This window comes from Salvelinus alpinus, chromosome 4, assembly GCF_045679555.1.
Source record: "Salvelinus alpinus chromosome 4, SLU_Salpinus.1, whole genome shotgun sequence".
In the NCBI taxonomy this organism is placed as follows: Eukaryota; Metazoa; Chordata; class Actinopteri; order Salmoniformes; family Salmonidae; genus Salvelinus; species Salvelinus alpinus.
The window spans coordinates 63,274,409-63,346,497 of NC_092089.1; the positions used below are offsets into that span (position 1 = coordinate 63,274,409).

Sequence of the window (72,089 nt, forward strand, 5' to 3'; positions counted from 1 at the left end):
AGTATAGCTTCCGTCCCTCTCCTCGCCCCAACCTGGGCTCGAACCAGGGACCCTCTGCACACATCAACCACAGTCACTCACGAAGCATCGTTACCCATCGCGCCACAAAAGCCACTGCCTCTGCAAGGGGAACAACTACTTCTAGGTCTCAGAGCGAGTGACGTCACCGATTGAAACACTATTAGCGCGCACCACCGCTAACCATTACACATCGGCCACACTCACTCCCCTTTTGACCTCCTCCTTTTCCGCAGCAACCAGTGATCCGGGTCAACAGCATCAATGTAACAGTATAACTTTAGTCCGTCCCCTCGCCCCGACCCGGGCGCGAACCAGGGACCCTCTGCACACATCAACAACAGTCACCCACGAAGCATCGTTACCCATCGCTCCACAAAAGCCGCCGCTCTTGCAGAGCAAGGGGAACAACTACTTCTAGGTCTCAGAGCGAGTGACGTCACCGATTGAAACACTATTAGCGCGGACCACCACTAACTAGCTAGCCATTTCACATCGGCGACACTTACTTCTGCTACATTAATGGAACACATGCCTGCTTTGCTAATGTATTTTGTAAATACATTTAGGATACTTTTGTCCCTTTACATTACAGTATATTGGAGTTTAATATGAAAAAGAGAAGAGAGAAGAGCATAGATAACCACTATTCAATATGATTTGTTAGCCAAACAGAACCAACTATATTTTCATTTTCAAACGTGCAAGAATACACAAAAACACTGAACATCTTATTCGCTAACTGTTACAGTTTAAGACTTTTAGCACTTCTCTAAGTACAACATGTCTGTGGCTCTCCTGTGACTAGTGTCAGCACTTTTGTACTGTATTCTTCATACTCATCGTCTCTTGCTATGGTCAAGTTCCTTATTCTGCACATGGGTCTTTCTATAAACTAGCGTACCAGTGAGCATTTCATGTATCCCTTTTTTCATGTGAATACATTAACATATAAAGGGTGAGCATAGATACATTCAATATAGTTCATGAGTTGAATTCAAACCTACACTACCGTTCAAAAGTTTGGGGTCACGTAGAAACTTCCTTGTTTTTGAAAGAAAAGCAAACATTTTTGTCCATTAAAATCACATAAAATTGATCAGAAATACAGTGTTAATGTTGTAAATTACTATTGTAGCTGGAAATGGCTGATTTTTTACTCAAATGTCTACTCAACTAGTCTACTCAACTAGTCTACTCAACAGAAGGCCCATTTTATTGCTTCTTTAATCAGAACAACAGTTTTCAGCTGTGCTAACATAATTGGAAAAGGGTTTTCTAATGATCAATTAGCCTTTTAAAATGATAAACTGGATTAGCTAACACAATGTGTCAGTGGAACACAGGAGTGATGGTTGCTGATAATGGGCCTCTATACGCCTATTTAGATATTCCATTAAAAATCTGCTGTTTCCAGCTACAATAGTAATTTACAACATCAACAATGACTACACTGTATTTCTGATCAATTTTATGTGATTTTAATGGACAAAAAATATGATTTTCTTTTAAAAACAAGGACATTTCAAAGTGAACCCACATTTTTGAACGGTAGTGATTTTTAAAACCCTTTCTCATGCTTTGAGTCTTTACAGATTTGTCAAAAATCATGTGACATAAAACATTACCTTACTTTCCTTACATTTATGATACTGCTCTTTGTCTTTATATCACATACTCAGCATTTAACCATTGAAGTACACATTGAACTTGATCCTGTAAAATTCCTGAATATTGCTGTCAGACTCTTTTTTTTTGTATCTCGGAAGTGTACTGTGACCGTGTAACATTTATCCCCCAATGTTACGCTGTCAAAACAGTTTTAATTGGCACACATCCAAAATAATGTATGGATTGCAAAATCGAATGCTTCTAACAGAAAATAGTATCTTCAACAAGATGAATCAAACAAAAGTTGATATTGTCATTAACCGAGTTCTTCAATAATTATGCATAATAGTTGTTTGATACGCATTTCATGTATAGCTGTTTAGTTACATGGGGAAATGATCTCTGATTCAGGAAATCATTTTCTGAATGACAGTCAAGTGATAAAGAGCTGGTGTGATACTGCATGCGATTGAACAACAGCCAAAGTGCAGGAATGAATGGAGAATATACAGAACATTTTGGTGTCTATGTTGTTATGCCGGTCAAGACAATTAGCCTATCTCATGAGCAACATTATGTCAAGATTCCTAAGTGAAGATTACTGTCCATGTACGTTTTGATCGTTTGTTTTGTGAGTTAAAATGGAGTAATCGGGATGTGAAAATGGCCGATATTTTGTTTTTGCATATAAAACCAAAAAAAAAAAACTTGATATTTAGATTTTCACATGTGGGTGGGGTTAAATGTGGAATGGCACTGTAAAATATTATCTGCTGTAGCTTGGAAAATGTGACTGGATGACAACATAATGATGTTTGTTTCCAACATTAGGGCTGTTTTCCTGAAGAAGTTAAATCAGCTAAGTGTTTTGTTTCCTTACCATAATACTAATGAGTATCGCAATACTGGTATCATCCCGGCCCTACAATGAGGTCAAAAAAACACTCTAAAATTGTGAAAATTATGATAAAGCCGTTTTTGTGTAAGAGCTGTTTGAATGGAATGGAACTTTGGGCACACATCATGACTTCACAATGTGATCTGATTCTAATAGACCGATGACTGTTATTTTCATTAAATAAGCACACACACTGATTTATTAGACATACGGGGATGATTTAAAAATACAATTACAAAGACTGCATGGGGGCTTTAATAGCTGTCAAAGACTTGGTTCCTCTGTCCTTGGGAGAATCTATTGCATTTCCTTGATTCATCGCATCCTCTCTCCTCGTCTCCTTCTCAAAGGAAGGTCAGAGGTCCTTCCCCTTACACCTTCTTATCCAATGGGCTTTGAGAAGGAGGGGAGGAGAGAGGTCGTGAGGAATCAAGCAAATGCAATTGGGATTCTCCCCTTAATTCCCCTATTCCTCACCTCCCTCTCAAAGCACATTGGGGGAGAGGAGTGAAGGTTCCTCTCCTCAGGCTACAATGCACTTTCAAGGAGAGGCAAAGAGTCGAGGAAACAAGGACAGAGGAAGCAAGAATTAGATGGCTAGTTTTCAGATACAGACTCGCACACACACAATAAGAATTTACTGATTATGATGATTTTATTGTTGGTTATTGTTATTGTCAATGATTTTGTTGACAGACCCCATTGTATTGTACAGTATTATTGTTATATTATTATATCAACTATTAAAACATATAACAATGCTGTTGTTTATCTTTTCACTTGTTTAGCATGGCTATAAATGATAGAGAAGTTGACTAAAGCACAAAAAGACACGCGCACACACACACGCACGCACGCACACACCCTGCATACCACTGCTGGCTTGCTTCTGAAGCTAAGCAGGGTTGGTCCTGGTCAGTCCCTGGATGGGAGACCAGATGCTGCTGGAAGTGGTGTTGGAGGGCCAGTAGGAGGCACTCTTTCCTCTGGTCTAAACAAAGATCCCAATGCCCCAGGGCAGTGATTGGGGACACTGCTCTGTGTAGGGTGCCGTCTTTCGGATGGGACGTTAAACGGGTGTCCTGACTCTCTGAGGTCATTAAAGATCCCATGGCACTTATCGTAAGAGTAGGGGTGTTAACCCCGGTGTCCTGGCTAAATTCCCAATCTGGCCCTCAACCATCACGGTCACCTAATAATCCCCAGTGTACAATTGGCTCATTCATCCCCCTCCTCTCCCCTGTAACTATTCCCCAGGTCGTTGCTGCAAATGAGAACGTGTTCTCAGTCAACTTACCTGGTAAAATAACGGTAAAATAAAAATAAATAAAATAAAACACACACACACACACACACACACACACTGACTAATGGACTGCTGTATGTATATTTTTTTCTCTTGATTTGTTTGCTCTTTTCAGTATTGTGTCTATCTCTGATAAGCTACCCAGGTAAGGCCTGAAAATAGCCCATATTAATACATGTAGCCTTAGAAATAAGGTTCATAAAATCAATAACTTGCTAACATCAGATAACATTCATATATTAGCCATTTCTGAGACTCACTTAGATAATTAATTTGATGGTACATCAGTAGCAATACAAGGATATAACATCTATAGAAGAGACAGAAATGCTTATGGGGGAGTTGTTGCTGGATATATTCAGAGCCATATCCCTGTAATGCTTGGAGAAGATCTTATGTCAAGTGTTATTGAAGTGTTGCGGTTGCAGGTTCACTTGGCACATCTAAATCCTTTTCTTTTGGGGTGTTGCTATAGGCCACCAAGTGCTAACAGTCAGTATCTAAATAATATGTGTGAAATGCTTGATAGTGTACAGTATGTGATGTAAACAGAGAGGTCTACTTTCTTGGGGACCTGAATATTGACTGGTTTTCATCAAGCTGTCCGCTCAAGAGGAAGCTTCTTATTGTAACCTGTGCCTGTAATCTGGTTCAGGTTATTAATCAACCTACCAGGGTGTTTACAAACACTACAGGAACAAGATCATCCACATGTATCGATCACATTTTTACTAATACTGTAGAACTTTGTTCTAAAGCTGTATCTGTACCCATTAGATGCAGTGACCACAATATAGTGGCTATATCCAGGATAGCCAAAGTTCCAACAGCTGGGCCTAAAATAGTGTATAAGAGATCATACAAAATATTTTTCTGTGACTCTTATGTGGATGATGTTAAAAATATTTCTTGGTCTGATGTGATTAATGAGGAGCATCCAGAAGCTGCACTTGATGAATTTCTGAAATTGCTTCTTCCAATTATTGATAAAAATGCACCTGTTACGAAACTGACTGTTATAACTGTTAAGGCTCCATGGATTGATGAGGAATTGAAAAACTGTATGGTTGAAAGAGATGCGGCAATAATACGTGGCTAATAAGTCTGGCTGCACATCTGACTGACTTACTTATTTTAAAGAAACTTTATTATGAAGCCAATGATCAATGATATAAAGAATGATGGGAAAAAAAACGTTTGAGTACTTTAAATGAAATTATGGGCAGAAAGACAAATTCAACCATCTTTCATCGAATCAGATAGCTTATTCATCACAAAACCATTTGATGTTGGCAATTATTTTAATGATTATTTCACTGGCAAAGTGGGCAAACTTAGGCAGGAAATGCCAACAACGAACAGTGAGCAATTGTATTCATGCACAAAAAAACTAATAATGAAAGGAAAGCATTGCAAGTTTGAATTTTGTAAAGTTACTGTGGGAGAGGTGGAACATGTATTGTTATGGATCAATTATGACATTGACAACTTAGATGGAAAGCTACTGAGGATGGGGCTGTTTTGTTGTTGCTAGGTGGAGTTATGGTCTCAATGTGCCGACCTTTGTAACTACAGATGTGAAGCTGCAATAAAATCATATTTTTTATGTATATTAAACCATTTTGAAATGTTCACCCTGAAGTTATACATTGGCCCCTTTATTTATAGAAAGAGCCACATGCAGTACAGTAGAAGGTGTGAAGAGCTGAAAACTGTTTCCACTCCATAACAACAGTGCAAACAACCAATGGTGGTGGAGAGGAGGACCTTAGAAGAGCATAGGTAAACACTACTAGATGCTATTTGTCATTTAGCCAAAAGATGATAATATACATTCCTTTTTAACACAATCAAGAGTTCATGCACATAAATTGTCCCTAAAATGAACACAAGAGCTTTACCACTTCCTCATTTCTATGCTTTACTGTATTCTTACAGTATTCTTACATCGTCTCTGGCATGGTCAACTCAAGCTCCTTATTTTGAACATAGGTGTGAAGAGATGAACATTATTTCACTCCATGGGCAACAGTAGCGACTAAAATGGTCTCATCAGAACATGCCCTCCTGTAGATCTGGGTGCATAACACGTTGAACTTTTTTTTTTACAAGACTTCAATGTAGGCTAGGCCTATGGGCCTACAGTACTATGAAATCAACACATTGAGCAGGGTTACATTTTTATTAAAAGCCATTTATTTCAGTCAGAATCTTGTAAACTGGCCAGTAAATAAAATGGTATCATTGATCTGCCTGCTTCAGGGTGTCACACGCACACACACTTCACTGAAAACACTGCACTGAAAACAACTACCTTGGAGAACTCCTGATCCTACAGGACAGCACACAGTGTGGCATGACATGGGTGTAGGCAACAGGGCAGGGGAAGAGTTAAATGACTATTTCATAACTGTTTTGAGAGAGAGAGAGGAGTGAGCGTGAGATTGTTGTTTAATGAAGGAAAGGGCTATAAATGCATCACTTGAACATCAATCATATGAAAATGAATCAAAACTGTCTCTTAAAAACATGGAATCACATAGCTCATATTCCAAAGTGGTCTCAAATCCCTCCAGTATTTCATTGGTGGAACCCTACATATAATGCCCCTGTAAAACACTGTCTTTAGCATGCCATTTAGAAGACTTTGTTTTCAATAGAGGAATACAATAAAATAATAACAAAACAAAACCATATACATCTGTCATTACAGAAATCTCAATAAATATCAGACAACTGAACATCAGTCAGAGAGAGACTACTTCCTGGAGAGCAGAAAGATGTCAGGGGCTACATGGGAAAAGTAGTCATATATACACAATCTATACACAGGCCTGGCTCTGGACATGATTGATTGTTTTGCTGTCGTTTTTCATGGCACAATTCATTTCCACATAGGAGTAAACAACACTGATATCCCAAGCCCCCCAATCCTAAAATGTACAGGTACAGTAGATTAATACATGGTGATGAGAATACCCTGCCCACTGTGCAAAAACTGGTTGAATCAACATTGTTTACACGTCTTAAATCTATGTGATGATGTTGAATCAACGTGGAAAACTCATTGGATTTAATCAACGTCAGGACATTTCGTTTTTTTTCCACTTAACTTTTAACTTAAATCCAACGACCTGGTGACATTTTTTGTTGATTTCACAATAGTTGACAACTCATGTAATGAGATGAGGGAATTATACACACACACACATGCACACGCACACACACACACACACACACACACACACACACACACACACACACACACACACACACACACACACACACACACACACACACAGATGACTGAATCTAGCCTTTTGGGGGCCCTAAGAGAGAGGCAAAACATTTTAGTGGCTCCCTTCTTGATGGCAGAGAGAAAATGTCTGCTTTTGAAGTTCATTTCCTGCAATTATACACATTTTACCATGGGGCGGAGAGACAATTGTGCAATTTTACAACACATGTAATGCAATTATACTCATTTTGCCATGGGCAGTGAAAACATTTACAGTTTACACCTAATTTCATGCAATTCTACCCATTTTCCAATGGGGTGGAGAGAAAGGTTAGCAGTTTTAAAGCAAATTTCCTGCAATTCTACATATTTTGCCATGACTTATGACATGTTAATATGATATCTGAGTGATAATGACTAACAAAATCAGTGGAGGTCCCCTGGAGAGGGGTCCCCATTATTCAGCCATGATTATTACAAGTTTAGATAGCTGGCTAGACTTACTACCAATCAAAACATTGGCATGGCTAATTGTCAGGTAATTGAGTGACTGACATAACAAGAGAAACACTGTCGATGCACAACCACATTTCTAAATTGCACCTGGTGTATTATACTAGTTTAACACTCAATAGAAAGTTGAGACCCCAATGGAGTTCCAAAATAAATTATCAAAAATGTTTTGGCCGGGGGCCCCCTAGCGACCGCGTGTCCTAAGCGTCCGCTTATGCCTGTAGCCAGCCCTGCAGACACGCACTATGCAGTCTATGTATTTATGTACTGTATGTGGAATGATATAATGCTGTAGGCCTCTCCAGTCATTGCAAGTACTCAGTAGTAGTCATCATTAGTAGTCTTTAGAGGACCAAACACAAGTGGGCAAGCCAGTAAGTGGGCAAGCCAGTGCCCTTCACATCATAGTAACTCTTACTTTTAACCAGATTCTTACAGTACAATAGAAAACGTACACAACACAAATAGGGTGTATGTGTGAGAGAGGATGGGAGTGAGGAAGTGGGGGAGTGAAGGAAAGGATCGAGAAATAGGATAATATAACAACAATTTCAGTAGGAATTTCATTTCAAAAAGCAGTAGATTTCCCTGTCACTGTAACTGAACACTCCGGTAGCAAACATGAGCCCAAAGAGTAAATATGCAACAAGATGGAGGGATAGATCTATCCCTCACTAACATACAGTACCCAATGTAGCCAATGTACAATAGTCCAACCAAAAGTAATGGCCTTATACTCCAGTCAGTGTCCATGATAGCTTCACTTTTCACCGCTTGTTGACGTTTGTTCTTCTTTTCTTGTTTTTTTACTGGTCATGTTGGTGATGAATCCTGTTCATCATGATTGTTTCCTCGTTTCTATTCTTCATGTGTAGAAAAACACCTAAGTACCAGCTAGGCTCTTTCACAGTTTATTGTAGTGCAGTACACCGACTCCCTCCTTCGCTGGGCTGGCCTGGGGGTTAGCTGCCATGGTGCTCTCTTAGCTCTTTTAACTCTTTTGTCTTCCCCAGAATATTAGATCTGGAGAAAGATAGGAGGAAAGACACAGGTGGTTTCAATAAGGTAAGACAAAATAAGATTTTACAACTGCAGCTTTTCATTTCATATTTGATTGAGCTGACTATGTCACTCATTAGACTATATAATAATAATAATAATAATAATAATAATAATAATACATGTATTTTATATACAGTGCCTGGCAAAAGTATTCATCCCCTTTGGTGTTTTTCCTATTTTGTTGCATTACAACCTGTCATTTAAATGGATTTTTATTTGGATTTCATGTAATGGACATACACAAGATAGTCCAAATTGGTGAAGTGAAATGAAAAAAATCACTTGTTTAAAAACAAAATGATAATAAAAACATAAAAGTGGTATGTGCATATGTATTCCCCCCCTTTGCTATGAAGCCCCTAAATAAGATCTGGTGCAACCAATTACATTCAGAAGTCACATAATTAGTTAAATAAAGCCCACATGTGTGCAATCTAAATGTCACATGATCTTTCACATGATCTCAGTATATATACACCTATTCTGAAAGGCCCCAGAGTCTGCAACACCACTAAGCAAGGGGCACCACCAAGCAAGCGGCACCATGAAGACCAAGGAGCTCTCCAAACAGGTCAGGGACAAAGTTGTGGAGAAGTACAGATCAGGGTTGGAAACTTTGAACATCCCACGGAGCACCATTTAAATCCATTATTAAAAAATTTAAAGAATATGCTACCACAACAAACCTGCCAAGTGAGGGCCGCCCAACAAAACTAATGGACCAGGCAAGAAGGGCATTAATCAGAGAGGCAACAAAGAGACCAAAGATAACCCTGAAGGAGCTGCAAAGCTCCACAGCGGAGATTGGAGTATCTGTCAATAGGACCGTTTTAAGCCGTACACTCCACAGAGCTGGGCTTTACTGAAGAGTGGTCAGAAAAAAGCCATTGCTTAAGAAAGAAAAAAAGAAAGAAAAAAAATAAGCAAACACGTTTGGTGTTCGCCAAAAGGCATGTGGGAGACTCCCTAAACATATGGAAGAAGGTACTCTGGTCAGATGGGACTAAAATTGAGCTTTTTGACCATCAAGGAAAACGCTGCCTGGCGCAAACCCAACACCTCCCATCACCCCGAGAACACCATCCCAGTGAAGCATTGTGGTGGCAGCATCATGCTGTGGGGATGTTTTTTTATCGGCAGGGACTGGAAAACTGGTCAGAATTGAAGGAATGATGGATGGCGCTAAATACAGGTCAATTCTTGAGAGAAACCTGTTTCAGTCTTCCAGAGATTTGACACTGGGATGGAGGTTCACCGTCCAGCAGGACAATGACCCAAACCATACTGCTAAAGCAACACCCGAGTGGTTTAAGGGGAAACAGTTCAATGTCTTGGAATGGCCTAGTCAAAGCTCAGACCTCAATCCAATTGAGAATCTGTGGTTTAACGTAAAGATTGCTGTACACCAGCGGAACCCATCCAACTTGAAGGAGCTGGAGCAGTTTTGCCAAGAAGAATGGGCAAAAATCCCAGTGGCTAGATGTGCCAAGCTTAGAGAGACATACCCCAAGAGACGTGCAGCTATAATTGCTGCAAAAGGTGGCTCTACAAAGTATTGACTTTGGGGTGGTGAATAGTTATGCACGCTCAAGTTTTCTGTTATTTTTGTCTTATTTCTTGTTTGTATCACAATAAAAACATTTTGCATCTTCAAAGTGGTATGTATGCATGTTGTGTAAATCAAATGATACAAACCCACCAAAAAATCAATTTTAATTTCAGGTTGTAAGGCAACAAAATAGGAAAAATGCCAAGGGGGGTGAATATTTTCGCAAGCCACTGTAGCACTTGTCATTACAATCAAGAATCTCAAAGTCGTTTTGAAAACAAAAACAAATACAGTACCAGTCAAAAGTTTGGACACACCTACTCATTCAAGGGTTTATCTTACATTGCAGAATAAAAGTAAAGACATCAAAACTATGAAATAAAACATTTGGAATCATGTAGTAACCAAAAAAAAGTGTTAAACAAATCAAAATATAGATTCTTCGAAGTAGCCACCCTTTGCCTTGATGACAGCTCTGCCTACTCTTGGCATTTTCTCAACCAGCTTCATGAGGTTGTCACCTGGAATGCATTTCAATTAACAGGTGTGCCTTGTTAAAAGTTCATTTGTGGAATTTCTTTCCTTCTTAATGCGTTTGAGCCAATTAGTTGTGTTGTGACAAGTTAGGGGTGGTATACAGAAGATAGCCCTATTTGGTAAAAGACCAAGTCCATATTATGGCAAGAACAGCTCAAATAAGCAAAGAGAAAAGACAGTGAATACCAGTCCACCTGCTCTTTTCATGACATCGACTGACCAGCGCCTTTGTACGGGGCATGGTAGTAGATGCTAGGCGATCATCCCGGTGGAACACTTTTGACACCTTGTAGATTCCATACCTCAAAAGGGAGGAGGGAAGGGTGCCACTTTTGCCCTCAGAACAGCCTCAATTCTTCGGGGCATGGACTACACGGTGTTGAAAGCATTCCACAGGGACGATGGCCATGTAGGGCTGTGGCGGTTACGTAATTTCGTCAGCCGGTGATTGTCAAGCAAATAACTGTCGGTCATATGGTAATTGAACGGTAATTAACATAAACACATTTAGCATCTCCTGGCTTCAGGAGATAGCTTGAAGTCTAATCAACCCATGTAATATAGCCTACACCTTCACAATAAATCTATTATTTATTTTAGATAGGTCTAAAGAAGCATGATAGGAAGACAATGTAGTCTATTTCAGAAGAACAGAATAGCAAACTCTGAGTTGTCCTTATATTAGGTCCTGATCTGGCTATGCCAAATGGCTGTGGGCTACACTAGTTCATTTAGCAGACAAGTTTGCTTATAATTCCGTGGCATTATTTTATTTTATTTTATAGTATGAAGAACAAAGCTGAATAAACTAGAAATATTGTCTCCAAACGATTTGAGGGAGTGCGCACATGCGGCTATTCTGTGTTGAGCAATTAACAAATAAATAGGTACTTCTATATGCTTAATTTAGAGTAGTTAATGTAACTTAACAAACGTTGGGCTATATGTTTAGATTTTTTTATACATTGTATGGCTGCATGATGAGATTATAATGATGATTTGAAACAAGGTCTCTTGAAAGGCATGAGTTCTGCTTTGTGTGTTGCGCAGGCTGTACACACTCCAATAATCTCTCATTCACAATTTGACAAGCACTTGAAAATGCCTCGAATTTCACGGCAGCATCCCCTTTGTGGCCGTAATGCACCCTTAAAAAATAAATTCCTTTTGTTTCCCGGAGTGTGCTGCGCAATCGGAAACCCTCTCACTCGATTGGCTCTCAGTCACGTGATCTGGTCTTTCTCACAGGCTTCAAATGAAGCCAGACACATCGGGGTCACAACTGCGTGCGTCCTTATCCAATTCCGAGGTGCAAATTGGAAGAACTGTCCACATTTATATTCCGTCAGCCAACAAGATGAGTAGGCCTAACGAACAGCAAAAACACTAGCCTATGTCAATCTACTATCCCCCATAATACAAAAGTCTACCTATTCTATACTGTGCGAGAAATAAATATTCCAAACATAATCTGAGACAGTTGTGGGATGCGATAGATCCCAAATTAATACAACCACTAGCATCAAAACACCTTTTTTTATGCAATGTGGCTGACGCAACAGCTTAAAATGTTGCTAAACTATTAAGCTATTTCCTCACATTATAAGCGCAGCAATGCGAACATGGTAGTAGGCTATGTGTGAATGTTCCATTAACGGAAAACACCATTATAAAATGTGACCGCAAATGCAATTATGCATGTAATGCTTTTATTATGAAGGTGCATTTTTATGGGGAAAATGATCTTCCCCAAACTCGAAACTCACACGCTGCTTATATATGCCAGTTAGGCTCTACACCCCTTGTAAAGCGGATTAATGTGCTTCATTTTAAGAAGTTATCGGGCCACTTTAGTTGTGATAACAAACCTTATCAAAACATATAGGCCTATGGGCTAGGTTACATGAGAAACAAAACTATGATCAGAAAAAGTTGCAAAAAAAGGCTTTGTTTCTTATGCTGGGCATCATTCACAAGTAATAATAAATCATTCACAAGTGATAGGCTAATATTGTCACACATCAGACTTTTCTTGGTTAATCTTGTCTTTACATATACTAAATAATATATGTGTGACATTTGTTTTGATTTAGAATGGACGATTTTAATGCACCTGTATCGAAATGCACTTAAATAGCGAATGGAGGACGCTTTTCCCCATGGTTTATTTTCATGCCGGGTAGGTTTAACTTTTATATTTCACCTTTATTTTACCAGGTAGGCAGTTGAGAACAAGTTCTCATTTGCAACTGCGACCTGGCCAAGATAAAGCAAAGCAGTTCAACACATACAACAACACAGATTTAAACATTGTCTTGCCCGTTCACCCTCTGAATGGCACACATACACGACCCATGTCTCAATTGTCTCAAGGCTTAAAAATCTTTCTTTAACCTGTCTCCTCCCCTTTATCTACAATGACTGAAGTTGATGTAACAGGTGACATCAAACAGGGTTCATACCTTTCACCTCGATTCACCTGGTCAGTCTATGCCATGGAAAGAGCAGGTATTCCTAATGTTTTATACACTCAGTGTATGTATGTATGTATGTATGTATGTATGTATGTATGTATGTATGTATGTATGTATGTATGTATGTATGTATGTATGTATGTATGTATGTATGTATGTATGTATGTACACACACACACATATACATACAGTTGAAGTCGGAAGTTTACATACACCTTAGCCAAATACATTTAAACTCAGTTTTTCACAATTCCTGACATTTAATCCTAGTAAAAATACCCTGTCTTAGGTCAGTTAGGATCACCACTTTATTTTAAGAATGTGAAATGTCAGAATAATAGTAGAGAGAATGATTTATTTCAGCTTTTAATTCCTTCATCAAATTCCCAGTGGGTCAGAAGTTTACATACACTCAATTAGTATTTGGTAGCATTTCCTTTAAATTGTTTAACTTGGGTCAAACGTTTCGGGAAGCCTTCCACAAGCTTCCCACAATAAGTTGGGTGAATTTTGGCCCATTCCTGCTGACAGAGCTGGTGTAACTGAGTCAGGTTTGTAGGCCTCCTTGCTCGCACATGCTTTTTCAGTTCTGCCCACACATTCTATTGGATTGAAATCAGGGCTTTGTGATGGCCACTCCAATACCTTGACTTTGTTGTCCTTAAGCCATTTTGCCACGACTTTGGAAGTATGCTTGGGGTCATTGTCCATTTGGAAGACCCATTTGCAAACCAAGCTTGAACTTCCTGATAGATGTCTTGAGATGTTGCTTTAATATATCCACATAATTTTATTTCCTCATGATGCCATCTATTTTGTGAAGTGCCCCATTCTCTCCTGCAGCAAAGCACCCCCACAACATGATGCTGCCACCCCTGTGCTTCACGGTTGGGATGGTGTTTTTCGGCTTGCAAGCCTCCCCCTTTTTTCTCCAAACATAACGATGGTCATTATGACCACACAGTTCTATTTTTGTTTCATCAGACCAGAGGACATTTCTCCAAAAAGTACGATCTTTGTTCCCATGTGCAGTTGCAAATTGTAGTCTGGCTTTTTTATGGTGGTTTCGGAGCAGTGGCTTTTTCCTTGCTGAGCGTCCTTTCAGGTTATGTCGATAAAGGACTCGTTTTACTATGGATATAGATACTTTTGTACCTGTTTCCTCCAGCATCTTCACAAGGTCCTTTGATGTTGTTCTGGGATTGATTTGCACTTTTCGCACCAAAGTACGTTCATCTCTAGGAGACAGAACGCGTCTCCTTCCTCAGCGGTATGACGGCTGCGTGGTCCCATGGTGTTTATACTTGCATACTATTGTTTGCACAGATGAACGTGGTACCTTCAGGCGTTTGGAAATTGCTCCCAAGGATGAACCAGACTTGTGAAGGTCTACCATTTTTTTTTCTTTTGATTTTCCCATGAAGTCAAGCAAAGAGGCACTGAGTTTGAAGGAAGGCCTTGAAATACATCCACAGGTACACCTCCAATTGACTCAAAATATATAAATTAGCCTATCAGAAGTTTCTAAAGCCATGACAACATTTTCTGTAATTTTCCAAGTTGTTTAAAAAGGCACAGTCAACATAGTGTATGTAAACTTCTGACCCACTGGAATTGTGATACAGTGAATTATAAGTGAAATAATCTGTCTGTAAACAATTGTTGGAACAATTACTTGTGTCATGCACAAAGTAGATGTCCTAACCGACTTGCCAAAACTATAGTTTGTTAACAAGAAATTTGTGGAGTGGTTGAAAAACGAGTTTTAATGACTCCAACCTAAGTGTATGTAAACTTCCGACTTCAACTGTACATATACTGTACACACATACATACATGTGTACAGTATATAAATATACATACAGTATATAAATATACATGCAGTATAGAAATATCTATCTTACCTGAGTGCTTTCCATCTGTCCTTCTCCACCTGGTTCTCTGGACTCTCACTCTCATAGGATGCCAGATAGAGTCCTAGGGATGACAGAGAAAAAGAAAGCATCAATTACATATTCAAATCTGATACGTTGTATCAGTTTCAGCCGTGTATTTACTGTGATGTGTGACTATCATTTTGAACTGTAAAAATGATGATACACTAGAATTTCTGGGGGGGGAAATATTGCAGAGCAATGTTGTAGGCAACGGAGTGGCGTATGAGACATTGGAGCATTAATGAGCTATGAGTAACATAGACATGAAAAATACATTTCATATAAAGCATACAGTGCCTTCGGAAACTATTCAGACCCCTTGACTTTTTCCACATTTTGTTATGTTACAGCCTTATTATAAAATGGATTAAATACAATTTATTTTCTCAGCAATCTGCACACAATACCCCATAATTACAAAATGAAAACATTTTTGCAAATACCTTAATTTACATAAGTATTCAGACCCTTTGCTATGAGACTCGAAAATTGAGCTCAGGTGCCTCCTGTTTCCATTGATCATCATTGAGATTTTTCTACAACTTCATTGGAGTCCACCTGTGGTAAATTCAATTGATTGGACAGGATTTGGAAAGGCTGTCTATATGAGGTCCCAATGTTGACAGTTAATGTCAGAGCAAAAACCAAGCCATGAGGTCGAAGGAATTGTCCGTAGAGCTCCGACACAGGATTGTGTCGAGGCACAGATCTCGGGAACGGTACCAAAGGCACTGTAGATCAATTCCAAACTTTATCTCCCCATTTATTTGCTTATCTCCTATAGTTTGTTATTGCCTGTTGACTGCCACAGCTGTACTGAAAATAATCAGCTAAGAATCAAGCAATAAAGAGATGTTGTCTCTGCCCTGTTCATCCTACTCAACCCGCTGCCAGTCAAGTAAATGGCAATGCAGACATAAAGATAAAGACTAGATTTAGCAGTCTTAACTTCATAATCATAAGCTAGAAAGATGTGAATGGTATTAAGCTAGCTAGCCAGCTAGTTAAACATACAAAACACTCAAATGAAAAACAAAATGTAAATGGGTATAGCTAGGTAACATTGTATGAGGCTAGCTAGCTAGCTAATTTAGACAGTTTGTCACATTGACTATACATGGGCTACGATTAGCACGCTAATCGATTAGCATGCGCCCCCAGCGTGGATATTTTTGTCAGATAAACATGAAACTGAACACTGTATGTATGTATTAATGTATCATGATCAAATATTATAGTGAAGAAACATTTTAGAGGTGAATGGCCAACATTTAATTTCATAACGGGAGATGATTTTCTCTCACTTCAGCTCAAAATAGCCACCATGTTTTCCCCAAAGAAATTTGAACGGCAGACTGATCACATTACCAATATCTGTGCTCTGATTGCAGGATTACAAAAATTGCCCACTAGGTGGTGCTGCCAATCAAAATTACCCAGATTATAAAAGGTTGCTAATTTTCAATGGAGAAATGTTGAAGCAACGATTGCTAGTGCTGCAAAAAAAAAATGTAATCATCGGCTCATGTAAGGTGCGACTGTGTGTCTTACCGTCCTCACTGAAGATGGGAGCAGTGTGGAGGTAGTGTAGGATGCTCCTGTCTGTCTCAAACGGACACTCCATCTGTTTCCACGTCATAAACTCTCCCACCTGACGAGCCAACTCCACAAATTTCTGAAAACCAAATCAACAAAGGACACGCCCCATTAGAGAGAGTGAGAGAGAGAATAAAATAAAATCCTACATTTTTAAGTATCAGTATAATATTTGTAGCCTTACCGCAAAATGGACATGGCCATTGGGCAAGCGGTTGGCACATCCCTCATTCAGGAAGTAGATATCTTTGATCAGTAGGCTGAAGAAGGGAATCACAATCTAAAAAAAAGAGAGATAGAAAGAGAGATATTGAAAAATATTCATTTAAAGTTTAGTGCACTGGGTTTTGATGCAAGAAACTGGGTCAGGTGAGTCAGGTGAGTCCAATAGTTTAGGTCAGAGTTAGATGAAATAGAGAATACTGGGTTGAACTGTAGGCTACCTTCTCCCTGTTGCTATTAGCAGTCTGGGACCTGTGGGCAGCTCCCCTCAGTGCTGTTCTGTAGTTGTAGAAGTTTCCAGTAGGGTCCATCTGATGCTGTATGGGAGAACAACATAGCATTACAAAGTTGTCCATGATAAGCATTGGTCCCACCTTATTGTGGCACTAAAACCATGTTTTTAAAGAGCGACTGCCCTTAAAAAGAAACTTCTCATTTTGAAAACGGCCTATGTGGCATCTATACGAGTCAGAAACGTTTATTCCAGTGTCAAAATTGACTACAAAGTGTAAATCGGGTGATTTTGGTAGTAAAGTCAGTCTCGTCCAAAATAGAGATTTGTAAGATTATAAGAAAAAATGGTATGTCACGGAATGAAGGGTACCGTAACAGTTTTCCTTGGCATGGGTTTATTTCCAGCCTTCCCACATGCTCACGACTGGCAGCATCCAAGTAATCATCAATTTGTAACGCAGTGTGTGACCTGAATGTAAAGCCCATGGTCAATTTGGTATGACATTCGATATCCCTATGGGGTTAGTTAGGGACTATCATTAAATTACACAATGCACATGGGACAATATTTGAAAAGGTCAATAGGTCCACATTTCAATGACTTATAAAAACCTCAAACCAACTATAAATTGTAAAAATTCATATACAAATATTTAAACCATTTAATATGACAACTAAAACATGAGAAACATGAAAATATTGTCCCCTTTAAATTGTGTAATTTATTGATAGTCCATAACTAGCGCCAGGGATAGGCTTTCCAATGTCAAACCCACTTTGCCCTGGTCGCACACCAGCTGGCTGAAGCTAATTGGCGAAAGAGGTTGGCTGGTACTAACTAGCCCAGGCAACTTCAAGACAAGACCTGGTTAGACTATTTCAAGTTATTTAGAGGGGTGAGTGACCTTAATTGTGTACTGTTTTGTTAGAGTGAATGTACAAACGCTTACCACGTGCGAACAAACCCACAAGATTAAATTGTCATTTAATAGGCAGGTAAAGTCTTTTCTCCATATTCTACCAAGGACATACTGTTCTATATTAGTGAGTTGTACCTCCAGAATGAAGAACTTGGCAGTCTTGGCTTTCCCCCAGGTCTTCTTCAGCCGAGACACAGGACTCATATTCATACCAGCTAGAGTAGCAGACACACGTCAAATGTCAGAATATTGCCAAATATCAGTGTATGATCTTGTATCGTGTGGGATACAGCCGAGACACTCACAGATGATGGCCATGAGGGAGTTGAAGTTGCCGATGTTGAAACACTCTCTGGCCACATCGATGAAGAACTCAATCACCTGGGCTCTCTGCTTCTTCTTAGCAGGCTGAGAGGAGGCATAAACAAGCTGATAGTGAGATATGCTGGATGTAAATTAGATGCAAAACGAAATATATTTGGCCCAGTTCTGGGAAGAAAGTATACTGCCTCACAGTCACAATGGGGATCGGAGGGTAGTAATGCTACTCACAATGGGGATCTGAGGGTAGTAATGCTACTCACAATGGGGATCTGAGGGTAGTAATACTACTCACAATGGGGATCGGAGGGTAGTAATACTACTCACAATGGGGATCGGAGGGTAGTAATACTACTCACAATGGGGATCTGAGGGTAGTAATACTACTCACAATGGGGATCTGAGGATAGTAATACTACTCACAATGGGGATCTGAGGGTAGTAATGCTACTCACAATGGGGATCGGAGGGTAGTAATACTACTCACAATGGGGATCTGAGGGTAGTAATACTACTCACAATGGGGATCGGAGGGTAGTAATACTACTCACAATGGGGATCTGAGGGTAGTAATGCTACTCACAATGGGGATCTGAGGGTAGTAATACTACTCACAATGGGGATCTGAGGGTAGTAATACTACTCACAAGGGGGATCTGAGGGTAGTAATACTACTCACAATGGGGATCTGAGGGTAGTAATGCTACTCACAATGGGGATCGGAGGGTAGTAATACTACTCACAAGGGGGATCTGAGGGTAGTAATACTACTCACAATGGGGAGCGGAGGGTCGTAATACTACTCACAATGGGGATCTGAGGGTAGTAATACTACTCACAATGGGGATCTGAGGGTAGTAATACTACTCACAATGGGGATCTGAGGGTAGTAATACTACTCACAATGGGGATCTGAGGGTAGTAATACTACTCACAATGGGGATCTGAGGGTAGTAATACTACTCACAAGGGGGATCTGAGGGTAGTAATACTACTCACAAGGGGGATCTGAGGGTAGTAATACTACTCACAATGGGGATCGGAGGGTAGTAATACTACTCACAATGGGGATCTGAGGGTAGTAATACTACTCACAATGGGGATCTGAGGGTAGTAATACTACTCACAATGGGGATCTGAGGGTAGTAATACTACTCACAATGGGGATCTGAGGGTAGTAATACTACTCACAATGGGGATCTGAGGGTAGTAATGCTACTCACAATGGGGATCTGAGGGTAGTAATGCAACTCACAAGGGGGATCTGAGGATAGTAATGCTACTCACAATGGGGATCTGAGGGTAGTAATGCTACTCACAATGGGGATCGGAGGGTAGTAATACCACTCACAATGGGGATCTGAGGGTAGTAATGCTACTCACAATGGGGATCTGAGGGTAGTAATACTACTCACAATGGGGATCGGAGGGTAGTAATACTACTCACAATGGGGATCTGAGGGTAGTAATACTACTCACAATGGGGATCTGAGGGTAGTAATACTACTCACAATGGGGATCTGAGGGTAGTAATACTACTCACAATGGGGATCGGAGGGTAGTAATACTACTCACAATGGGGATCTGAGGGTAGTAATACTACTCACAATGGGGATCTGAGGGTAGTAATACTACTCACAATGGGGATCTGAGGGTAGTAATACTACTCACAATGGGGATCGGAGGGTAGTAATACTACTCACAATGGGGATCGGAGGGTAGTAATACTACTCACAATGGGGATCGGAGGGTAGTAATGCTACTCACAATGGGGATCTGAGGGTAGTAATACTACTCACAATGGGGATCTGAGGGTAGTAATACTACTCACAAGGGGGATCGGAGGGTAGTAATGCTACTCACAATGGGGATCTGAGGGTAGTAATACTACTCACAATGGGGATCGGAGGGTAGTAATACTACTCACAATGGGGATCTGAGGGTAGTAATACTACTCACAATGGGGATCGGAGGGTAGTAATACTACTCACAATGGGGATCTGAGGGTAGTAATACTACTCACAATGGGGATCGGAGGGTAGTAATACTACTCACAATGGGGATCTGAGGGTAGTAATACTACTCACAATGGGGATCGGAGGGTAGTAATACTACTCACAATGGGGATCTGAGGGTAGTAATACTACTCACAATGGGGATCTGAGGGTAGTAATACTACTCACAATGGGGATCTGAGGGTAGTAATACTACTCACAATGGGGATCTGAGGGTAGTAATACTACTCACAATGAGGATCTGAGGGTAGTAATACTACTCACAAGGGGGATCTGAGGGTAGTAATACTACTCACAATGGGGATCTGAGGGTAGTAATACTACTCACAATGGGGATCTGAGGGTAGTAATACTACTCACAATGGGGATCTGAGGGTAGTAATGCTACTCACAATGGGGATCTGAGGGTAGTAATACTACTCACAATGGGGATCGGAGGGTAGTAATACTACTCACAATGGGGATCTGAGGGTAGTAATACTACTCACAATGGGGATCGGAGGGTAGTAATACTACTCACAATGGGGATCTGAGGGTAGTAATACTACTCACAATGGGGATCGGAGGGTAGTAATACTACTCACAATGGGGATCTGAGGGTAGTAATACTACTCACAATGGGGATCGGAGGGTAGTAATACTACTCACAATGGGGATCTGAGGGTAGTAATACTACTCACAATGGGGATCTGAGGGTAGTAATACTACTCACAATGGGGATCTGAGGGTAGTAATACTACTCACAATGGGGATCTGAGGGTAGTAATACTACTCACAATGAGGATCTGAGGGTAGTAATACTACTCACAAGGGGGATCTGAGGGTAGTAATACTACTCACAAGGGGGATCTGAGGGTAGTAATGCTACTCACAAGGGGGATCTGAGGGTAGTAATGCTACTCACAATGGGGATCGGAGGGTAGTAATACTACTCACAAGGGGGATCTGAGGGTAGTAATGCTACTCACAATGGGGATCGGAGGGTAGTAATACTACTCACAATGGGGATCTGAGGGTAGTAATACTACTCACAATGGGGATCTGAGGGTAGTAATACTACTCACAAGGGGGATCTGAGGGTAGTAATGCTACTCACAATGGGGATCGGAGGGTAGTAATGCTACTCACAATGGGGATCGGAGGGTAGTAATGCTACTCACAATGGGGATCGGAGGGTAGTAATGCTACTCACAATGGGGATCTGAGGATAGTAATGCTACTCACAATGGGGATCTGAGGGTAGTAATGCTACTCACAATGGGGATCTGAGTGTAGTAATACTACTCACAATGGGGATCGGAGGGTAGTAAAACTACATTGCACAACAAAGATGAGAATAACACGTGAAATCATTTACCATGCAGATCTCAGTGGCCACCAGGTAGCACAGCCTATTGAACCACCTGACATAAGCCTCCAAGTTAGTGGTCTTCTTCTTCTGCTCACTGAAACACGGCTGCAAGAGACACACGCACACAATACTGTACATCAGGACCACAGAGGGCCACCTTACTAGGCATGCAGGTCCCTATCCAGACTTGAGATAAGTAGACTTAACATGGACTTAAGTCCATGTTTTATTGACTTACACTAAGTCCATGTTAAGTCTACTTCATGACCTTTACCAGAGCTCCCTCTCAGCCAGAGAAGGTTAGCATTTTGATGTCTGGGGCACACCCATTGAAAAGGTGTCATCATACAAATACCTTGGTCTTTGGTTGGGACGATAAGCTGTTTTACAAGGTTCATGTAAATAATCTTGTGAGGAAGCTTAAACTGAAATTGTTTTTTATTTATTTTCGTAACAAGGCTTGCCTCCCGTTTTGAGGCTAGAAAGAAGCTTGTTCAAGCCAGTTTCTTTCTGTAATTGATTATGGCGACTTATTGTATATGCATGCAGCCTCTTCTGTGTTAAAGAGACTGGACTGAGTTTATCATGCATCTGTGCGTCTTGTTTCAAATGCCAAGTTGCAAACCCACCGTTGCATCTTGTATCAAATGGTGGGCTGGACGTCGCTTCACATGCGCAGACAGCTACATTTGTACGTGCTTAATCTACAAAGCCCTTCTGAGTAAACTCCCTCTCTACCTTGGTAGCCTGCTCTCCTTCACCGCCAGCAGTTACCAGACACGGTCTACTAGGTGGTTGCTACTTAAAGTACCCAGGGTCACTACCGAGTTAGGCAAGACTTTTCCCAATGTGCACCGGAGACATGGAACAGTCTGTGAGAAATGCTTCACCTGGATGTACTAGTGCCCCTTAGTGAGTTTAAAACTCTGGCCCAAAACTGTTGACGAGAGGTGTAAATGTTTTCTGTAGGCCGATCATCTCTTAAGGAATGTGTTTTTTTGTTGTTGTTGCTGTTTGCAATTGTACGTTTAAAGGTAGACTCAGCGAAATGGTGTTGCCACGAGCAGTGCCGCAGATTTTGAGACGAGTGACATGCAAGACTTCGCTCTCGCACAGTCACACACAGTATCTGCCCAAGTGCACGGGCTCGGTTTACGCTGTGTTTCAATGGGTTTCTTCTTTTCCCCTTTTTTTCTTCTATTAAGTCTAAATCAGGCCCTCAGTGATCAATAAAGGAGTTCATTGTTGTCATTTTATGTGGATTGAAACGATTTCGCCATGATAATATACGTTTTAGCTGGACGCAGATCTCAATTCAACATGTATTCCATGTTGGTTCAACGTCATTTCATTGAAATTACGTGGAAACGTTGATTCAACCAGTGTGTTCCCAGTGGGCTGACTGAGTTGAAGTTATAGGTGCTATAGGGGTTTCGTCTGATGTTATGGAGGCATCTATCTAACTATAGACAGACAGACAGACACGCCCCCTCCCTGTGTTAATGTCATCAGCAGCTGGCAGAGACAATGGAAATAGGGTAATTACTACAGCGAGAGAGAGAGAGGGAGAGAGGGAGAGAAACAGAGAGCAAGAAAGCAACAAAAGACAGGCAAATAAAGAGAGAGAAGTTGCAAGAATGAAAGAGAGCAAAGGAGCGTGTGCGAGAGAGATGGAGAGAGAGATGTAGAGTTAAAAATAACGTAGTGTGTGTGTGTGTGCAACTGTGTGTATGTGTGTGTGTGTTGTGTCCAGTCATCATCATTAAAGTGAGCCCCAGGCAGAGCGGGGCCTTAGTGACCTGCTGGCCCCTGAGTGGCCCTATAGAACTGCCTTCTAATTAGTGATGCTGAAACACTCATACTCCCTCTCTCTCTCACACACTCTTTTCAAAAGGCCAAAAAATGATTCACACAGCGGTATATTGTAATGTTATTTCCACTGACAAAGTGCCGTATACTATACCATACCTGAGTGCTAACCAGTTTGTCTTTCTGAACAAAGGCTTGTACAAACTCTTCAGGGCCGATGTGACTCAGATGTTCCTGAAACACACAGAGCAGAGCATAGCGACATGGCCATGGATACTAAATGAGTATCAGTAATGGTAGCCAATCATTACAGGAAGTCATGAATCATCGACAAGATATCACATTTCCTTGAATTAACAGATGAGCCCTGGTATGCAGCTATATTAGCTCACACGTTTACTTTGGCTGCATTTTCACAGGCAGACCATTTTTTGACAAAATATCTGATCTGATTGGTCGAAAGACCAGTTAGTGGCAAAACGATCCAAATTGGGCTGCCTGTGTAAATGCAGCCATAGGGGCATAGACATAGGGCAACGTTAATAAAAAATCCAAGCATGAGGTGGTAGTCCACAGCACAGATAGCTGTGCACGTGTGCGTGTAGAGTAGTCTTTATTATCCCCGGGCGGGTTATTCATTTCGCAGCACGTAGTTAAAAACACATGACAATAAATATACACAAAAACAATATACAGCAATACACAACTACCAGTACTACTATAGCTTATTGAGAAAGCTGATAGCAGCTGGCATGAAGGAGAGTTTAGACCTGTTCGTTTTAAACTTAGGGAGCCTGCATCGGTGCCCTGAGAGAAGCAACATAAATTCAACAAACAAGGGATGCTGGGAGTCCCTCAGAATGGATTGCGCCTTACATATGACTCGTGTCTGATACAGGTGAAAAAAGTGGGTTAAGTTCATACCAACGATCCTACTACTTTGTTTCACAATGTTACCCAGCCTGTTCTTACTCTAAGTTTCAATTACCGAAACAGCAGATCATATTGAATGTCAAAATGGATGCAATGAACGATCTGTAAAAGAGTTCCCTCGGGAAGATAGCATACATATTGGGCTCAAAACTCAGTTTGCTGTCAAGGAAAGCGCCATGAACATATTTGTATCGATCAACGGTCTCCACTAGCTCACCATCTATAAGAGTCTGCATTGGCGGCAGTGAGCTCTTCTGGAGATCAATAACCATACCCTTGGTTTTCGTGACATTAAGTTATTATAAGTAGGAGCGGTCACGCCATCCAAAGAGCTCCTCCACCACTGGGCCGTGGCTCACCTCCTCATCCTGTAAAAGACTCGCCATAACCAAGGTGTCCGCAAACTTAATGATGTGTCCAGAGTCGTGATTACTCTGACAATCATTAGTGTACAGTACAAACAACAGAGGGGAAAGGACGCACCCTTGTGGTGAACCAGTGGAGGATAGGGAACTGTTGACTTTCACCCTCTGAGTTCTATTGGTCAAAAAGTCCGTCAACTAGCTGACTATGTTAAACTGTACAAAAGCCTCTCTGCTAAGACATGTGGTTACCAAAGGATTGTTATTTGGAAATATTTAGCCTGATTTCTGGGGTATTTCCTCATTTTCACAGAATGAAACATAGCTGCTCACAGTGTCAGTCAACTAATCGAGGTCAGTGCAGGAGCTAGGAAACATGTATTGTCAAAGCAGTCCTGAAGGCGCTCAGTAGCCGTCCACACTTGAACATTTCTTTGTTCAACTTTGCCTCTCTTCAGGACAGGTTTTTAAGGTGGGAACGAGTTAAACAGTGCTATGGTCAGACGAGCCCGGTGGAGCTCTGACAATGGATTTTTATGCCCCCTTTACTGTCCCGTAACACAAATCCAACACGTTGCCATGTCTTTTAGGGCAGGTGACGTATTGGTAGCGATTGAGATACTTCTTCAGCAAACAGTGATTAAAGTCACCCATAAAGAGGTTCAGAGCGTCAGGGAGTTGTACTGTAACCTTTGTACGGTCCGGGAGATGGTGTCCGTCGCCTTGTCCCCGTTAGTTCTAGAATGGATGTAGACCGGCGTGACAAATATCTGGGGGAACTCCCATGGTAAGAAAACGGGCCGAAGTGACACCGATAAAGGTAAAATATCTGGGTCACACACACTCTCACGTATGACCACCGTGTTGAGCCATCGTTTATTAATGTAGAGGCCATTGTTTATGCATCACGGTCCTGGAGCACAGGAACCCCAAAGCCGTCGATTTCTAAATCAGCGTCTCGGTCCTGATCTGTCAGCCAGGACTCAGTGAATGCCAGAATGTGGGCATTTCGGTACTGTGATAAGCACTTTACAGTTTGTCAGTTTTACAGTATGTCTGAGAGATTGCACATTAGTCAGGATGTGTGTGTGTGTGCGAGTGTGCGTTTGTGTGTGTGTGTGTGTGTGTGTGTGTGTGTGTGTGTGTGTGTGTGTGTGTGTGTGTGTGTGTGTGTGTGTGTGTGTGTGTGTGTGTGTGTGTGTGTGTGTGTGTGTGTGTGTGTGTGTGTGCTGTGGATTGTAACGCTGTCAGGTCACATATATCCACTGCGGTTTTATTCCCTTTGTTAAATGCCTCGGGCAAACCACTGACTTCTGAGATGATGTCATGCTTATCAGATGAGAGCACATGCTTACTCAGGCCTGCGGAGGACGGCCCTTACAATCACACACACCCCGCCCACACACACACACACACACACACTGACCCACATGGACGGACGGACAAACAGACACACAACCCCCATCCCCCTTCCCCCCACACAGACACAGAATCACACAAACGCATAAAAACACCCCCACACACCAATACACATGAACACATAAACACACACATGAACACATAAACACACACATGAACACATAAACACACACATGAACACATAAACACACACATGAACACACGTCACTCAATCAGTGGGAGTAGGTCGTCCTCCTCCGATCATTTGTTGCTCAGCCCGGTCTGTTCGTGTGTCTTCAGAGCACCTTTTTCTAAGCCTATTAGTCAGCTGTAGGCTAGAGCTAACAGGGGAGCATTTAAAACTCATACTGGAATAGTTAGCTGGTAATCAAGCCAATGGGAGAACTAGCTGTCCTCTGGGTTGTTTGGAAGATTTCAGTGCTCTCTCTCGCTCTCTCTCTCTCTCTCTCTCTCTCTCTCTCGCTCCCTCCCTCTCTTTCTCCTCTCCCTCTTTCTCTCTTTTGATTCTACAGCTATCCTCATCTACGCTTTATTGCCGTGTCTGTTCTTTTCTCCCCTCTGCTCTCTCTCTCTCTCTTAGTGTCATCTCTCTCTACCCTTCTCATCATCTCTCTCCCTTACGTCAGGCATCCTTCTCTCATTCTCTTTCATCTCTGCTTCTCTCTCTCTCCTTCTTTTCCCCTTCCTCTTCCCTTCTCATCTCTCTCTCTCGCTCTCTCTATGACCTCTATTTAACCCCCGCCTCCCATCCTATCCTTCCTCCCCCTCTCCTTACCAGTTCTATATGGGTGAGTTGCTGTGCAAGTGTGTAAGGGTCGTTGCAGATAGACAGCATTTCCTTCTGGATGGGTGGAGACTTGGTCTTGAAGGCCACCAGCTTGTCAGAGATTGAGGAGACTGAGGAGGCGTTCACTTTGACGATGCACTCCTCTCCCTGGGCGATGGCTGCCAGCTTCTGGCTCAGGGTCTGCAGGACCTGATTCAGTGTCTTCCAGTACGCCTGGGGTGGACATTATAAGGATTAGACAACTAATAATGACCATAAACATATTAATGATGTTCAACATTAGTATCATCATCAGGAGATGACAAAAATCATCATCATCCTCATCTTCCCAGACTCCATCCCTCTCCTTCACAGTTCACGCACCTCTTTCACATCATTGTTTCTTCTGTGTGCATGGACGTGTGTGTGTGTTCCCCCCAGTGTGTGTATGTGCGTCCAGCCTCCCACTGAGCTGTGTTGCTGTAGGCTGTTGGTTGGGGCCAACAGGTCGGGCCTCAGTAAATCACCCACAGCGTGCCATAAATGACCCAGAGCGAGAACCCTGCCTGGGCCCAGCTCTGCTCTGCAGCCACAAATAACTGCACATTCATCACCATTAGCCTCCTCATGCTCTCTCTCTCCATCCCTGTTCCTCCCTCGCATCCAACCTCCCCTCACTTCCTCCCCTTCCTGCTCTCCATCCTCCATCCCTCTCTCTACCTCCATCATCATCATCCATCTCTTTCTCTCTCTTGCCCTGAGGCTGCAGAGCCAATGCCAAAACCCCTCCCCTTGTTCTCTCTTCTCATCTCTCTTTCTCTCTGTCCCTCCTCTCTTTCTCTCTCGCTTTACTCTCTCTCTATCCTGCTCTCTCACCTGTAATGCAGTGGAACAGGATTGTATAACATTGCACTGTTTTGTACATTCAGAGCACCACACCCCTTCACCCTGCTCTCAGTCTCATCTTTGAGACTATGGAGGGTAGCCTCCCTCCCTCCCTCCCTCCCTCCCTCCCTCCCTCCCTCCCTCCCTCCCTCCCTCCCTCCCTCTCTCTACCTCTCTCTACCTCTCTCTACTCCTCACCTCATCACAGGGTGCTATCCTGTGGATAATGTCTTTGAACAGGCCCACCATCTTCTCCTCTCTGAAGTCTGTGGGGAACGTCTCTGTCCACTCTGTTAGCAGCTGCAGGATCTTGGGACCAAACTTCCTCACTTTAGCCTGGGGGGGGGGGGGGGGGAGCAGGAGAAGAAGACACAGTCAGAGACACTGGGAAGGAAAGCTTTCAGTAGGTGTGTAGAAGTGATCAGCAGTAGCTGTGTGTGTTGAGTGACTGTGTATGTGTGTGTGTAAGCAGTACTGGCCGTGTTGAGAGGACTCTGTGTATAAGTGGTCAGTAGGTGCGTGTTGTCAGTGTGTGTGTGTACTGACCATGTCCAGTGGACTCTGGTCCAGCTGCTGTTGTTTGATGCAGGTCTCACAGAGTCTGGCCAGTAGCTCAGGAGGAGAGATGAACAGACGAGCACTCAGCAGGAACGTAAACACATAGGCTTTCTGTGGAAGGAAACACATACAGTATTAACATTATCATTAACATTACCATTGCTGTTACTATTCCTATTTCTACTACTGATGCTGTTGCCAGTACAACCAGGATAGATTACTGGCCCTCTAATAGTTGTTTACCTCTGGGTAGTAGTCTGTGGTGGGCACAAGGTGCTGGATGAGAGTGTCCAGGGAGGCGGAGGTGATGGGGGGTCCTTCGGCCAGGCAAGCCCCAGGCCCCCGGGCCTCCTGAGGGCCCCCTTCATCCTCGATCACCGGGTCAGCCTCAGAGCAGGTGGAGGCCAGGTGGGGGCTGAAGCCACTGGGGGTAAACATGGTGCCTGCTGCTGGGCACACAGTCTGGGGCATTCCTCTCCTGGCTTGAGAGTGAAAGTGTAATGGATGAGGGCTATTTAAACACACGTGCATGGCAGATATATACATATAGACAGATTCCGCACAAACCCACTCAACTACACACAACTACAAACACAGGCGTGCATACACACACCATGCACACACCGACTTTCTTTCTCTCTCCTTTTGCCGAAACACATTCAGCAGGCAACATATTTACCCTCTCAGAGCATTATCTCTAGTTCAGTCTCCACTACACACTCCTTCTATTACAACCCGCCCGCCACAGCCGCCGTCTTCGTCTCCCCCCCCGCCCCAAAACAGCTGCCCGTCTCCGAGGACAACGAGAGAGAAGGGATATGTGGGTCACACCGTCGCCGTGGAGACCGTTGCCGTGAGAAAGCGTTCCGTGTCCTCTTTCTACCCCTCATCTCTCTCTCTCTCAACCCTCATCTCTCTCTCTCCGCTCTGCTCTTAGACCGTGCTCCGTTACACGTTTTAAAAAATTCAACACATCCCTCTCAACGGGCCAAGGTAGTTGTAGTGTGAATAAGCACTTACACTGGAGCAGATATATTAAAGTGTGGTGTTATAGAGGTCAGGAAGGGTAGGCCCACATCAAGACTGCATTATGGCATCATGGGACTTCTTAGCCCACAATAGACACTAATGGATAATATCATATTGAGTCTATAGATGGTGGTATGACACTGATTTAGCCAGTGTTAGCTATAAACTAAGCAGCCTCCAAAGAAGGAAGAACAATAGCATGCCAATTCCAGGTATTTATTGTGAATCACTGGCATCAGGTAACAAAAAGGTGCGGCCGAGCAAGCCTATCTGCTGTCTCTCCCTGACCTATTGGCTTTCTTATGAAAAGTAATGTCTTTAGACTGTTTGAAAAACAAACCCACAGCCAGTGTCTTACTCCCCAGCAGTGGTGAGAGAGAAAGTCAGTAAACACGCAGTGCCAAGCAAAGAAGAGGACTCTCTTTCAGATGTAAACATTGCTTGGTCTCCCTGCTTTGTCTACCTAATCTCAAAATGTATACAAGCAGCCTAAACAAACAGAGGCAGGGCTACAGTGCCAGTGCCACAACAGCAGCAATCTCCATAGGAGAGTGTTAGTTAGAGAGAGAGAGTGTGTGTGTGTGTGTGTGTGTGTGTGTGTGTGTGTGTGTGTGTGTGTGTGTGTGTGTGTGTGTGTGTGTGTGTGTGTGTGTGTGTGTGTGTGTGTGTGTGTGTGTGTGTGTGTGTGTGTGTGTGTGTGTGTGTGTGTGTGTGTGTGACGAGGCTAGGCTGGACTGGGTGTGACAAGGCTTTTCTCTGTGTTCAGGAGAAGACAAAGCAGATCTCTTGTCCTATATTGACTTTCAAAGGGGAAGGGAGAGATCAATACTTACAGTATAAATTAAGCATAGCATAGCTAGCCTACACACTCAAAATGGCTCTTCAGGGCTGGGACTGTTCAAAAGCATTCAAATCCATTCACTTTCCCATGGAGATCATTGACTAGAAAAGTACACATCTGAGCGTATTCTGAGCGTTGAATGGCAATATGAACGACCGTGCTAAATCATTTGGGAGCAATGGAGTGGTAGGATTCCTATCACAATATACTGAAAACTGAGGTCATGTTTAACTGGCTGCCCTCTCTCCCACCGGATCTTCTTGACTGACTGGTGTCACTACTGCCTAGGAGGTGAGAGGTCAAGCCGACACCGCCGCGCGAGATCGTGACGGGTGTCTCAAGTTTCCACTCCAAGCCTTCAGCTTCCCTTTGTTTCTCTGCCCAAATTACAAACATGCACGCATACGCACGCATACGCACGCACGCACAGACACACACACACACACACACACAAACACAAACACACACACACGGTGGCGTAGCGCAGTTTCACAGGGCCACCTCGCAAGGGGCCAACTCCCACAAAATGTTATATATACAGTGCATTCGGAAAGTATTCAGACCCCTAAACTTTTTCCACATTTTGTTACGTTACAGCCTTATTCTAAAAGGGATTAAAATAAAATACAATTCTCATCAATCTACACACAATACCCAAACTGAGCAAATTGGGGGAGAAGGGCCTTGGTCAGGGAGGTGACCAAGAACCAGATGGTCACTCTGACAGAACTCCAGAGTTCCTCTGTGGCAATGAGAGAACCTTCCATAAGAACAACCATCTCTGCAGCACTCCACCAATCAGGTCTTTATGGTAGAGTGGCCAGACGGAAGCCACTCCTTGGTAAAAGGCACATGACAGCCTATTTGGAGTTTGCCAAAAGACACCGAAAGGACAATCAGACCATGACAAACAAGATTCTCTGGTTTGATGAAACCAAGATTGAACTATTTGGCCTGAATGCCAAGCGTCACATCTGGAAGAAACCTGCCACCATCCCTACGGTAAAGCATGGTGATGGCAGCTGTGGGGATCATTTTAACGGCAGGGACTGGGAGAAAGGGAAAGATGAACAGAGCAAAGTACAGAGAGATCCTTGATAAAAACCTGCTCCAGAGCGCTCAGGACCTCAGACTCACCTTCCAACAAGACAACGACCCTAAGCACACAGCCAAGAAAACGTAGGAGTGGCTTCGGGACAAGTATCTGAATGTCCTTGAGTGGCCCAGCCAGAGCCCGGACTTGAACCCGATCAAACATCTCTGGAGAGACCTGAAAATAGCTGTGCAGCGATGTTCCCCATCCAACGTGACAGAGCTTGAGAGGATCTGCATAGAAGAATGAGAGAAACTCCCCAAATACAGGTGTGCCAAGAGTGTAGCGTCATACCCAAGAAGACTGTAATTGCTGCCAAAGGTGCTTCAACAAAGAACTGAGTAAAGGGTCTGAATACGTACGTAAATGTGATTAAATTATATATATTTTTAACAGGTTTTCTTTGTCATTATGGGGTATTGTGTGTAGATTGAAGAGCGGGAAATTTTTGAACCATAAGGATGTTACGTAACAAAATGTGGAAAAAGTCAAGGGATCTGAATACTTTCCAAATGCACTGTATATATAGTACCAGTCAAACGTTTGGACACACCTAGTCATTCAAGGGTTTTTCTGTATTTTTACTATTTTCTACATTGTAGAATACGAGTGAAGACATCACAACTATGAAATATCACATATGGAATAATGTAGTAAAAAAAACTACATTTTTAAACATATTATACACTGCTCAAAAAAATAAAGGGAACACTTAAACAACACAATGTAACTCCAAGTCAATCACACTTCTGTGAAATCAAACTGTCCACTTAGGAAGCAACACTGATTGACAATAAATTTCACATGCTGTTGTGCAAATGGAATAGACAAAAGGTGGAAATTATAGACAATTAGCAAGACACCCCCAATAAAGGAGTGGTTCTGCAGGTGGTGACCACAGACCACTTCTCAGTTCCTATGCTTCCTGGCTGATGTTTTGGTCACTTTTGAATGCTGGCGGTGCTTTCACTCTACAGGTAGCATAAGACGGAGTCTACAACCCACACAAGTGGCTCAGGTAGTGCAGCTCATCCAGGCTGGCACATCAATGTGAGCTGTGGCAAGAAGGTTTGCTGTGTCTGTCAGCGTAGTGTCCAGAGCATGGAGGCGCTACCAGGAGACAGGCCAGTACATCAGGAGACGTGGAGGAGGCCGTAGGAGGGCAACAACCCAGCAGCAGGACCGCTACCTCCGCCTTTGTGCAAGGAGGAGCACTGCCAGAGCCCTGCAAAATGACCTCCAGCAGACCACTCTGATTAAATGTCAGGAATTGTCAACACCTGTTGAATATGGCCGGTGTCAGTACACATTGTCAAAAAAACTAAATTAAATTGTAGCCAGCAGCACAGTTACAGTCACCAATGCTCTGGATAACATGAAAACAGCCTAACCAGCTCTGCTAGGGTGAGTAAAATGGTCAGAGTGAGCTGTTCTCTAATTTTTTTCTGGCAGTAGCTAGCAAGTTAGCCAGTTAGCTTGGGTGCTTGATTGCTGTTGTTAGGTCAGAACGCTCAGATCGACCCTACTTCTCGGCCAGAGCATCCAGTGTGCGCTCTGAATGCTCAGAGAGTGAAACGCTCTGAATTTACGAACGGACAATCTGACAACTCTCTGAGTTTACAAACACCCAGAGCGCACTCTGGCACTCCAGATTGACTTTACAAATACACCCTTGGTACAAACCAGCCTTTCGTCTCGAAATATTTGGTTGTTGAGCACATGGCCTCACATGTGAATCCTTAAAGAGAATGGAGGGGCTAAGGCTTAAGAGGGTGTGAACAATGCCAAATGAGTGTAGACAAAGAAGATGTCTCCAGTAGGTTTACCAAAACATTCAAGGGCCATCAACTTTCAAAGCAGAATTACTTTCCCATTGTTCCTCGACTCTAGTGTATGATATATCATTTTCCAGCTCTGTCTCTACTTTTAACCAATGTAAAAAAAAAAAATACAATTTCAAATGTTGCTCCATAATACAGAATAGAGCCAGTCGCTCACATGCTATTTGGGTTGCCCTGTATGACTTCAAAACCGCTTGGGGCAACAGTGAGCACTATTACCATCAAGTAGTCCTGATGGTAATCCCATGACTCTTGATCCGAAGGTCGCCTGTTCAACCTCAGTGGTAGACACTCGTTTTTAGTTTTAACCATATCCCAAACCTTAACCATTAACTTAACCATTCGGTAACTCCTAAATTTGATGTTTGGAGAAACAGAACGATGCAGAGCAGGAGGAGCAACCCATGGTGTCAAAAACACTTGAACATTTCACGTTTGGAGAAACGTGGATAACCATCAGAATCTGAAGTCAAATTCGTTAAACTGTGAGATCTTGTTAGGGAATAGTGGAGGCGGAAGAGGGTGGCTGTCACTCTACCCTGTATCCCTCAGCAGCTGTCGAGCTACATCTGTGATAAAAAAAAAACTGCTGGAAAGCAGATGACATTTCCTCGTCTTTGGTTGTCATAGCAGGCCAGTGTGATCCAACTGTGACACAAGTCACATAAATGACAGCATCCATTGAGAGGAGATATTAGGCATTTAGCACGGTAGTTAACACCCAGGTCCTTTCATTAAGTTGTCACAGTCCACTTATACTGTCTGAGACCTGACCAGACAGAAAACATTCTAGCCCTCTAATGCCATAACTCACCTCCTCTGACAGGGATGCACCTATTTCACAGCATGTACACTCACACACACACATATGCGGGCACGCACGCACGCAGAGACGAGCACACGCATGAATGCACGCACACACACACACACACTGTGACCGCCACTGTCACCACTTCAGTCTCAGACCTTTTTGATTGTTTGGTGATTAATTAGATGAAAAAGCAGCTGGACTGAGCAAACAAAGTGAATCAAATTGAATTCAACAAAACATGTATTGTGAGGTTTGATTCTATTATAATGAGATTGTACATAATATAAAGCCATTTCTTTCACTCAGTATCTTATGTATATAATGGTCTAGATGTGACAATGCAAGGGAAAGCCCAGTGTGTCCTTGTAGTACCCATGCTGTGGTGTAAATTACTTTGGCACTGCCACATCTATGATGCTGTCCTAGAGATACAGTACACAGGGATTCCTAGAAGGAAGAATTTCCTCTGTAAGGTAGGGCTGACTGGCTGACTGATTGGTTGACTGGCTGACTGACTGACTGGCTAGCTGACCGACTTACTGGCTGACTGGCTGGTTGACCGACTTACTGGCTGGCTGGCTGACCGGTTGGCTGACTGACTGGCTGGCTACTGGCTGACTGGCTGTGTAGTTAAGGCTGTACAGCTCTAGGGCCATGGTGAGTCTGGGAGAACATCTGAGTTCAACCATGAGTCACCACTCTGTGTGTACACACACTCTAAGCCCCTGCACTATTCCAGAGACGAACGAGCGTGTGTGTACTCTGTGGCTTATTCACACACGTGTGATTTGCTTCCGCTTTCACTCTAGTCGTATCCCCCTTCTCACACACACACACACACACACACACACACACACACACACACACACACACACACACACACACACACACACACACACACACACACACACACACACACACACACACACACACACACACACACACACACACACACACACACACACACACACAGAGTCAGGTAATGCATCATGGTCAAGAAGAATAGAGCGGTCAGGAAACACTAATATACACATCCTGTCTCAGCCTGTGTATTACAGTAGTGCTTACGTCAACCAACAGTATCAGACACGTTTAGCTGAGGTTGCACAAAAATGATGGTGAATTATGCTGCAATGCAGGATTATGGGCAGGATTTCGTGCGACATAGGTGTGAGATCTAGTTGCAATGCAGACACACCCATAAGTCGTAACCTTCTGTACAATCAGGTTTTCTTCACTCACATTCCCTTTCCTATAGAGCCTTGATCATCACATCAACTAAAACACAGTAGGTGATGTTTATCAAACTACTTGCCCGAGACCAACAATATCAGCTGAAACCCCTAGCTGTGTGTCTAGACAGATGTGTGACTAGTGTCATTGTGTAAGAGAGCACGCAGACAGCCACCTTTTAGTTTGACAGTGTGTGTGCTTAATTTACAAATGTGTGTGTGCTTAATTTACAAATTAAGCACACACACTGTCAAACTGTAGGTGGCTGTCTGCATGCTCTCTTACACAATGCCACTAGTCACACATCTGTCTAGACACACAGCTAGGGGTTTCAGCTGCTATTGTTGGTAAAATCGGGAGGGGCTGGAACAAAAAGTGAGCGTGAGAGGGGGGTAACCTGGGGAATTCCGTGGTACCAAATATCACTTTTATTATAAATCATTGCGTGCATATCATCGCATTTGGTAGTTGCATAGAGCAGTAGAGTAGAGGCACTTACAGAAGATGCACACATGGAGAACATTGTTAATAGCATAGGGTCCGGGAGAAATGTGGCCTTTTATAAACGCATTTCATGCAATTCTACGTAATTTTACAAGACTGGAGACTTTGGCAGAATCTTTTTTAATACCGCACAAATGATCGAAATGGGGCCTCCCGAGTGACGCAGCGGTCTAAGGCACTGCATCGAAGTGCTAGCTGCGTTACTACAGATCCTGGTTCAATACCTGGCTGTGTCGCAGCTGGCCGCGACCCGGGTGGGGCGACGCACAATTGGCCCAGTGTCGTCCGGGATAGGGAGGGTTTGGCCAGACGGGATGCCCTTGTCCCATCGCATTCTAGCGACTCCTGTGGCGGGCCAGGCGCATGCACGCTGACAAGGTCGCCAGGTGTACGGTGTTCCTCCGACACATTGGTGCGGCTGGCTTCTGGGTTAAGCGAGCATTGTGTCAAGAAGCAGTGCGGATTGGCGGGGTTGTGTTTCGGAGGACGCACGGCTCTCGACCTTCGCCTCTCTCGAGAGTCCGTACGGGAGTTGCAGCAATGGGACAAGACTGTAACTACCAATTGGATAGGACGAAATTGGGGGTAAAAATAAATATATAAACAAATGATCGAAATGGCACTGACAAACTGAGAATCTGAGGTCAATAAAAACAACATTGTCTTGAATCCATCAATAGCCTAGACCTAGGTGTGTTGTAGGCTACAATTTGAGGAAATGATAGTCTTAAAAAGGCTTTCCAGTTTCACTTACTCACCCAATGACTCGCTCGCCGGCAATGGCCGATGCATTAGTGCCAAAAGCCTATCTCTCTTGTTATAGCCTATCAATCAAATGTATTTAAAAAAGCCCTTTTAACATCACCAGATGTCACAAAGTGCTAATTCTTTGCAAAACAATATTTGGAAGTGGATTAAATATTTTGGTAGCCTACAGAAGAGAGATTAGGCTTCTCTTTTCAGCAGGAGCTATTTGCTTTCCAACCTGTGTCTTCAAATACAATCGTTGGAGAGGAAGAAACGGATTTGTCTGCATAGTGTTCACTGACAAATTTGCCACGCGCTCCCAACCGTAGGCTATGCCGTGTTATTGGACTACACACAATCAATCCACAGCTAGGCTATTTTTTAAAGGAAGCCATTGATCCTCTGTTGGTAATTTATAGGCCTACTCATGGTGTAGTAGCCTATTCTGAATTAACAGAAAGCAGTACTTTAATCTGAGCAAACCCCCCCCCAAAAAAATCAGGGCGGCTATGATCCTATAAGGAAATAAATGATGAAGTGCAACGCTGGAGAGATGAGTTACAGGTTCATGTCTATCAGAACAGAGTGGGAGAGGGATTATAAAAAGTGAATCTCTTTCTATTTCTGTGAAAGATACAGATACGCTTCTCACACAACCATGGCCACGCGCTGGTCTCAAACATAGGTTACAATGTTGCGCAAACCATAAGCCTGGGCCAGCCCAACTTGTATCAACTCTTAGAATATCAGGCCTAGGCTGAAAATCAACTTTTTCCACAATTCGTTTTTTTTTGGGGGGGGGGGGGGGGGGGGGCAGGAGAACTCGAATGAACGTTGATGGCTTTAATTATTATAAATGCCATGAGAGGTACCGGATCCAGCCAAATAGGTTCCAACGAAACAGTCCAAAATGGAGAGGTGCAGGATCCTGTTCAGGCAGGATCCAGCTGAAATTAAACACTGGTTGTGCACACTGCCTTTTGTTCCTGTGGGGCTGCTATGATATCGTTACCATCAAGCGGATCTGCTTGCTTTGTTCTGCCAGGATTAACACAGGGTGTGTGTGTGTGTGTGTAAGGGGGGGGGGGGGGGGAGCTGGGAGAGCATTGTCACCGTGGCGATGAAACAAAGGCATTGTTAGCATGACTGGGGTGCTGAAGCTGTCAGGCTACACCTCCATCTCCTTCTCTCCTTCACCTGTCCTCTATCCGTCTATCTTGCTTTGTCTCGTTTGCACTGAGATAAACCTGGATTACTCACCACTTGCTTGGCTGTCAGTGAGGCAGAAAGGAAGGGATGGAGAGACATAGCTACTCGTCTGCTCTCTCAGAGACAGGGGTTAGAGGTCAGGGGCATTGGAGACAACACTCAAATCAGACTGTAGTGTAGTGGGGAGAGGAGTGGGAGCAGCTGGCTGAATCAGTGAAGTAGCAAATCTCTGTCTGACTTCCCAGACATACAGGATTAATGAGTCTATTAGGGTTAAAGGGTCAAGGGGGCAGGATTCAGGGCCATTGAGGATCCACAATGAGGCTGAAGAGGAGAGAGGGGGAGAGTCAGACGGATCGGTGAGGTCGAAAATCTCTGTCTGACCTCTCAGGGGTTAGAGTTCAGGGGGTTAGATCCAGTGCTTCCTGAGTACAGCCAGGGCTTCGTTTACACCAGGGTCGATCCAAGTATCAGAGGCCCTCTTCCACCTCTTTTATTCAGCCTGGGCCGGGATGTTTTAGTGGGTCTTATTCAGAGACCTTGGAGGCTTTATGAAAGCCTAGTGGCTGAACATAACCATAGACTGAGGCAGTACAAAACACCTGGACTGTTTTACAGGGATTCATTCACTCGCCTATGTTCTCCTTGTCAATTTAACACTTCCAAAGTCAGTGACACGAGGACAAGACCAGTTGTGTATCTGTACAGCAGGCAGAGATCCTAGCTGTTATCCTCTGGCTGGCACACAGTATCTAACCAGGGAGGGGACAGGGAATTTATTATATAGCCTGCCGTATCAGCTTCCTAAGAACAGCCGAGTTCTATTGAGGGAAGTTATAGAGACTGTATGTATTACTGACAGCCAATTGGATGGACAAGATCCTTCTATTCAAGTGGGTTGTGAATAAGAAAGATATTACAAAACCCTTTCAATATATTCAAAGCGAGTCTCCAATGGTGAGACTAAACATCCCGCTGACACTTAACGTCCGGTTTCTAAACATACTTCATGGGTATGTCAGTAGGCTTTGTTTTTGTTGTTGTTTTCATTTCCTGGTTCAAAGGTCATTCAGGGTCACTCTCCCAGGACAAGGAGAGGTCAAATGTGACACTTACCATCTCTTTGGTGGGTGAGGAGGCGGGTGAAAGGAAGGGTGAGAAAGGGTGAGGAGGAGATATTCCAACCAAGGGCAGAGAGCAGACAAACTCTTCTCTGTCTCGGACTGAACTAGAAACTCCTCTCTCCTCCAGCTCTGCTTTTGAACTCTATTAGGAAGCTCTTTATTTTAGTGCCTTTTCCATTTTTAGGAACTGCTCTAAAAAAACATTGATGTATTTTTAGTGCTGACACTGTTTTGGGTGTAATGAGACTGAGAGTGAGACTTCACAGAGTTGTAGCACTGCTGGCCTATATTGGAGACATACTTTGAAAGCGGTTTGCTTTGTAATGATTCTGGGGGCTTTATCTCAATTTGAGCCCCGGATAAAAGTGTCTTTGAAATCAGATGTCACCTGAGCACAGTAGTTATCGATTCTCACAATAAAACAAAAATGTCTCCACTATCTCTCCTCTTTCCCCTCCACTAGTCCATCCATTCCTCTCCACGAGCTCACGCCCTACTTCCCAACCCTCTATGTCAGGATGCCTATACAGATGGCCCTGCAACAGCCTGTCCTCCCAGTGGGGACTGCTGGCATAGGAGCCCTTTTTGGCTTTCCATCCTCCCCAGTCACAACAGGACCCCAAAAGTCTACTGGCGTCCAGCACTACGCCCGAGGAAAATGAGCAAGGCTAGGGTCGCTTCTGCCAAGCTGAGTGGAGTCAATTCCAACAGAGAATGTGAAAAATAGCAAGCATATGTCTCAGCATGCTTTCTAACCTACCATAAACCGCCTTTCTTTGTTTGTGGTGCGTGTGTGTGGGGGGGGGTTCAGTTGCAAACAAATGAGTGCATTGTGTTACACACATTCACACGTGCAGGCACACACACACAAGCCCATGCACGCGCACACACACATACACACACACCGACTATCGAGTTACCATTGCGGTATTCCATTTCTCCATCCATACTCCACCCTCTTTCTGTGGTATGGCATGACAGTGAGAGAGGAGATGGCAGAGACGTTCCAGCTAAACATGAACATGTACCCTAAATCCCTCTGTTGAACAGCCACCACCATGGCATATGGACAGGGTTTGCATCATATCCCGGGCACCTGTTCCCGTGCCGGATCAGCTTCATCAATCCCCAACGTAAACCTCTTTGGGAATTATCTGCCGATAAACGCACCCTATCCTGGGAGTGTGTGTGTGAGCGGCAGCCAGCCGCCCTCATTCCTGAGCGAGTATGGACATTGTGTGTGTGAGCGTACGTGTGTGTGTGTGAGGGGACTGAGACTGTTGACTGCCTCGACACAGCAGAGCCCAATGAAGTCATCCCAGAGAGGAGAAAACAAAATAGTTTTCTCATCAGCAAGAGGTGTGGTTGTATTCCCATAGGCCCTGTCTATCAGCCCGAGAGAGAGAGAGAGAGAGACGGAGGAGAGAGAGTGAGAGAGACAGAGAGGGACGAAGGAGAGGGAGAGACGAAGGACAGAGAGGGACAGAGAGAGAGAGAGAGGGATGAAGGAGAGAGAGAGACGAAGGAGAGAGAGAGGGACGAAGGAGAGAGAGAGGGATGAAGGAGAGAGAGGGACGGAGAGAGAGGGGGACGAAGGTGAGAGAAAGACGGAGAGAGAGGGACGAAGGAGAGAGAAAGACGGAGAGAGAGAGGGATGAAGGAGAGAGAGAGGGATGAAGGAGAGAGAGGGACGAAGGAGAGGGAGAGAAAGGCTCTTGGAGGACAAAAGCAGCACACTTTCAATCTGTAAAGAAACGCTCCACGGCTCACACTACCACTTTACTATAATTTACATTTAGATTAATTCAAGATGAATGTTTCAAGAAATGATCAACTTGCAAAGCATAAGGTCACACAGTGAAACCTTAGTGTCTATCAAACAAACTCCGTATAGAGTATATAGAGTATTAATTTTCCAGTTTATTCTCTCGTTCACTCCCATTACACCTACAGCTTCTTATCAGATGTCAGTATAGCTTTAGTTTTATCATAAAAAGGATTACGTTGAACATCGTATACTCTCAACACAACCTCTGATCGTAGGGTGGGTAATATTGTCTCCTGCAACACACCACATTTCACAACAATTCTACAACGTTTACATTACTGAAAAGGCACAATGCTTGCTCACCATTTAAAAACATTATTTTACTTAACTATTAAAACTATTAAAAGCTTACAACGTTTACATTATAATTATATTCCAAAATACATGTCTAGGTTGAAAGAGGAGGAAGAAACATTAGCTTGCACTTGAGATCCACCATGACACGAATCAAATCAAATGTTATTTGTCACATGCGCCGAATACAACAGGTGTAGGTAGACCTTAGAGTGAAATGCTTACTTACAAGCCCTTAACCAACAATGCTCTAATAATAAGTGTTAAGTAAAAAATAGATATGTAGAAAATAGAAAATAAAAGTAACAAATAATTCAACAGCAGCAGTAAAATAACAAGCGAGGCTATATACAGGGGATACCGGCACAGAGTCAATGTGCGGGGTCACCGGTTAGTCGAGGTAATTGAGGTAACATGTACATGTAGGTTGCGTTAAAGTGACTATGCATAGATTATAAACAGAGAGTAGCAGCAGTGTAAAAGAGGGGTCTGGGTAGCCATTTGATTAGCTGTTCAGGAGTCTTATGGCTTGGGAGTAGAAGCTGTTAAGCCTTTTGGACCTAGACTTGGATCTCCGGTACTGCTTGCTGTGCGGTAGCAGAGAGAACAGCCTATGACTAGGGTGGTTGGAGTCTTTGACAAGTTTTAGGGCCTTCTTCTGACACCGCCTGGTATAGAGGTCCTGGATGGCAGGAAGCTTGGCCCCAGTGATGTACTGGGTCGTACGCACTACCCTCTGTCTTGCCTTGCGGTTGGAGGCCGAGCAGTTGCCATACCAGGCAGTGATGCAACCAGTCAGGATGCTCTCGATGGTGCAGCTGTAGAACCTTTTGAGGATCTGAGGACCCATGCAAAATCTTTTCAGTCTCCTGAGGGGGAATAGGCTTTGTCGTACCCTCTTCACGACTGTCTTAAATGTGTTTGGACCATGAGAATTTGTTGGTGATGTGGACACCAAGGAACTTGAAGCTCTCAACCTGTCCCACAACAGCCCAGTCGATGAGAATGGGGGCGTGCTCGGTCCTCCTTTTCCTGTAGTCCATAATCATCTCCTTTGTCTTAATCACCTTGAGGGAGAGGTTGTTGTCCTGGCACCACACGACCAGGTCTCTGACCTCCTCCCTGTAGGCTGTCTCATCGTTGACAGTGATCAGGCCTACCACTGTTGTGTCATAAGCAAACTTGATGATGGTGTTGGAGTCGTGCCTGTCCAGGCAGTCATGAGTGAATAGGGAGTACAGAAGGTGACTGAGCACGCACCCCTGATGAGCCCCTGTGTTGAGGATCAGCGTGGCGGATGTGTTGTTCCCTAACTTTACCACCTGGGGCGGCCCGTCAGGAAGTCCAGGATCCATTTGCAGAGAGAGGTGTTAAGTCCCAGGGTCCTTAGCTTACTGATAAGCTTTGAGGGCACAATGGTGTTGAACGCTGAGCTGTAGTCAATGAATAGGATTCTCACATACAGTTGAAGTCAGAAGTTTACATACACCTTAGCCGAATACATTTAAACTCAGTTTGTCACAATTCCTGACATTTAATCCTCGTACAAATTCCCTGTCTTAGGTCAGTTAGGATCACCACTTTATTTTAAGAATGTGAAATGTCAGAATAATAATGATTTATGATTTATTTCAGCTTTCATTTTTTTCATCACATTCCCAGTGGGTCAGAAGTTTACATACACTCAATTAGTATTTGGGAGCATTGCCTTTAAATTGTTTAACTTGGATCAAACGTTTCGGGTAGCCTTCCACAAGCTTCCCACAATAAGTTGGGTGAATTTTGGCCCATTCCTCCTGACAGAGCTGGTGTAGCTGAGTCAGGTTTGTAGGCCTCCTTGCTCGCACACACTTGTTCAGTTCTGCCCACAATTTTTCTATGGGATTGAGGTCAGGGCTTTGTGATGGCCACTCCAAAACCTTGACTTGTTGTCCTTAAGCCATTTTGCCACAACTTTGGAAGTATGCTTGGGGTCATTGTCCATTTGGAAGACCCATTTGCGACCAAGCTTTAACTTCCTGACTAATGTCTTGAGATGTTGCCTCAATACATCCACATAATTTTCCTCCCTCATGATGCCATCTATTTTGTGAAGTGCACCAGTCCCTCCTGCAGCAAAGCACCCCCACAACATGATGCTGCCACCCCCGTGCTTCACGGTTGGGATGGTGTTCTTCGGCTTGCAAGCATCCCCCTTTTTCCTCCAAACATAACGATGGTCATTATGGCCAAACAGTCCTATTTTTGTTTCATCAGACCAGAGGACATTTCTTCAAAAAGTACGGTCTTTGTCCTCATGTGCAGTTGCAAACCGTAGTCTGGCTTTTTTATGGCGATTTTGGAGCAGTGGCTTCTTCCTTGCTGATGTTGATATAGGACTCGTTTTACTGTGGATATAGATTCTTTTGTACCAGTTTCCTCCAGCATCTTCACAAGGTTCTTTGCTGTTGTTCTGGGATTGATTTGCACTTTTCGCACCAAAGTACGTTCATCTCTAGGAGACAGAACGCGTCTCCTTCCTGAGCGCAATGACGGCTGCATGGTCTCATGGTGTTTGTACTTGCTTACTATTGTTTGTACAGATGAACGCGGTACCTTCAGGCATTTGGAAATTGCTCCCAAGGATGAACCAGACTTGTGGAGGTCTTCAATTTTTTTTCAGAGGTCTTGGCTGATTTCTTTTGATTTTCCCATGCTGTCAAGCTAAGATGAACTGAGTTTGAAGGTAGGCCTTGAAATGCATCCACAGGTACACCTCCAATGATATCAATTAGCCTATCAGAAGCATCTAAAACCATGACATAATTTTCAGGAATTTTCCAAGCTGTTTAAAGGCACAGTCAACATAGTGTATGTAAACTTCTGACCCACTGGAATTGTGATACAGTGAATTATAAGTGAAATAATCTGTCTGTAAACAACTGTTGGAAAAATGACTTGTGTCATGCACAAAGTAGATTTCCTAACCGACTTGCCAAAACTATAGTTTGTTAACAAGATATCTGTGGAGTAGTTGAAAAACGGGTTTTAATGACTCCAACCCAAGTGTATGTAAACTTCCGACATCACCTATAGGTGTTCCTTTTGTCCAGGTGGGAAAGGGCAGTGTTGAGTGAGACTCAGTCAGGGACAGGTTGAAAATGTCAGTGAAGACACTTGCCAGTTCAGCACATGCTTGGAGTACACGTCCTGGTAATCCATCATTGAGATGAATAGGTAATCTCTCGTGTTACTTAGAGGTAATTGGAGGGGTGTATACAAATTGTCTCTCCGAATGAACGGCACCGGCACATGCCTGAGCTACACATGCCCTCAATCTGTCATTCAGAAGGGTCATATTGAAGTGTTGAATTATTCATACATTCAGATTCACAACGGCCACATGATGCAGTGGTGCACTGAAGAGAAGGGAGGGGAGAGGTTTTCTCCGAACAGACATCATTCTAAGGAGGCCCTTACAGGGGAATTATCATCTTTTAAAAAGGTGGTTGAAAGACGATACTCAGAAATGTATAAAATGGAGCGAGGGAAGGGATAATAGAACGGATGAATCAAATGTCACTGAAATTATTTGAATAAACCTACTGGGTGTAACGGATGTGAAATGGCTAGCTAGTTAGCGGTGGTGCGCGCTAATAGCCTTTCAATCGGTGACGTCACTTGCTCTGAGACCTTGAAGTAGTGGTTCCCCTTGCTCTGCAAGGGCCGTGGCTTTTGTGGAGCGATGGGTAACGATGCTTCGTGGGTGACTGTTGTTGATGTGTGCAGAGGGTCCCTGGTTCGCGCCCGGGTTGGGGCGAGGGGACGGACTAAAGTTAAACTGTTAGATGGGCACAGATGTCAGTTCAACGTCTAATTTTGACTTACATTTGGTTGAGTTGTGAATTAAACGTGAAATCAACAAAACAAATCACCACGTCATTGATTTAGGTTAAAAGTTATGTGAAAAATAAACTAAATTCCCTTACGTTGAGGATTTATTTTCAAATGTAATCAGTTTTACGCACAGATGTTTTTGTTGAAATGACATGGGAACGTTGATTCAACCAGATCCTGCCAAATGGCAATAGGTTACCTTTCTAGTTAATACGAGCTCTTTAGGCGCAATTCAAACAGGCTTGTCAAATGTTCTTTACGTTGCATTGATTTTGCACGACCATGCGACATAATTGACATACAACCCAATCAGTTACGAGTGATTGGTAACCGATGCAAATCTAATATCACTGCGTTACTAATTTCAGAATGGCTGTTACGATTTTGAATAGATATTACAGCATCCCTTATTACCCCTACTGTACAGAGAGACAAGACACATGATCTGTCGTTGTTACTGAAGAAGAAAGGGTGAGATAATAACTTTTTTTAGGCCTTGGTTCTGTCTACTCTGGTATCATGCCTCATGTGTTGTGACAGGATCCGAGACAGGCAGCTCTGTATACAGCTATGGTCTTTCGGAAGGCTTGCTTTTTGTTTTATCCTAACCACAGGGGAAGTATGTATGTGATTAGGTATGAATTGAATTGGGCCAATACATAGAACTTTATGGAAATGTAGGATGTAGAATACCTACATCTAACCAGGCGTAGCCTTGTGTAGTATTTCTTGAATGTAACCTACAGGCAACTATCACATTTTACAAGCTCTGCTTGAATGACACCACCGATGCAGTGTAGAATTCGAGAGAGCTAAATTGAAGAGTGTGGAGTGCTGAGCGTTGCCATGGTGTCCTATCTAACTTGTTGCGAGGTAATTCGAAGTCTGTTGATTCCCGACAGTGACACACTCTCCCTCCATCATTACATTACTATCGTTGCTCCATCCTCTTTTCTTTCTTTCTTTCTTTTCTCTTCACTCTTTCTCTGGACACAGAACATTCAAGGCCATTACGTTCGTATTCCACTGCAGGACCATGTCCGTATCGCCAACTCTCAAATACTCCCCATGTAGTGCACGGTGGAATGTAGAATAGGGTGTCCTTTGAGATTCGCCCATGACATATATTTGGACGGTCACTACCAAAACGACTATCATCAGTGTATAGGATTCTGGTGGACTTGTCCCGAGGCCCCCGATATAAGAGGGCCCCTGAGGGGATTGGTAGATCTGTCATGTATGAAGACCTTCAACACCATCACATTGTCTTTTTCAATTTCAATCCACGATTGTTTATCTGAAAACATGTTTGTCGGATAAAAACCTGTCTGGAAGTTGTTCTCTGAAGGATGAACCATCCAAATCACCATGACATCAACACCGGGCAACACAGACCCATAAACATTCAAGAGGTGCTAAACCTGTCATAGCAGCCAGACTAACAACCCCTCTGTGTGTTACCCCTCAGACACACACTCAGACCCTGAGTATACACTACTACCCACCGTGACCTCATGTTCTAGGCTGTGAGAAGCCCCTTTCCATTTCACGCCATGTCAACATAAATGATGCCCTTGTTTAAACGCACACCTGTTTCTCTCTCTAGGCTGGGCCTGGATTGGGGCACATGTGCAGGAGTCCACCTGGGAGAGGTTGAATGACTGCCCTTGCATTGGTGACTCACAGCAACTCTTATCTTAGAGGAACTTGAGCCCTCAGAGGCCCTTATCCACACTACAAGCTCTCAGTCTTACTGGAGAATTAGACGTTTCTCCACGTTTCTCTAAACATCACATTCGGAAGTTATTCCAAAACGTCAAGTGTTTTGACACCCTGGATTGACTCCTCCTGCTCAGTATGGTTCCGTTTCTTCAAACATAAAATGTAGAAGTTCCTCCAAACGTCAAATTTAGAAGGTTAAGGGTTAAGGTTTGGGATAGGGTTAAAACAATATATTTTTTAACTAGTGTCCACCAGACAACCTTCTGATCCAGAGTCATGGGATTAGCGCCATCCACAATGCTGGTAGAAACCCTCATTGTTGCTCCTAGTGGCCGGTATGGAAGGCATCTCCCGATGTCCTCAGGACATTTTTATTTAACGAGGCAAGTCAGTTAAGAACAAATTCTTATTTTCAATGACGGCCTAGGAACAGTGGGTTAACTGCCTTGTTCAGGGGCAGAACGACAGATTTTTACCTTGTCAGCTCGGGGATCCGATCTTGCAACCTTTCGGTTACTAGTCCAACGCTCTAACCACTAGGCTACCTGCCGCCCCAAAATGGATAGATGTCCAATTTCGAAGTCACTCTTGAGCGATCTTCCTGATCCACTAAGCTCCTCAGAGTAGGAGGGCAGATCTAGAATCTGTCCATATAATCTTATTCATTATTTTCTTACTCTCAGACGCTTTGTGGATATGGCCCAGGTTTCACTTGACAACTGTATCACCAGTGTGCCCATGGGAACTAGGCTAGTTGCACCAGTAGATCTGCAGAGAGTGCATTCCCACTGGGCCCACACTGTTTGAATCAATGTTGTTTCCACGTCATTTCAATGAAATTAAGCTCAAGTTCTAGGGAATGAAAGGAGACGAGCCTCAGAAGAGATACAGTATTTTCCCATTCCCCGTGATGTCACCCTTAACTGTGGAGTGGAAGAAAGTTTGTTTTTCACCCCTCTAGGTACACAGCTGCACTTTCTTCAGTAAACGTGAACCAGTGTGAAAGAGGCCACAGATGCTGGGCTTCAGTCCTTTTCCCAAGGTGTCATTAGAGAGAAAGAGAGAGATTGAGAGAGCGAGCACAGAAAAAGCTTAGGGCTGCATGCAGGTGTCTGGTGGTTAGTGAGGGCTGCATCTCTGTGAAAGGAGCAGCTAGGATTAGGCCCACTGGGAAGGATCTCTGAGGCTGGAGCAGTGGGTAGGTGGGGTGGGAAATCTGAGCCCCTCCTCAGATCATGGGGAGTTCGAAGGATCAGTGAGTGAGGAGGGGTGGAGGGGACTGGAGCTGAGGGGAAAGTGGGAAAGTTGCAGCAGCCACAATGTCTTGAGTGTCTCTCTGCCCACCTAAGAGGTTTCCCAAGAGCCTACTATCATCAAACTACCTCATGGGGGAACCATCATGCACTGCAAACTCTTGTAACAAGGAATCCATCATTTATAGATTGTGACAAATGATGTGCTGGGATACTGTTTGTTTACAGAGTCAAAGGTTGGGATACTGTTTGCATTCACACTGAAATCAAATTGTTAAGGAACACATTCTCTGCAAATGGTGCCACACCACCTCCATTATGTTTCTCGCTTTACGACCTCATTTTTTGTGTGAATATTAAATAAAGTTGATTTATGACCATCAAGATAATGAGATATGAGAATAGAATAGACTAGCTGGGATACACACGTCCCTAGGAAGCTCACTACGAAATCTTCAGTCAGGTTATGATGATCCACAGACTACTGATGCGCGGGTCAGCTGTTTGTTCACCCGCTTGCTAATAACCCATCTGCAACCGTCCGACTATATGTGATAAAGTGAAAATCGGAGACCCGGACCTGATCCTAATCCGCAAATATAGAAAATGTGCTGTACGGTTAAAAAAATGTATTGAACAATTATGTTTTTCGTCAACATTTATTCATTAAATATTTAAGCCAATTGAATAGTAGCCTAATGTTTTGCTTAAACAAAAATTGTAAAACAACAGCCTAAATTGACACCATGCGCATGCTTTTGTGAAATTGCACTCTACAATTAGGCTACTTTGCCCTTGAACAATTTGTTGAACAACTATGTTTTTATTTAGCATTTAGGCCTATTCATTTGAAAAGGCTTATTGAACAGTAGCCTATTACTTTGCTGAAATGAAACAAAATGTCAAACAATAAATGGACATATTGTAGGACGACGGCCTGTGTGGGCTAATAGCCTATACTTTCAGATTAATAACATAAAAAATCTAATGAAATAAAAAAGAGGCATAGAAAACAATAAATAATAATAATAAATAGGCTATAAGACAACAACATTTGGAAAATCAAAGTACCCACTGTCCAGTTATGAAGCTATAATTGCCTACTTTGTCTTCCTTTCTTTTGCAGCACTGTGTTAAGAAACAGAATAGCATCTGCTGTGCCAGGTTTCAGTCAGCGTGTGCAGGGCGCAGGATAATGCAGGGGATTACAGGGGCTGAAGCCACTGGGCCCAGGCCCTGGGGGGTCCAAGAGGCAGCAAAATATATATATATAAAAAATTATAATAATTACAAACAATATGAAGGAAATATACTGTATACTGTATATACAGTGCATTCGGAAAGTATTCAGACCCCTTGAATTTTCCAAATTTTGTTACATTACAGCCTTATTCTAAAATTGATTCAATTGTTTTTTTTCTTCATCAATCTACACGCAATGCCCCATAATGACAAAGCAAAAACAAGTGTTTAGAAATTTACTCAGTACTTTGTTGAAGCACATTTGGCAGCGATTACAGCCTCAAGTCTTCTTGGGTAAGATGCTACAAGCTTGGCACAACTGTATTTGGGAAGTTTCTCCTATTCTTTTCTGCAGATCCTCTGTCAGGTTGGATGCGGAGCGTCTCTGCACAGCTATTTTCAGGTCTCTCCAGAGACGTTAGATTGGGTTCAAGCCTGGGCTCTGGCAAGGACATTCAGAGACTTTTCCCGAATCCTACGGTCGTAGGTTTGCTTATTGCGGATTTTCAAAATACAATTGCAGGAAAAACATACAGTTTGGAAAGCAAATGCCAACTACTGAAAAGAGAAGAGTAATCGGTCTGTAGAACCAATACAATTTTTTTTTATCAACAACTCCCAATTTGTAGCTAACAGCATCACTGTTTTTCTAAGTAGCTCATCTTGATATAGATTGCCACGACGAGTGCAACGGCCATCACCGTGAGTAAAAAAAAAATATTGATTTCTTAATCCGGCCCTGGGCGCATGTACAGTAAGGCCCTAAAGTTTAGGCTTATGCACAAATGACAGATAAAAACAAGGCAACAGTAAACATGTCGTCCCGCACAAATTATGCAGCCAAATTATGGGGGATATCAAGTCTAAAGAAACATGATATGAAGAAAATGTCATTTTTTTCAAGAGAACAGAATAGCATACTCTTGAGTTGTCCTTATGTTAAGACCTGATCTGGCTATGCCATATGGCTGTGGGCTGCACTAGTTCATTTAGCAGAAAAGATTTGCTTGGAATTACATGGCATTATTTTATAATATGAAGAATACAATTGAACATAGCTGAATAAAATAGAAAGTATATCTTCTCCAAACGATTTGAGGGAGTGTGCACATGTGGCTATTCTGTGTTGAGCGGTTAACAAAGAAATAGCTATATGCTTAATTTTAAGTTATTTATGTAACTTTAGTTGTGATACAAATGTTAGGCTCTATGTTTTCGGTTTGTAATACATTCTAAGGTTACATGATATGACTATTTGTCGTCCTTAACGTAGGAGACACTGCTAGCTAGCCAACAGCTAGCCAACGTCTACCGAATAGAACTTCCGCACTCAACAACCCGGTCGCATTCCGCTTCGCTCCACAGGTAGTATCACATTTTCATTTCATTTCATTACAGTACAACGGTTTGATTTGTTTGATCGTAGCTAGCTACATAGCTAGCTACATAGCCGTCTTTGTATCAAAGATAATTGTGTAGTCTAGAGCGATTTTCTAGGTTAGCTAGCCAGCTATTGTCGTTCTTTTAACGCAACGTAACGTAATCAACACTGCTAGCTAGCCAGCTAGCCCCCGAATAGTGTAGTGTTAGCTAGCTACATAGTTGTCTTTGCTGTCTTCGTATCCAAGATAATTGTGTAGTTTAGAGTGTGTAGTTTTAGAGTGATTATCTTAATTTACCGAGGTTAGCTAGCCAGCTATTTGTCGTCCTTAACGTAGGAGACACTGCTAGCTAGCCAACAGCTAGCCAACGTCTACCGAATAGAACTTCCGCACTCAACAACCCGGTCGCATTCCGCTTCGCTCCACAGGTAGTATCACATTTTCATTTCATTTCATTACAGTACAACGGTTTGATTTGTTTGATCGTAGCTAGCTACATAGCTAGCTACATAGCTGTCTTTGTATCAAAGATAATTGTGTAGTCTAGAGCGATTTTCTAGGTTAGCTAGCCAGCTATTGTCGTTCTTTTAACGCAACGTAACGTAATCAACACTGCTAGCTAGCCAGCAAGCCCCCGAATAGCAGCACTGTAGAAACTATTACACTCAACGGAACGACTTGATTAGTGTAGTGTCAACAACGCAGCCACGGCCAGCTAGCCTACAAAGTCAACAACGCAGCCACTGCCAGCTAGCCTACTTCAACAGTACTGTATCATTTTAATCATTTTAGTCAATAAGATTCTTGCTACGTAAGCTTAACTTTCTGAACATTCGAGACGTGTTGTCCACTTGTCATTCCAATCTCCTTTGCATTAGCGTAGCCTCTTCTGTAGCCTGTCAACTATGTGTCTGTCTATCCCTGTTCTCTCCTCTCTGCACAGACCATACAAACGCTCCACACCGCGTGGCCGCGGCCACCATAATCTGGTGGTCCCAGCGCGCACGACCCACGTGGAGTTCCAGGTCTCCGGTAGCCTCTGGAACTGCCGATCTGCGGCCAACAAGGCAGAGTTCATCTCAGCCTATGCCTCCCTCCAGTCCCTCGACTTCTTGGCACTGACGGAAACATGGATCACCACAGATAACACTGCTACTCCTACTGCTCTCTCTTCGTCCGCCCACGTGTTCTCGCACACCCCGAGAGCTTCTGGTCAGCGGGGTGGTGGCACCGGGATCCTCATCTCTCCCAAGTGGTCATTCTCTCTTTCTCCCCTTACCCATCTGTCTATCGCCTCCTTTGAATTCCATGCTGTCACAGTTACCAGCCCTTTCAAGCTTAACATCCTTATCATTTATCGCCCTCCAGGTTCCCTCGGAGAGTTCATCAATGAGCTTGATGCCTTGATAAGCTCCTTTCCTGAGGACGGCTCACCTCTCACAGTTCTGGGCGACTTTAACCTCCCCACGTCTACCTTTGACTCATTCCTCTCTGCCTCCTTCTTTCCACTCCTCTCCTCTTTTGACCTCACCCTCTCACCTTCCCCCCCTACTCACAAGGCAGGCAATACGCTCGACCTCATCTTTACTAGATGCTGTTCTTCCACTAACCTCATTGCAACTCCCCTCCAAGTCTCCGACCACTACCTTGTATCCTTTTCCCTCTCGCTCTCATCCAACACTTCCCACACTGCCCCTACTCGGATGGTATCGCGCCGTCCCAACCTTCGCTCTCTCTCCCCCGCTACTCTCTCCTCTTCCATCCTATCATCTCTTCCCTCTGCTCAAACCTTCTCCAACCTATCTCCTGATTCTGCCTCCTCAACCCTCCTCTCCTCCCTTTCTGCATCTTTTGACTCTCTCTGTCCCCTATCCTCCAGGCCGGCTCGGCCCTCCCCTCCCGCTCCGTGGCTCGACGACTCATTGCGAGCTCACAGAACAGGGCTCCGGGCAGCCGAGCGGAAATGGAGGAAAACTCGCCTCCCTGCGGACCTGGCATCCTTTCACTCCCTCCTCTCTACATTTTCCTCTTCTGTCTCTGCTGCTAAAGCCACTTTCTACCACTCTAAATTCCAAGCATCTGCCTCTAACCCTAGGAAGCTCTTTGCCACCTTCTCCTCCCTCCTGAATCCTCCTCCCCCTCCTCCCCCCTCCTCCCTCTCTGCAGATGACTTCGTCAACCATTTTGAAAAGAAGGTCGACGACATCCGATCCTCGTTTGCTAAGTCAAACGACACCGCTGGTTCTGCTCACACTGCCCTACCCTGTGCTCTGACCTCTTTCTCCCCTCTCTCTCCAGATGAAATCTCGCGTCTTGTGACGGCCGGCCGCCCAACAACCTGCCCGCTTGACCCTATCCCCTCCTCTCTTCTCCAGACCATTTCCGGAGACCTTCTCCCTTACCTCACCTCGCTCATCAACTCATCCCTGACCGCTGGCTACGTCCCTTCCGTCTTCAAGAGAGCGAGAGTTGCACCCCTTCTGAAAAAACCTACACTCGATCCCTCCGATGTCAACAACTACAGACCAGTATCCCTTCTTTCTTTTCTCTCCAAAACTCTTGAACGTGCCGTCCTTGGCCAGCTCTCCCGCTATCTCTCTCAGAATGACCTTCTTGATCCAAATCAGTCAGGTTTCAAGACTAGTCATTCAACTGAGACTGCTCTTCTCTGTATCACGGAGGCGCTCCGCACTGCTAAAGCTAACTCTCTCTCCTCTGCTCTCATCCTTCTAGACCTATCGGCTGCCTTCGATACTGTGAACCATCAGATCCTCCTCTCCACCCTCTCCGAGTTGGGCATCTCCGGCGCGGCCCACGCTTGGATTGCGTCCTACCTGACAGGTCGCTCCTACCAGGTGGCGTGGCGAGAATCTGTCTCCTCACCACGTGCTCTCACCACTGGTGTCCCCCAGGGCTCTGTTCTAGGCCCTCTCCTATTCTCGCTATACACCAAGTCACTTGGCTCTGTCATAACCTCACATGGTCTCTCCTATCATTGCTATGCAGACGACACACAACTAATCTTCTCCTTTCCCCCTTCTGATGATCAGGTGGCGAATCGCATCTCTGCATGTCTGGCAGACATATCAGTGTGGATGACGGATCACCACCTCAAGCTGAACCTCGGCAAGACGGAGCTGCTCTTCCTCCCGGGGAAGGACTGCCCGTTCCATGATCTCGCCATCACGGTTGACAACTCCATTGTGTCCTCCTCCCAGAGCGCTAAGAACCTTGGCGTGATCCTGGACAACACCCTGTCGTTCTCAACTAACATCAAGGCGGTGGCCCGTTCCTGTAGGTTCATGCTCTACAACATCCGCAGAGTACGACCCTGCCTCACACAGGAAGCGGCGCAGGTCCTAATCCAGGCACTTGTCATCTCCCGTCTGGATTACTGCAACTCGCTGTTGGCTGGGCTCCCTGCCTGTGCCATTAAACCCCTACAACTCATCCAGAACGCCGCAGCCCGTCTGGTGTTCAACCTTCCCAAGTTCTCTCACGTCACCCCGCTCCTCCGCTCTCTCCACTGGCTTCCAGTTGAAGCTCGCATCCGCTACAAGACCATGGTGCTTGCCTACGGAGCTGTGAGGGGAACGGCACCTCAGCACCTCCAGGCTCTGATCAGGCCCTACACCCAAACAAGGGCACTGCGTTCATCCACCTCTGGCCTGCTCGCCTCCCTACCACTGAGGAAGTACAGTTCCCGCTCAGCCCAGTCAAAACTGTTCGCTGCTCTGGCCCCCCAATGGTGGAACAAACTCCCTCACGACGCCAGGACAGCGGAGTCAATCACCACCTTCCGGAGACACCTGAAACCTCACCTCTTTAAGGAATACCTAGGATAGGATAAAGTAATCCTTCTCACCCCCCCCCCCCCTTAAAAGATTTAGATGCACTATTGTAAAGTGGCTGTTCCACTGGATGTCATAAGGTGAATGCACCAATTTGTAAGTCGCTCTGGATAAGAGCGTCTGCTAAATGACTTAAATGTAAATGTAATGACTCTAATGATGATTTGAAAAAAGTTGCATGAAAGGCATAAACTCTGCTGTTTTTTTGCGCATGCTGTACACACTTCATCAGTCTCTCTCTGTGTGGCGGTAATGCCCCCTAAAAAATCCAGGACTTTTGTGGCCATTGTGCCCTTGGACTGAATATAATAATTAGAATTCCCTTCTCCCGGCTGCATGCCGAACCACCTCTCAGTCACCTGATCTGGTCTTTCTCACAGACTACAAGTGAAGACCGATACATCGGGGACACAACTGCACGAGTCTTTATCCAATTCCAAGGCGCATATGGAAGATATTGGAAGAACTGTCCACATTTACATTTCATTTGCCAACAAGATGAGTAGACCTAAAGAACAGCAAAAGCACTAGCCTATGTAACTCTACTATCCCCCATAGTATAGATACCAAACATATTCTGAAACAGATGTGGGATACGATAGATCCCAAATTAATATAACCACTAGCAACCAAAAACCTGTTAAAGCAATGAGCCTGACCCAACAGATGAGAACGTTTAGCTTAAAATGTTGATAAACTATTAGGCTATTTCTTCACATTATAAGCACAGCAATGTGCACAAGGCAGTAGGCTATAAGCACGTATGTTCCATGAGCAGGAAAACACCATTCCCAAAACAAAAGGGACCACAAATGTGATTATGCATGTAATGTTTTTATTATAAAGGTGCATTTCTATGGTGAAAATTATTTTCCCCAAACTTGAAACTCCCGCGCTGCGTATGTACTGTATACCAGTTAGGCTCTACACCCGTTGTAAAGAGGATTAATGTGCTTCATTTTAAGAAGTTATTTGTCCACTTTAGTTGTGATACAAACCTTATCAAAACATGTAGACCTATGGGCTAGGCTACATGAGCTGTGAAAAAAAGCATGCGCTGTTTGATATATGATAGGCTAATACTATCACACTATTCTTAATTTAATCTTGCCTTTACATACACTAAATAATATATGTGTGAAATTTGTTTTGACTTGTAAAAAATACATGTCATCTTTGCACTTAAATAGCGAATGGAGGACGCTTTTCCGTGGTTCATTTTCATGGCAACCAGGTAGGCTATACTCCTGTTTAAAAGAGAAGCAATGTGCTTAATATTAGGAAAGTTGAGAAATAAATATAGTAGGCCTAGCCTATAGAAAGCTGATGGGATCCTCCTCTTTTTAATAGAAGCCATCACTCTGTTTTCTCACGCAATTGCATTGCCTATAGAAATGTTGCGCAACATCAGCTCATCGGCTCTCATTAAGTGTTTGATTAGATTTTCGATTATGTTTGCATTGATGTCAGTTTGATTAGAGGGACAATATAGGGTGAGGTACCAGGCAGTTAGAAAGTTTGATAGTCTACTGATGACCATGAGCGGCCTCAGAGCTTAGCTACCGTGACTAAATGGTCACGTGGAATTTGACTGCCGTCATGACTCGTGACCACCGGTGTGGCAGTAATACAGTCACCATAACAGCTCTAGGTGGGACCAGTCTAGCCAATGAGGGCAGATACGCATGTGAACAACAGGCCCAACTCCGATATACATTTTTTGTTTTGTTTTGTTGCCGGGATGTCATGTGTCCTACATATCAGTACACTTGTAACAACCTAAGTATTACAAAACTTCTATTCAAACAAATAAGCCACATGTAGAAAATAAGCCATAAAAAATTTTTGTTAACCAAATTCGACATTCTCATTGACAAACAAATGTTTGTTAATTACTCAAGCTCCTGCCTTAGGCCAATCAGTGTAATTTTGTAAATGCCGGATCTCTACGGCAAGGCGCATCATTCACCCAAATTTCCTCAAAATCGGCCAGTGCTTTCTGAGATATCACATGTGACTGTGTGAACTAATGGACAGATGAAGAGACGGATGGAATCCGATCCACAGTCCCGTCCCCCCCCCATTTTCATTGTGAGGGCCAATAATGAAAGAAAAACTTAAATGTAGCCTATAGATATGAATTGCACAAAAATTATACATTTATAGATTTTTTTAATGCATTGTTTTCTTTTTATTCAAAAAAAAAATAAGACAAATATACAAAAATGTATACAAAGTAAAATGGCAGTACCACACCTCAATCCTTTGTGTGTGCATATTCTTACAAGGTTTACTTAAAAAAACAAGATCATTGCTGTCTTCCACACAATCTTCCACACAATATTTCATGACTCTCAACCCGCACATCACTAGAACAGACCTCAAACCCATTGCACTACACTGAAAGACTATAATTCTAACTAAATAATCATGTCAGTCCAGGAACTGGCACTTAGCCTACTACTAGTTCATATCTAGGCTGTGAAACAGGAGAGAGAAAAACAGCAACACCCTGTTTGGGGAAGTAGTTCTGTTCTGAGTTTACGTTCCCCATGTAGGTTAATGATTACACAAAGGCTAGATAAGAAAGTTATATTTAGCCTACAAGCCATGTAATTTAAATGTAATTAATTTAAATTATTTAGGATAGCTGTGTATTCCTGACTGCGACACAGAATCTTGGTTGTTTTCATGCCTGTGTCACCTGCCTAACTCCCTCTCTCTCTCTGAATTAGTATGGTGCGCACGTTGGCGTTGGGTTAGATTAGCATATGACAGCTGACTAAATTCGGCGCAATAAATCCCCTAAAATCCCCCTAGTAGGCTGGTTTTGTAAGCATATAAACCTGTACCAAGGTTTTTCCTGTGTTCTGGCTTTATAGGCCGACTGGTTCTGGCTAAAACACACCGCTGACTCATGCTGTCAGGGGTTTTTGAAGCCCATATCGTAGTAGAGGCAACATGACCAGTGTCGCCTACCTCCAATGGGATGCTGTTTAGAATGATATCCCCTTTTGTAAACTTTTTACAGCACTCTACAGAAAATATAGTTCTGTAGGTTATAGAATAACTACTTTACATAATACTACAAATACAATTATATGACATAGGTCTGTGTGTAGAGATGAACAATATAGATTAGCCTACAACCAACAATGAAAAGTGGATTTAAGCTTCAGTCAATAAAATAAAAAAATCGGACAGCATGTTGACGATTTTATGCTCATTCGATGATTGGATAAACATAAAGATTGAAATATGTCAAAAGCTATTTTTACGCAGGTGAAGTCATTATCAAACACACGCACGCGCGCAATGGGGAACAGACGCACGTGGGCGTGAGTGAAATTTCAATCGATTATTCTGCTTATGGTGTAGTAACCTCGTTTCACTTACCGATACTAGACACTCTTCCCCATATTTCTTCTTGGTATTACGTGTATTAGCCTATATCAATTCAACAGTTCTGCTAATCCCAAAGATCCGTGGGAAAAAAATATATATTATCCCACAATCCACTCACAAAAGTAAGGTCCAAGAAAGCCACAATCGAATGATGTTAGGGTCTACTCTGGGCTATGACTTGGTTTACAGTAGCACTGATATTGGTATAGCCATTCACTTGTCTTGATCTTCTAAAACACACTTATTCTGGAGGAACATGCCGAACCTAAAAATACGAACAAAAATACTCGTAAAAAACAGTCCCAACTGAACCATTCAGGAATTATTCGGTTCGCGGGTAGTCCCTTCACTATTCAGATAGTGGCTTCAACGCACAATAAAGGTGTGGTAATGTACCGGCCCCGTTTCGAACAGATCACGGCTGTCCAGTCGGTGTCCACGGCCAGACAAAACGAGAGTGAGAGGCTACAACGGCGATTGACAGCACATCAGACGTCCTCTGAGAGCTGGAAGAGAGGAGAAAGAACTAACGACGATGAATAGAGAAATCCAATATCCTCAGCAAACAAGTCGCCTGCATGTCTCTCTCTCTCGCTCTGTCTTTCTCTTTCAATACACACACCCACATGCTCCAGTCCTCATCCCCGCCTCTCTTTACAGTAGCCTATGCAGCCTAAAGCAATGTCTTCCATCCTCTTGATGTTGTGCAATGCTATTGAATAGGTCAAATTCAATATATGTTTTTATTAAAATGTATCATAACACATTCATAAAAAAGCATTCACTTTAATATTAGTTTGCCATTGTATTTGTGAACAATCATTTAAATAAATCAATGACAATTCATTTTCACGTTAATTATTTACTGATTCGACAATTATTCACCGTTGTCAAATTGAGTTCATGAGTGTGTTGATATTGCCACTGAGTCAGTAGAAAAAAAACACTCAGTAATAAAGAGGAAAAGATTCAATAGAGGGCATTGTTTCTCTCCAATAAGTCACGTAAAATAAGCCTCCACATCTAGCCTATTGAAGAGAGAGAGCAAGTGCGAGAAAAGCAATACTATTTCAATATCTTCTGTTTCAGGCTTATCTTTGAGTTCAGACTACAAGTCAACAAGGTTATCCCAGACTAATGTTCGAATATATAATAAAATGGCCTCTCCTAATCATCATCGACTCCCATGTGAATGGCAGAGCAGAGCAGGGCTCAGTGCAATTAATTAATACATAGCTCTCTACCCATGACCCCTAAGAGAAGCCCACTATGCTAGCGCCTTAATATGTTAATATGCCTTTGACATTTAAAGATGCTGCTGAGAAAGAAAAAGGAAAAGTTAATTAATAACATTAACCCAATTATGGATGACAACGGTATGATGGTTAAAACCCCTCTCTTGTGCCAGGGCTTGGGGTTGGTTGTAATGGTATTGTTTGATGTTGTCATAGGGAGCAATAGTAATGGTGTCTTTTTGTAGGCACTACAATGCCATCAAAAAGTGTTCAGACCCCTTGAATTATTCTACATGTTATGTTACAGCCTTATTCTAAAATTGATTTAAAAAATAATAATCCCCCCTCATCAATCTACACTCAATACCCCATAATGACAAAGCAAAAACAGGTTTTCTAAATTTTGCGCAAAATTATTCAGATAAAAACATAAATATCACATTTACATAAGTATTCAGACTGTTTACTCAGTACTTCGTTGAAGCACCTTTGGCAGCGGTTACAGCATTGAGTCTGCTCGGCACACCTGTCACGCCCTGACCATAGTTTGCGTTGTAGGTTTCTATGTTTTGTTTGGTCAGGGTGTGATATGAGTGGGCATTCTATGTTGTATGTCTAGTTTGTCTGTTTCTATGTGTTTTCCCTGATATGGTTCTCAATCAGAGGCAGGTGTTAGTCCTGCCTCATGATTTGACTCACCATGCTGCATCTTGGTCCTCCTCTCTTTCGCCCGACGAAGAACGTTACAACACCTATATTGGCACACCTGTATTTGGGGAGTTTTTCCCATTCTACTCTGCAGATTCTCTCAAGCTCTGTCAGGTTGGATGGGAAGCGTTGCTGCACAGCTACAGTTGAAGTCGGAAGTTTACATACACTTAGTTGGAGAAATTAAAACTTGTTTTTCAACCACTCCACAAACTTCTTCTTAACAAACTATAGTTTTGACAAGTCGGTTAGGACATCTACTTTGTGCCTGGCGCAAGTAATTTTCCCCAAAATTGTTTGCAGACAGATTATTTCAGTTATAATTCACTGTATCACAATTCCAGTGGGTCAGAAGTTTACATACACTAAGTTGACTGTGCCCTTAAACAGCTTGGAAAATTCCCGAAAATGATGTCATGGCTTTAGAAGCTTCTGATAGGCTAATTGACATCATTTGAGTCAAATGGAGGTGTACCTGTGGATGTATTTCAAGGCCTACCTTCAAACTCCGTGCCTCTGCTTGACATCATGGGAAAATCAAAAGAAATCCGCCAAGACCTCAGAAAAAAGATTGTAGACCTCCACAAGTCTGGTTCATCCTTGGGAGCAATTTCCAAATGCCTGGTCCCACGTTCATCTGTACAAACAATAATACGCAAGTATAAACAGGGCTCCGGGCAGCCGAGCGGAAATGGAGGAAAACTCGCCTCCCTGCGGACCTGGCATCCTTTCACTCCCTCCTCTCTACATTCTCCTCTTCTGTCTCTGCTGCTAAAGCCAATTTCTACCACTCTAAATTCCAAGCATCTGCCTCTAACCCTAGGAAGCTCTTTGCCACCTTCTCCTCCCTCCTGAATCCTCCTCCCCCCTCCTCCCTCTCTGCTGATGACTTCGTCAACCATTTTGAAAAGAAGGTCGACGACATCCGATCCTCGTTTGCTAAGTCAAACGACACCGCTGGTTCTGCTCACACTGCCCTACCCTGTGCTTTGACCTCTTTCTCCCCTCTCTCTCCAGATGAAATCTCGCGTCTTGTGACGGCCGGCCGCCCAACAACCTGCCCGCTTGACCCTATCCCCTCCTCTCTTCTCCAGACCATTTCCGGAGACCTTCTCCCTTACCTCACCTCGCTCATCAACTCATCCTTGACCGCTGGCTACGTCCCTTCCGTCTTCAAGAGAGCGAGAGTTGCACCCCTTCTGAAAAAACCTACACTCGATCCCTCCGATGTCAACAACTACAGACCAGTATCCCTTCTTTCTTTTCTCTCCAAAACTCTTGAACGTGCCGTCCTTGGCCAGCTCTCCTGCTATCTCTCTCAGAATGACCTTCTTGATCCAAATCAGTCAGGTTTCAAGACTAGTCATTCAACTGAGACTGCTCTTCTCTGTGTCACGGAGGCGCTCCGCACTGCTAAAGCTAACTCTCTCTCCTCTGCTCTCATCCTTCTAGACCTATCGGCTGCCTTTGATACTGTGAACCATCAGATCCTCCTCTCCACCCTCTCCGAGCTGGGCATCTCCGGCGCGGCCCACGCTTGGATTGCGTCCTACCTGACAGGTCGCTCCTACCAGGTGGCGTGGCGAGAATCTGTCTCCGCACCACGTGCTCTCACCACTGGTGTCCCCCAGGGCTCTGTTCTAGGCCCTCTCCTATTCTCGCTATACACCAAGTCACTTGGCTCTGTCATATCCTCACATGGTCTCTCCTATCATTGCTATGCAGACGACACACAATTAATCTTCTCCTTTCCCCCCTCTGATAACCAGGTGGTGAATCGCATCTCTGCATGTCTGGCAGACATATCAGTGTGGATGACGGATCACCACCTCAAGCTGAACCTCGGCAAGACGGAGCTGCTCTTCCTCCCGGGGAAGGACTGCCCGTTCCATGATCTCGCCATCACGGTTGACAACTCCATTGTGTCCTCCTCCCAGAGTGCTAAGAACCTTGGCGTGATCCTGGACAACACCCTGTCGTTCTCAACTAACATCAAGGCGGTGACCCGTTCCTGTAGGTTCATGCTCTACAACATTCGCAGAGTACGACCCTGCCTCACGCAGGAAGAGGCGCAGGTCCTAATCCAGGCACTTGTCATCTCCCGTCTGGATTACTGCAACTCGCTGTTGGCTGGGCTCCCTGCCTGTGCCATTAAACCCCTACAACTCATCCAGAACGCCGCAGCCCGTCTGGTGTTCAACTTTCCCAAGTTCTCTCACGTCACCCCGCTCCTCCGCTCTCTCCACTGGCTTCCAGTTGAAGCTCGCATCCGCTACAAGACCATGGTGCTTGCCTACGGAGCTGTGAGGGGAACGGCACCTCCGTACCTTCAGGCTCTGATCAGGCCCTACACCCAAACAAGGGCACTGCGTTCATCCACCTCTGGCCTGCTCGCCTCCCTACCTCTGAGGAAGTACAGTTCCCGCTCAGCCCAGTCAAAACTGTTCGCTGCTCTGGCACCCCAATGGTGGAACAAACTCCCTCACGACGCCAGGTCAGCGGAGTCAATCACCACCTTCCGGAGACACCTGAAACCCCACCTCTTTAAGGAATACCTAGGATAGGATAAAGTAATCCTTCTAACCCCCCCCCCCTTAAAAGAGTTAGATGCACTATTGTAAAGTGGTTGTTCCACTGGATATCATAAGGTGAATGCACCAATTTGTAAGTCGCTCTGGATAAGAGCGTCTGCTAAATGACTTAAATGTAAATGTGAATGTAAACACCATGGGACTACGCAGCCGTCATACCACTCAGGAAGGAGACGCGTTCTATCTCCTAGAAATGAACGTACTTTGGTGCGAAAAGTGCAAATCAATCCCAGAACAACAGCAAAGGACCTTGTGAAGATGCTGGAGGAAACATGTACGAAAGTGTCTATATCCACAGTAAAACTAGTCCTTTATCGACATAACCTGAAAGGACGCTCAGCAAGGTAGTTGCCACTGCTCCAAAACCGTCATAAAAAAGCCAGACTACGGTTTGCAACTGCGCATGAGGACAATTATCATACTTTTTGGAGAAATGTCCTCTGGTCTGATGAAACAAAAATAGAACTGTTTGGCCATAATGACCATTGTTATGGTTGGAGGAAAAAGTTGAGGCTTGCAAGCCGAAGAACACCATCCCAACCGTGAAGTAAGGGGGTGGCAGCATCATGTTGTGGGGGTGCTTTGCTGCAGGAGGGACTGATGCACTTCACAAAATAGATGGCATCATGAGGCAGGAAAATTATGTGGATGTATTGAAGCAACATCTCAAGACATCAGTCAGGAAGTTAAAGCTTGGTCACAAATGGGTCTTCCAAATGGACAATGACCCCAAGCATACTTCCAAAGTCGTGGCAAAATGGCTTAAGGACAACAAAGTCAAGGTATTGGAGTGGTCATCACAAAGCCCTGACCTCAATCCTATAGAAAAATTGTGGGCAGAACTGAAAAAGCGTGTGCGAGCAAAGGGGCCTACACACCAGACTCAGTTACACCAGCCCTGTCAGGAGGAATGGTCCAAAATTCACCCAACTTATTGTGGGAAGCGTGTGGAGGGCTACCCGAAACGTTTGACCCAAGTTAAAACATTTATTGGCAATGCTACCAAATACTAAATGAGTGTATGTAAACTTCTGACCCACTGGGAATGTGATGAAAGAAATAAAAGCTGAAATAATTTATTCTCTCTACTATTATTCTGACATTTCACATTCTTAAAATAAAGTGGTGATCCTAACTGACCTAAGACAGAGAATGTTTACGAGGATTAAATGTCAGGAATTGTGAAAAACTGAGTTTAAATGTATTTGTCTAAGGTGTATGTAAACTTCCGACTTCAACTGTATTTTCATGTCTCTCCAGGGATGTTAGATCAGGTTCTTGGTCACCTCCCTGACCAAGGCCCTTCTCCCCCATTTGGCCAGGCGGTTTGGTGGTTCCAAACTTCTTTCATTGAAGAATGATGAGGGATTCTGTGTTCTTGGAGACCTTCAGTGCTGCAGACATTTTGTTGGTACCGTTCTCCAGATCTGTGCCTCGACACAATCCTGTCTCGGAGCTCTACGCACAATTTCTTCAACATTATGTCTTGGTTTTTGCTCTGACCTGCACTGTCAACTGTGGGACCTTATATAGACAGGTGTGTACCTTTCCAAATCATGTCCAATCAATTGTATTTACCACAGGTGGACTCCAATCAAGTTGTAGAAACATCTCAAGGATGAGAAATGGAAACAGGATGCACCTGAGCTCAAGTCTCGTAGCAAAGGGTCTGAATACTTATGTAAATAAGGTATTTCTGTTTTCGCTTTGTCATTATGGGGCATTGTGAGTAGATTGATGTGGAAAACATTGAATTGAATCCATTTTAGAACAAGTTGGAAACATAAAATAATTAGAAAAAGGTGAAGAGGTCTGAATACTTTTCGAATGCACTGTAACAGATCAAAACCAAGATGGCGTAGCCGTCAGACGTCTTTCTTCTTCATCTGGTATATATCTTGTTATATATTTTTTCTTTGCATATCTTTTATATTTTTCTAAACCTCAACTTCAAAATACTCTCCTGCAACCCGCCTCATCCAATGTAGTGTGGATCTGTCTCTTCTAAAGTATTCTTATCCACCTCCGAACCGGTATTCCCCAACAGAAGCTAGCCAGCTAACTAGCTACTAGCTAATTAGTCAGCTAACCACTGCTAGCGGTCATCAGCTAACCTTTAGCTCGGAAAGCTCTCGCCAGTTTGTACAACGCGATTCAAAACAGAGCATACCGGACCTATCTTCTCTCCATATCCCCGGATTCCTACCGCAAGCTCTGAAGCTTTTCACCTGGATCACCACAGCTAGCTAGCTGCAACTCGAGTGACTATTCCTGGTTTAACGTCACGTCCCTGTCCCGAAGCTAGCATCAATTAGCCTGGAGCTAGGCCCATAACCCGGCTAGCAGAAGAAGCCCAACACTATATGTGAACTGATTGCCCCTCATCTATCTTCAGAGCTCGTGCTGCTAGGTGACCTAAACTGGGACATGCTTAACACCATCCTACAATCTAAGCTTGATGCCCTCAATCTCACACAAATTATCAATGAACCTACCAGGTACAACCCCAAATCTTTTAACACGGGCACCCTCATATATATCATCCTAACCAACTTACCCTCCAAATACACCTCTGCTGTTTTCAACCAAGATCTCAGCGATCACTGCCTCATTGCCTGCATCCACCCATCATCACTGTCAAACGCTCCCTAAAACACTTCTGCGAGCAGGCCTTTCTAATCGACCTGGCCCGGGTATCCTGGAAGGATATTGACCTCATCCCGTCAGTAGAGGATGCCTGGTCATTCTTTAAAAGTGCCTTCCTCACCATCTTAAATAAGCATGCCCCATTCAAAAAATGTAGAACCAGGAATAGATATAGCCCTTGGTTCTCTCCAGACCTGACTGCCCTTGACCAGCACAAAAACATCCTGTGGCGTTCTGCATTAGCATCGAATAGCCCCCGTGATATGCAACTTTTCAGGGAAGTTAGGAACCAATATACACAGGCAGTTAGGAAAGCTAAGGCTAGCTTTTTCAAGCAGAAATTTGCATCCTGTAGCACAAACTCCAAAAAGTTCTGGGACACTGTAAAGTCCATGGAGAATAAGAGCACCTCCTCCCAGCTTCCCACTGTACTGAGGCTAGGAAACACTGTCACCACCGATAAATCCACTATAATTGAGAATTTCAATAAGCATTTTTCTACGGCTGGCCATGCTTTCCACCTGGCTACCCCTACCCTGGCCAACAGCCCTGCACTCCCCACAGCAACTCGCCCAAGCCTCCCCGATTTCTCCTTCACCCAAATCCAGATATGTTCTGAAAGAGCTGCAAAATCTGGACCCTTACAAATCAGCCGGGCTAGACAATCTGGACCCTCTCTTTCTAAAATGATCTGCCGAAATTGTTGCAACCCCTATCACTAGCCTGTTCAACCTCTGTTTCATATCGTCTGAGATTACCAAAGATTGGGAAGCTGCCGCGGTCATCCCCCTCTTCAAAGGGGGAGACACTAGACCCAAACTGCTACAGACCTATATCTATCCTACCCTGCCTTTCTAAGGTCTTCGAAAGCCAAGTTAACAAACAGATTACCGACCATTTCAAATCCCACCGTACCTTCTCCGCTATGCAATCTGGTATCAGAGCTGGTCATGGGTGCACCTCAGCCACACTCAAGGTCCTAAATTATATCATAACCGCCATCGATAAGAGACATTACTGTGCAGCCGTATTCATCGACCTGGCCTAGGCTTTCGACTCTGTCAATCACCACATTCTTATTGGCAGACTCAACAACCTTGGTTTCTCAAATGATTGCCTCACCTGGTTTACCAACTACTTCTCTGATAGAGTTCAGTGTGTCAAATCGGAGGGCCTGTTGTCCGGACCTCTGGCAGTCTCTATGGGGGTGCCAAAGGGTTCAATTCTTGGGCTGACTCTCTTCTCTGTATACATCAATGATGTCGCTCTTGCTGCTGGTGATTCTCTGATCCAACCTACTCAGACGACACCATTCTGTATACTTCTTCGTTGGACACTGTGTTAACTAACCTCCAGACGAGCTTCAATGCCATACAACTCTCCTTCCATGGCCTCCAACTGCTCTTAAATGCAAGTAAAACTAATTGCATGCTCTTCAACCGATCACTGCCCGCACTTGCCCGCCCGTCCTGCATCACTATACTGGACGGCTCTGACTTAGAATATGTGGATAACTACAAATACCTAGGTGTCTGGTTAGACTGTAAACTCTCCTTCCAGACTCACATTAAGCATCTCCAATCCAAAATTAAATCTTGAGTCGGCTTCCTATTTCGCAACAAAGCATCCTTCACTCATGCTGCCAAACATACCCTCGTAAAACTGACCATCCTACCGATCCTCGACTTCAGCGATGTCATTTACAAAATAGCCTCCAACACTCTACTCAACAAATTGGATGCAGTCTATCACAGTGCCATCCATTTTGCCACCAAAGCCCCATATACTACCCACCACTGTGACCTGTACGCTCTCGTTGGCTGGCCCTCGCTTCACTCTCGTCATCTACAAGTCTCTGCTAGGTAAAGCCCCGCCTTAGCTCAGCTCACTGGTCACCATAGCAGCACCCATTCGTAGCACGTGCTCCAGCAGGTATATCTCACTGGTCACCTCCAAAGCCAATTCATCCTTTTGCCGCCTTTCCTTCCAGTACTCTGCTGCCAATGACTGGAACGAACTGCAAAAATCACTGAAGCTGGAGACTCATACCTCCCTCACTAGCTTTAAGCACCAGCTGTCAGAGCAGCTCACAGATCACTGCACCTGTAATTGGCCAATCTGTAAACAGCCCATCCACCTACCTCATCCCCATACTGTATTTATTTATTTATCTTGCGACTGACAACTGAGGCACTAGAGCTCGATGAGCCAAGTAAAGCCCCCCCGGCCAAACCCTCTCCTCACCCGGACGACGATGGGCCAATTGTGCGCCTATTTATGGGACTCCCGGTCACTGCTGGTTGTGACACAGCCTGGGATCGCACCCCAGGCTGTAGTGACGCCACAACACTGCAATGCAGTGCTTTCGACCGCTGCACCACTCGGAAGGCCCTTCAGACCTTATTTTTGGCATTCCTCCCAAAACGTCCCCATTAATTTCCCCCATAGAAATGGCTGAACGAACCAGAGGTAATTCATTTCCTGTATTTAGGACTACAAGTTGGCGAGCTCTATTGATGCCATTGGAACTGATTTCAGCAAGTTTGAGACACACAAGTTGGGGCATGTTTCCAGAATATTAAGGAGCAGAGGGAGAGAGGGAGGCACTTTTACTTCTGATTGTTTTCATTTAACCATAGAGAGATCTAGAGAGAGAGAGGATGGGAGGAGGGAGGGAAGGAGAGAACAAGGGAAGGAGGCACAGATGAAAATAAAGAAATCCTATCAAATCAAATTAGATTTGTCACATGCGCCGAATACAACAGGTATCAGGTACCTTACCGTGAAATGCTTACTTACAAGCCCTTAACTAACAATTCAGTTTTAAGAAAAATAAGTTAAAAAAATATTTACTAAAGTAAGAAATATAAGAGCAACAATAAAATAACAATAATGAGGCTATATACAGGGGTACCGGTACCGAGTCAATGTGCGGTGGTACAGGTTAGTCAAGGTAATTGAGGTAATATGTACATGTAGGTAGGGGTAAAGGGACTGTGCATAGATAATAGATAATAAACAGCAAGTAGCAGCAGCGTTAAAAAAAGGGGGGGCGGGGGTCAATGCAAATAGCCATTTGATTAGCTGTTCAGCAGCCTTATGGCTTGGGGGAGAAGAGAAGGACAGAGACTGTAATTAAAACAATAGCTATCCATGAAAAGATCCTTGCTGTTGTAACGGAGGACACAGGCAGGGTGAGAACACAGTCATTGGGTTGAGATGCTCTCTCAGGAGTTTTAAAGCTCTGGAGTTCTGGGGCTATTGGTAGGGCCAGAGGAGTGCATGTTTGACATTGAAACATTTGAGCAAAAAAACAGAGCCACACTCCCTCAATTGCTTGTGCACATGCAATGTGTCTGTCTATCTGTCTAATGTATCTCTCTGTCAGCATTTCAGTAATGGTTGGTGGGGTTGTTGAAATATATTGTTTTGATGGTTAGCATGTCTATCACAGTTACAACCCTGTTATTCCTCCCTGCATCAGCATTCTGAACCCAGCTCACTGCCACTTCCCTATGTGTGTGTGTGTGTGTGTGTGTGTGTGTGTGTGTGTGTGTGTGTGTGTGTGTGTGTGTGTGTGTGTGTGTGTGTGTGTGTGTGTGTGTGTGTGTGTGTGTGTGTGTGTGTGTGTGTGTGTGTGTGTGTGTGTGTGTGTGTGCGTGCGTGCGTGTGTGTGTGTGTGTGTGTCTGTCAGTCTCCCTGTAAAAAAAGAGAGGCAAAAATGCTGATTACACAACAAGACTCTCTCTCTCTCTCTCTCTCTCTCTCTCTCTCTCTCTCTCTCTCTCTCTCTCTCTCTCTCTCTCTCTCTCTCTCTCTCTCTCTCTCTCTCTCTCTCTCTCTCTCTCTCTCTCTCTCTCTCTCTCTCTCTCTTCATTCAAGGGGCTTTATTGGCATGGGAAACATATGTTAACATTGCCAAAGCAAGTGAAGTAGATAATATACAAAAGTGAAGTTCCAAAATAATAAAGACATTACAAATGTCATATTATGTATATATAGTGTTGTAACGATGTACAAATGATTAAAGTACAACATTTCTCTCTCTCTCTCTTTCACATTCTTTCTTTTTTCTTTCTTACTTTCTCTCTCCTCCCCTCTCTCTCTCTTTCACTCTCGTTCTTTCTTTCTTTCTCTCCTCTCTCATTCTCCTCCTCTCAACATGATAGGGCTCTAGTTACTCTTTCCATATAGCGTGTTGAAAATAGCAGAAGAAGGCAGATTCACTGTTGTGTCATTGATGCCGACAGCTCTATTTGGCCACATCATCACCTGACAGTGTCACTAGGTTTTATAAACAGTGTTGATATGAATGTCATAAAGAAATGAATTGAACTGGGTGGCGCATATTGTAAGCTACGATCATTATCATGTCCATATTCATAGATTTCCGCTTTCAGTCATTTCAAGCTTGAAATGTCACATTGGCATTTAGCACATTCATCTAAATCTATACTTGTAAATACTGTGCCATGTACAGTCTAACAGATTGCTCTATGTGTTGTGAATGAGCTTGACATTGTCATAGGAAGTAACGCATTTAATCAGAATGAGTGCTACTTTAACAAACACAACCACAATCATTTAATTTTACGACCATACACATATCACTGCGTTTCTGACAGACAGAACTGCACATCCATTTTACAACCATACAAATACACATGGATTCCTATGCAGGGCGCCATTTGGGACACAGTCCTAGAGGTGACCTCAGAGAGAGATTTTCCCCATCACTAAGTCTTCTCCAGGCAGCACAATTCCCGGCCTAGTGCTTTCTAAATGGACCTTGACTTTCTCACTTGAAATCCCCTCTTCCAAGGGCAGCCATTTTCTCCTCCTTATTGATGCCCTTGGCCTGGGTTTGACTGTTGTAGACTCACTCCTTCCTTTTGTGTATCTGTGACTGAGTCTATGACATCATTCTAAGCGTGTTGATAATGGGTTGAATGTATAGTCTCAAAGCACTTCTAGGTATTTTACTCCAGTCATTACTAATGTGTAGCACCCTACACAACAACTACTACAGAAAGCTATACAACGCCACACAATGCCTACCTTGTCAGACAAGAGAATGGGCAGAGTCCAAGACAGCTTACGATAACAGATTCTGGGGGGTCCACATTTGTGAAGACTAGCTGTCACACAGCATTGGTCAAAGTAATGGCCGGGAGGTGGTGATGGCAGGGGAAGAGGCATGGGGCTCAGCCAGGAGGGTTTTGTGCCCCTGCCAGGCTCTCGTCATCCTCCTGGCCCGACCAGTGTTCCAATGTTTCCCCCAGGCGCCTCTCTGTCGTCTCCCCTCTGCGGAATCGATGAGTCTGCACCCCTCAGCCCTCATAGAGAAGAGGGGGAACAAACGGAGAGAGCAGAGGAAAACAAGAGTTCTCTTTGTGGAGAAGAGTGTGTGAAGAGTACAGACAGTACAGACAGATCTCTCTGGCAGAGCGCTGTAGGCGTCAGGCCTTGACCAATGTTCTGTTCACTGGACAGAGAGTAAAGAGTATTGGCTTGTCTGGGAGAGACTCCAAGCTGATCAGAGCACAGAGACAAAAGTCTTGATGGATTTGAGGATTGCCAGAGAGTAGTGTTTTCAGCACTGGGATTTGGGGGAAGATGAGAGATGAACCTGGAGAAGAGTCCCCTAAGCAAGCTGGTCCTGGGGTTTTGTTCACAAACACCAACAGACACCACAGAGCTCCAGGACAGCAACACAATTAGACCCAACCAAATCATGAGAAAACAAAAAGAGAATTACTTGACACATTAGATAGAATTAACAAAAAAACTGAGCAAACTAGAATGCTATTTGGCCCTAAACAGAGAGTACATAGTGGCAGAATACCTGATCACTGTGACTGACCCAAAATGAAGGAAAGCTTTGATTATGTACAGGTTCAGTGGGCATAGTCTTGCTATTGAGAAAGGTCGCTAACTGCCTGGTACTCCGCACTCAATTGTCCTTCTAATCACTCTGGCATCAATGCAAATGTAATTGAAAATCTAATCAAACACTTCATGAGAGCCCATCTATAGGCTATGCAATTGCTCAAGAGAACAGAGTGATGGCCTCTACTAAAACGAGGAGGTTCCCATCAGTTTTCTATAGGCTAGGCCTACTATATTTATTTCTCAACTTTCATAATATTAAGCACATTGCTTATATTTACAACAGTAGTATAGCCATCCTGGCTGGCATGAAAATGAACCACACAAAAAGTGTCCTCCGTTCCCTATTTAAGTACATACGTAGATTATATGTAATTTTCCCCCGCTAGCCCTGTTTTGATAATGGTCCATTCTAAATCAAAACAAATTTAACACATATATTATTTAGTATATGTAAAGACAAGATTAAATCAAGAACAGTCTGATGGGTGACAATATTATCCTATCACTTGTGAATGATATATTATCACTTGTGAATGATGCCCAGCATAAGAAACAATACCTTTTTTTGCAACTTTTTCTGATCATAGTATGTTTTGATAAGGTTTGTATCACAACTAAAGTCGCTAAATAACTTAATGAAGCACATTCATCTGCTTTACACGGGGTGTAGAGCCTAACTGGTAAACAAAAGCATACAGAGTTTCAAGTTTGAGGAAGATCATTTTTACCCAAAAAATTCAACTTTATAATAAAAGCATTACATGCATAATTGCATTTGCGGTCACTTTTGATAATGGTGTTTTCTGCTAATGGAACACATGCGCTAATAGCCTACTACCATGTTCGCATTGCTGCGCTTATAATGTGACGAAATAGCCTAATAGTTGATCAACATTTTAAGCTAAACGTTCTGATCTGTTGCATCAGCCTCATTGCGTCAAAAAGTTTTTGGGATGCTAGTGGTTATATTAATTTGTGATGTATCGCATCCCACAACAGACCCAGACTATGTTTGGAATATTTATTTCTCGCATAGAATAAAATAGGTTGACTTTTGTACTATGGGTTGGGTAAGTTACTTTCTAAATGTAATCCGTTACAGTTACTAGTTACCTGTCCAAAATTGTAATCAGTAACGTAACTTTCTCCTCCTCTTTAGCTGAAGCCTGCAGACTGATGGAGGTGTCAGACATGGCGT

General features: G+C 43.6%; 1 protein-coding gene across 1 annotated transcript; it reads right to left on the reverse strand.

Annotated features, from left to right (window-relative positions):
* Positions 1-6,006: 6,006 nt before the first annotated feature.
* LOC139574106 (ras-GEF domain-containing family member 1C-like) lies at positions 6,007-58,500 on the reverse strand. Its single transcript, XM_071398287.1, has 14 exons — positions 57,811-58,500; positions 28,778-29,016; positions 28,523-28,645; positions 28,175-28,312; positions 27,101-27,325; positions 23,771-23,845; positions 21,809-21,907; positions 18,421-18,523; positions 18,251-18,330; positions 17,183-17,278; positions 16,924-17,019; positions 16,695-16,818; positions 15,111-15,183; positions 6,007-8,607 (listed from the first exon to the last, which is right to left on the reverse strand). The coding sequence occupies exons 2-14, from the start codon at positions 29,003-29,005 to the stop codon at positions 8,547-8,549; spliced, it is 1,521 nt and encodes a 506-aa protein (XP_071254388.1). The 5' UTR covers positions 29,006-29,016; positions 57,811-58,500; the 3' UTR covers positions 6,007-8,546.
* Between the last annotated feature and the right edge of the window lie 13,589 nt (positions 58,501-72,089).

Excerpts from the sequence above, each read along its gene's own strand:
- LOC139574106 (XM_071398287.1), bottom strand. The coding sequence starts at position 29,005 with ATGCCCCAGACTGTGTGCCCAGCAGCAGGCACCATGTTTACCCCCAGT. Across the intron at positions 23,846-27,100 it reads AACTCACCCATATAGAACTG|GAACATCTGAGTCACATCGG; the intron begins GTAAGGAGAGGG and ends TGTGTGTTTCAG. Across the intron at positions 15,184-16,694 it reads TCCCATCTTCAGTGAGGACG|GACTCTATCTGGCATCCTAT; the intron begins GTAAGACACACA and ends TGTCATCCCTAG.